Genomic DNA, 72,089 nt, shown 5'->3' on the forward strand with positions numbered 1-72,089 from the left:
TTTTTTGGCAGTGTGCTAAATTTCCAAATATTTGGAGACTTTCTAGATGTCTGGGTGTGATTGCTTTCTAATTTCATCCCCTCATCAGTAGAGAAATATGGTCTCATAAGTTTTTTTTTTTAAATTTTTTAAAATTAAATTTATTTATTTTCAGCACAACAGTATTCATTATTTTATTGATCTCTCTTGGTGACTATTTCATGTGCAGCTGAAAAAAAATGTCTATTCTGAAGTTTCATCCTTACTATAGTGGACAGATGTCAGATTGTTTGATGATGTCATTCAAAATTCCCTGATACTGGTCTTCCCTTTTTTTTGGGGGGGGGGTCTAGTTCTATCACTTACTGAGAGATGGTTATAAATCTTTACCTAAGACTGGATTTCTCTCTCTTTCTCTCAAATTCTGTCAAATTTTGCTGATGAATCATAGTCTATGTTCACAAAACACTGATCACAAACCAGTGAGGAGAATGACCCTGACCTCAGTGGGTTCAAGGAAGGATGACAAAGGACCTGCTTATGAGTCAGATTAGGGGAGTTCAAAGTGCCAGCCAATGCCAGGTGTAGTCCGATAATAGAAGGGTACAGTGGCTGAGTTAAAAGGCAGAGAGAACCCGTGCGGGGCACACCCACAGAACAGCTGGCAGATGTATCCCCAGCTGGGAACTGGACTGGTAGCAAAGCTGGAGTCTGTGGGAAGATGAAGTTCAGTGTTCTGTACCCTCCTTCCCATGGGCCCCTGAAAGTGCTGGGGCACGAGGGGCTCTGGAATGTTCCAGCTGCGGTGGAAAGCCAGACTGAGATAGAAGCCGTGTCTCTAAATTGATATTTCATCAGAAAGACCCCGAATCTCCAATCTCTAGTAGTTTGTTATGATTTTTCCCATTCATACCCAAGTTTGTATCTACAATTCTGTATAATTTTTCTGAGAAGTTAATATAAGCCCCTCCCCCACCCTCCACCATCACCCACCAGCTATGCAACCTTAGACAAGTTGTGCTCTGCCTAAGTTCTCTCCACAGTACCAGGCTGGTAATGGTATACCCACTTCCTAGGCTTTGAGCGAGACTTAATTCAATGAGTTCATATGTACAAAGCCATGGACAACAGTGCTAGGTGCACAGTAACACTGAGTCAAGTGTTTGTTAAATAAAAATAAACAAAAGAAACATGGGTTTAAGCTTCGAAGTAGTCATACTGGGGTTCTAGCTTTGGCCACTGATCCGGTGCTTGGTGTTCTCATCTGGAAAACAGGGATGTGATTTTCAAGCTCTTAAACTTCTGTGCATCTGGTAAATTTCCACAGTTTGATTCACAACCACCAACACCCCCCCCCGCCCCCCCCGCCACAGGCTACTTCTTGCAGATCTTGAGTTAGCGACTCCTCCATTGGCCCTGAGTGGAAAGTTTTGGTGCAAGTAAATACATTGCAAAATCATCACATTTTGCATTTCCAAGCAACATCTAAATTTTTTTAAAAAAAGGTATCTGTGTCTTTCTTAACACGAATTTTGGAAGGTTGGCTATATTTTCTTCTTTTTTACTATTAACTTGATTTGGAGTTAATTTTTAAAAAGCTTTGACTTGAGACCCGGGGTTACTCAGTCAGTGGGACATCTGCCTCCCAAAATAGCCCCGGGTCATGGTCTTGGGGTTGTGGGATTGAGCCCCACATCAGGCTCTCTGTTCAGCACAGAGTTTGCTTGTCCCTCTCCCCCTCCCTCTGTGTGCACTTTCTCAAATAAAAATATTTTTTTTCTAAGAGTTTATTTATTTATTTGACACACAGAGATCACAAGTAGGCAGAGAGGCAGGCAAAGAGAGAGGAGGAAGCAGGTTCCCTGCTGAGCAGAGAGCCCAATGTGGGGCTCGATCCCAGGACCCTGAGATCATGACCTGAGTGGAAGGCAGAGGCTTAACCTACTGAGCCACCGAGGCACCCCAATAAAAATATTTAAAAAATATTTGCCTTGATGGTAGATGAAATATTAATATATATCTATACATAGGTATGTTTAATATACAAATACACCAATATTTCAATTATGAGCAAGCCAAATATATACACACATGATTCTCTCTGTGTATGCACACATGTGTATATTTATGGAGTTTTGAATAACTTAGACATTTCAAAGTGTTGGGACTGGTTGGGTGTCATATTTTATTTTTCATGAGCATGCCATCCAATTTTAAAACAATTTCTAAAGCTGAGGATATTCTAGTTAATAAAGGCATTAATCCTAAGGATCACTTGTTCTGTTCCATGTTCTAGTGCCATCTTTACGGTATTCCATTTTTTGAAAATATCCCCGCAGGCCTGAGGTGCCATGTGTATGTGGAGAGATTTCAGGCAGGCAATGACGCAAGCCACTTGAATATCAAGTATGTTCTGCATCTCATGCCTGCGCACTTTGACCCTTCAAATGGCAAACGGTACTTTAATATGTCAGCCAAAGGTGACACTAAACAGACTTGAAGATTGTTTCTGTGCTGTTATAAAGGTGAAGAGCGTGAAGGATTTGGCAGGCAGGCTTTTAGGTTATTATTGATGACAAATTAGTTCAGTCACAAAATCTTTTAATAGAGCCCAAACCAAGAACACTATTTATTGAACAACAACAACGTATTTCATATGGGAAATATGTATAGTATAGAAGAACAAAATTCTTAGCTGAGTATTATAAGTGCAGCACTTAAAATGAAAGAATAGGAGTCTGTGAATTAACACACATGACTTGGATTCATGTGGCATTTACATGGGCCTCAGTGCTCTGCTCTGAAAAATCACCTCCTTTAAATAGCCTGGGTGGCTCGGTCGGTTAAGCTTCTGCCTTCAGCTCAGGTCATGATCCCAGGGTCCTGAAATCAAGTCCCACACTGGGCTCCCTGCTCACTTGGGAGCCTGCTTCTCCCTCTCCCACTGCTGATACCTCTGCTTCTGCTCGCTCTCTCTCTCTCTGACAAATAAACAAACTAACAACAACAACAACAACAACAACAAAAACTTAAAAAAACAAACAAACCAGGGTTGCGGTTTTGGGGATGATGTTTTAGTTTGCACCCTCCAGAGGACAGTTACAGGTAAAAGTCAGGAGTACTCATGGCATTGGAGGTGCAGAAATTGAGAATCCTGGGAAATGATTCAAGTCTACCCCTTACAAGCTAGCAAAGACAGCCTCAGTAACTGAAATAGCTAACACTTCACAGAGTCAACAACCTGTTTGCCCTCTTTGATTCTTGCACAATGACGCTAGGAGAGAGTCTTTCCAGTCCCATCTTACAGGTGACACACCTGAGGTTCCAGAACATACCAGTGTTGGAGCTAACACCCATGTCTAGACCTATAGACTCCAAATCTGGAGCTCTTTGCACTAAGCTGCTGTGAGGGTCCTGAGATGCTAAAAGGAGTGATTTCCACGTATGCCATATGGTTTATCTCTCATCACATCTCATCGGGGAATCCTAGACATTTGCTGCCTTTCAGAGCTTTAAGAACCCGAGTAACAAATGCGCTGCAGTTGCCAACTGATAAGTATCTTCTTGACCTCCAACACATGATGTTATAATCTTGATGTAATGAGATGCACACAGACTGCCTCCTCTATGTCAGAGAGAGAATGGAAAATGGTTATCAATAGACTTTTGACTGCTTGGACTTGTACCAGGAGCTTTCTAGTGATGTGTCTGCTGGGATGCTCAGATGAGTGAAATTCCCTAGGAATTTGCCAGCCATGATCCAAGTAGCCAATGGAGCCAACTAGAGGGGCCCATGGAGAGAAGAGTATGGCGAGACCCCCAAACAATGCCCAGGAGGAGAGAGAGTTTTCCAGAGACAGCATCCAGAGAGACTGGAAAAGTTCAGGGACATTTTGCTTCATGGAGCATTTACACCGGCCTCATGGCTCTGACCTGAAAAATCACCTCCTTATACAGAGCTGTGGTATGAGGGATGATGTATTAGTTTGCACCTGCCAGAGGAAGTTTACTGGAGAAAATATAAAGCATTTAAAGCATTAGCGTGCAAGACATCAGGCTGTGTGCATCAGTGATCTTGTTCTCTGTGCATGTGTGTTAAGGTCAGTGATTGGACATGAAGTGACACCTGTAAATAAGAACTGGACAGTCCAGTCCTATGTACACTTCTGGTGTTACAGAGCTTGCCCATTACACTACACACTAATATAGAGACTGAAGGGCTGCGGTGGAGCTAACATTTATTGAGCAGCTACTATATATAACAGGCACTTTATATACATTATCTCATTTAATCCTCATGACAACTCAGTGAGACAGTTACTTTTATAAACATTTCACAGGTAAGGGAATGGTTCAGAGAGGTTAAGAAATGTGCCAGGGGTTACACAGCCATTAAATGGCGAAGCTAGGGGTGGCTGGGTGACTAGCCATTAAGCATCCACTTTCGGCTCAGGTCGTGGTCCCAGGGTCCTGGAATTGAGCCCCATATCAGGCTCCCTTGCTCAGCGGGGAGCCTGCTTCTCCCTCTGCTTGTGCTCTCTCTCTCTCTCTGTCAAATAAATAAATAAATAAATAAACGAAATACTTCTAAACGATTAAAAAAAATAAATGGCAAGGTTATTATACCAAAAGCTGACTTAAATGAAAGCCCATGCATCCGAGCTGTCTCATTTCCTCCAGAAGATTTATAGGCTGCCTGTCTCTGAAAGGGAGGTTCCTTTCTTTGACAGGAGCTCATCCTGCATCAACAGTTTCAGAAAAAAAAAAAAAAATAGCGTTTTAGGGAAAGGCACAAGTTTGCACATGGATTTAGATACAGCTATATCTTTAAACAACATGGCTAAATGTGTAAGGTAGTGATTTCTGTACATCAGTGCAAAGTGCTTTTTAGAAAGGGCTTCTGTAGCCCTGAAAGTTTCCACAAATAGCCCTAACACAAAATAAGAAGCGACTTATTACTCCTCAGAGCAGAATGCTTTTCATGCATGCCTACTTTTAAAAGTAGCATCTTATGAGAAGAGGCACTGTTTTTAGTATAAAATATTAAAGTCAGTTCATTTTGAATTGGATTACATTTTAAGGTTTTCTGATAAAGAATCTGTGGTTTTCATACTAGGATTCTTGCTTAAAGTAGTCATCCTCAATTTTTCTCACTTTAAAAGCTTTTCATGGAAAGTGTTGATCAGGTTGTAGAAAACTGATAAGATGCCAGAGGAGAAGAGGAATCTTTGGGAAAATAAACTGGGTATATGTTATTGATTTTTTTCACTGTGAGAAAATTCTTGTTGGGGGGAAATAAAATAAAGCCCCGATTGATAATTGCATTTTTTTAACACTTTAAGTCTGGGTAGGAAATAAGAACTTTGAGGGGGGAGTACGTGAATTTTGTAGCCACACTGTAGCTTTATGAACATCAGTGTAGGCTCATCCCTGGTTTAAAAAAAAAAAAAAAAAGGTACATTTTAGTGAGGGATGTTGATCTTGAGGAAGGTTCTGTGTAGGGTTGGGGTAGATGGGAAATCACTGTATCTTCTTCTCAATTTTGTTGTAATCCTAAACCTGCTCTAAAAAACAGTTCTTAAAAAGGAGTTTGTGAAATAGGTGTTTATTATTTGCTTCCCCCCAACTGAGGGCCACTCTAGAAAGATGGGTAGTTCCTCCCTGGCTGTCCCTGAACTCATCATGACTCTTTTTAGAGCTCGGGTGAGGGTGTCTACCTTGCGCGCAGGGTGAATGACATTCTCTATTTTCAGAGACATTTACTAAATTGCCATGTGGCTGCAAGGAAAGGGACTTATTTCGTTAAACAATTTTAAAATATGAATAACCATAACCATTAAGCGATAAGAAAACCATTGCCTTTGAACTAGAAAATGAGGAAAGAGGGTTTGGTTCCAGAGTTGTTCGCACAAAGCATAGAAAAAGCAGTGACTTATGGTATATGTTCTGATCAATTCTTTTTTTTTTTTTAATAATGTGTTTTAATTTTTTTTAAAAGATTTATTTATTTATTTGACAGAGACTACAGGTATGCAGAGAGGCAGGCAGAGAGAGAGAGGAGGAAGCAGGCTCGCTGCTGAGTAGAGAGCCTGATTTGGGGCTCGATCTCAGGACCCTGAGATCATGACCTGAGCTGAAGGCAGAGGCTTTAACCCACTGAGCCACCCAGGCGCCCCTGTTCTGATCAATTCTTCTGTGTTCGCTGGAGGAAATAAAGGTTCCTTCACATTCATAGACAGAGGTCCTTACAGCAGTTAATACACATTCATTTATTCTTCCCACATTGTTATCATATGCCTATCACATGCCTCGTCAAGCACTACTCTGGGCTTTGCGAATAGAGTAGAAAACCTGATGGATGGAAACCTGCCTCCTCAGGTGAGATTTTTGCAAACAACACACAGTTAAATTTGAAAGTCAGATAAACAACAAATAGGTATGTCCCATGAGCTATTTTATGCCATATTTTATCCGGCAATGCTAATCCTAAAGGAACCCATAGGAAACACTCCGTAAAGGTCAAGAGGAAGAACATTTATGCTGCAGGAAGAGGGAGGAAGCTGTGCAAAGGTCCCATGGGGCAAGACAAGGATGAGAACTTCTTTTATGGGAAGGCAGTGTGGCTGGTGGTCAGGAACTGGGGGCGCTGGAGACAGATTGCTTAGAACTAAATTCTGTCCCCACTGCTTATTTGCCACGCCACCCCTGGGTCAAATCACACAATCTCTTTCCCACAGTTTACACATTTGAAAAATGGGAATAATAATAGTACGTGGAGGAGCCCCTGGGCAGCTTAGTTGGCTGAGTGTCTGCCTCCTGATTTCTGCTCAAGTCATGATCTCAGGGTCCTGTGAGGGCCATGATCTCAGGGTCCCATACTGGGCTCTGTTCTCAGCAGGGAATCTGCCAGAGATTGTCTCCCTCCCTCTTCCCCTACCCTGCCCCCATGCCTTCCAAAATAAACAAATAACTCTTAATAAGTAGTACCTGTATCATAGAGTCAGTGGGAAGATTAATATGGTTAATACACATAAACAGAATGTGCCATCTAAGTATTTGCTATTATTATATATATTTTTGATTGCTATAGAAAACTCACCGTGAAATGTTCCCCTTGCACATCAGGGCCATATTCAGTATAAAATGATTCATGCCTATCAGACATCTTCTTTGCTTCCAAAAGAAATCTCTGATAATATTAAGCCCATTGTTCCCTTCATAAAACAAAACATGTGGATACCTGACTGGCAGCCATGTCCAGGGTGCCAAGCTGAGTATCTGCTTTACGAGAACTATCTGAAGTTTTTCATAACTATTATTGTCAGAGCTCCTGGCTTCTCTTAGCAGTGCTAGGATGGATCATATCACTTAACGAAGGAAGCTGCTAAAGCTTCTTTCTCTGTAACTGGTCCTAATATTCTGTATTCTGTAGTCTGTAGTCCTTTCCAGTATAGAGGTATCATAATGTTTTTTAAAGTATGGTATGAAGCAACCCTTTGTTGACACACAAATAAAAATGTTACGTGAGGGGTGCCTGAGCAGCTCAGTGGGTTAAGCCTCTGCCTTCGGCTCAGGTCATGATCCCAGGGTTCTGGGATCAAGCCCCTCATTGGGCTCTCTGCTCAGTGGGGAGCCTGCTTCTCCCTCTCTCTCTGCCTGCCTCTCTGCCTACTTGTGATCTCTGCCTGTCAAAAAAATAAATAAATCCTTTAAAAAAAAAATGTTACGTGATGTGACACTTAACGCAAGGGTTTTTTTTTTGTTTGTTTGTTTTGTTTTGTTTTTCTGTATTTTTTTAGATTTTATTTATTCATTTGAGAGAGAGCAGAAGTCAGAGGGCAGGGGGAGAGGCAGAGAGACAAGCAGACTCACTACTGAGTAGAGAGCATGGCATGGGACTAGATCCAGGACCTTGGGATCGTGACAGAGCCAAAGACAGACACCCAACTGACTGAGCCACACAGGAGCTCTGGAATAGTGTCAACCCAAATGTACCAGAATCTCTTTTTTATTGTAACTCAGAACTCCCTTCTGGACTTCAGTATGGTCAAGGCCAGGCAGGCTCCATTCACTACAGTGACATGACTGCCATGCTCAGACAGCTGCGGAGGGAGGACATGGAAGCTGGAGATATCATGTCTTATGGAAGTCATGGTGGGCATTGGCTTCCACCCTTCTGTGCCAAACACACCAAGTCATAGTGCCGTCAGCATCAAGACACAGGAGGATAAGGTGATGAAGAGAGAGTATGGGCTCTGGTAGCTCAGTAGCTGGTTGGACCCATCCTCTTCTCCATTACTCCATACCTCAGTTCCCTCAATGGCAACGTGGGGATAAGTCTCTCACAGAGTTCTTGTGAAGGTCACATGAGTTCATATATGTAAAACAGCTCTTACTACTATGCCAGACACATAGTAAATCCCACATAACATATACATATACCTTGAGCACTCATTATAAACCATTATTATTTTTATTTCACTGGGGTTCCATTGACCTTGCACCCCAAAGTTCCCAGATGCTGTCCAGACACAATGGGACTTCTGCCCTGTGAGTGCACTGGGACATGCTTAGTGTCCATGGCTAAGTGATTTTTCATACATCTAAGTACTAGCGTTATTATTATAGTTGTTGTTATTATTGTTTTACATAGAAGAGCTAATGACACAGGCTAATTTTTAATCAACAAGTCTGATCTTAGTTTTCAAATATTGTAGGTCCCTTCAGAAGGGCTTTCTTTGCTCCATGCAGTTTTGGAAACTGTTTACTTGCCTATAGACTCAGGGACCCATGTTAAGGATTTGTGATTCTTTTGGTGCCAAGACTTGTGGATGAATTGAATGAGCCAACAGGGCATTATTACCCTGAGTCAAAAGCCAAGGTTAACTTCAGAATACTAGAACTGATTTTAGAGTTACAAAATTGTCTCTAAAGCCACTCTAAAAACCAATGTTAAAGACTATTTCTTTTGAGCAATGGTTATAATTTTGGAATACAGTTTCCTTGACCACTTTGAATGGAGAACAATTATTAACATCCTTGAACTCTTCATTAATATTTTTGGTACCAATAGACCAGCTGTATCCTAGCATATCGGCATACCCTGAGAACTTGCTAGAAATGAAGACTCGCAGGTCCCACTCCAGACCTGCTGCATCAGAATTTGCATTTTAACAAGATCCCCAAGTAATTTGCATATTAAGTTTTACAGTCTGTCTACATTAATGTCAGGCCACATTCAGTCCCCAATCGTTACCTGTAAAAGGTTTGAGGTCACTAAGCTCATTACAAGGTGATGTAGTTCTTAACTGCCCACACTGACTACAGTGGGATCCTTTGGCACATGTATCATTGGCCCACATAGCTGGAATTTTAACTGGCTCCTCTGGTGTTTATCTTGTAGAACTTGTAACACCAAATAGAGCTGACCACAGAGGTTACCACTTCACCACTAGGAAAAGCCACTATCGGAATGTCCTAGTTAAGGCAAATTGTTGGTATTGATAACAGCCTTTGGGGTTTGGTGATGGCTGCAGGGATCATAAATGTCCTGCTGGCTTGTGCCAAACCTCAACTAAATGAGAACATTGCTGCTTACTATTACCATGTCTGTGGGTACTTTTCAGTTTAGCTCATCACACAAAACAATTCTACCAAGAAGAGGCCTCAGCTCATCCACCCAAAACTCATTTCAGTGAAAGTATTTCTCCATGGAAGGAGGGTGGAGAATGTGTCATTGTTGGTATTAACTAATCAAGGTACAAACCATTCTTTGCTCAGTGGCACTGCCACAAAATATTTGGAGATCTGCCTCCACCCACAAACTACTTAATGGGAAAAAAGCCGTTTGCTGCCAACCCGCTGTCTGATTCTGAGTTTTTATGACTGCATTTCTCTGCATGGTAATCTGGGTCTAAATGTAGACCTTGTTCCCTCCTCTGCTGTTTTTACTCTTCCCAACCAAAACACCCATGGGGCTAGAGCCCTCAAGATCCTGAAACTGGTGTGTCTATTTTGATTGAACAGTCTGCATTGTCCCCGCTGCACTCTGTAGATGTTTCTGTTTGGTTCTTAGAAGATGTCTGCGCCCAGTCTCTGAGCACTGGAATGGCTCTTTGCCACCCTGGGAGTGAATTTTTGCCTTTCTTGCTGACATTTTAAGTAGACCACTGGGTGTGGGCTGCTATTCTATTTCCCAACTTGCTTGGTGCAATTACACTAAAATATTACAAAGCCTGTTTGTGGAAAGGGTGAGGGCTTTGGCCCCAGAGCCCAAACCTCTCCGGAGGACAGTGTGAGACAGAGCGTGAACAAAGGTGCCGGCCTCTTGGAGGGATTGTGGGAAGGTCCTTGGAGGTTTAATCAGCCCGATCAATTCCTGTCAGTGCCTGGAGAGCTCCCTGAATTTCAGGACTTGGTCTTCCTGAGGAGATCCATGCCATGTGGACAGAGTTTCCCAGAAAGAGATGGCAGGAGAGGTGGATGTTTTATTTCACTGCAATGCTTTGGCAAAATTCTCATCCATGATGGCTTTTTCTTATTTTGCTACCATGATGCTCTGTTGTGGCTGCATTTTACAGTGGCTTGTTGTTAGTATACATATGCTCCCCTCCTCACTTCCAGATCTGAGTCTATGGCTGAAAGCAGAATGTAACTGTGAGATGTCCTTGTGAACATACCTGACACAGACCGATGAGCCTCTTCTCACATCCTTCAAAGAGTACTGGCCTGGGGCCAAGGCAGAAGTGTTATATTGTTGATTAGGATAATGTGTTCTAGACACTAGTATCCATGCTAGGTGAGTCCATTCTAGAGGCATATTCTGAATGAGGAAGGGAAAATCAAAGATGCAGTGTGAAAGTCGTGACATCCACAATGATCAAAAAACACATTTCTGGAAAGAGTTGCCAAGAGCTGTATCTGTGGTCCTTTACAGTTTCCCTCCCAGGGTGCTGTCATTCCAGGATAACAACCTTGGTTGCTGTAGAAGGGAGAGAGAACTTGAGTAGCATAGTGAAATTTCACCAGAGGGAGTGAAGAGTTGTGGAGGGGGTGGAGATGACCACCATCAAAGGGAGGTCGGGGTTTCTAGGTAATTAGGAAACGACTGTAGATGTGGGTAGAGACATCAAGGGAAGAAAATGCTTTGGTTCCAAATTAAAAGGACAACTGGCTAAAAGGCAAATTCAAACTATACCAAGATACCATTTTCCAACCGTGGGAGTGATCAACATCAAAAAGTTTGACAACAAAATCCTGCTGGGGAGGCAGCGAAGGAAAGTCCCACTTTGTACGAGGCTGGAGGGAATGCAACACAACACTCACAGAGGAGCATCTGGCAATATCTAGAAAGAGGACTTGTGGATGTGCCCTTTGAAGCAGCAACACTCTATCAAGAAAGCAACTGCAAACATACTGGCAAGATGGGAGGGGCTGTTTGCACTGGACTCGTCACTAAAGCATGGTTTGTAAGCAGCAAAAGAAACAACCCAGATGCTCATCAGTGGGTTGGCTGGTTGTATACACTGTAGTGCATCTGCACAACGAGGCAGCTATACAAGGAAACTAGGAAGATAGACTACTTCTGAATATAGTATTTGGATGAGGACGAGCACAGCTAGTACTTTGTATAAGAAAGGAGGAGAAATGCCAACAGAGGTTCAAACATACTTAAATTTTTTGAAAGAACCAATAGAATAAGATAGAAAAAAGGGGCAAGGATGGACACTAGATCTTTCTGAATAGGTCTTGTTTGATAGATCTAACTTTGGAACCAAGTGAGCATTTTAGGTAACTAAATATTACACAGCACAAATAAAATGGAATTTAGGAACTTGAGGCACAGTGAAACAAGAAATTCTGATTCTATGTCAAGTGGATGAAAAAAGAAAATCACATAGGAAAGAACGGCTTCATATGACAGCACAGAAATTTGAACTGTAAATACTTTCCATGGAGGGGATACACTCTGAGGAGTGAGTATTTAAACAGTTTTTAATGGCATTGTACAGTTTTATTTTTAGTAATAATATTGGTGTTGTTAATTAAATTATATAGATATACATGTAGATATATTTTAGGATAAAGAAATAATGTTGGTTATTACCAACATTATTGTTGGTAATTACCAACATTACAAATCTGAAATCAGATTTTTCAGAATAGAGATACAAAATAAAAGCAATAAGTCAAGTAAAAATTCTCGAATTTTCATTTGAATTAAAAGTAGGATAAACCCATTATCTATTTTTCCTTCTGTTTAGAAAATATGTATTTCTTAGTCCCTTCAAACTGGAAACATCCCAGTATCTACCCACAGCTGAATGGATAAACAATGTGGTATCTCCATACATTGAAATACTGCTCTGTAACAAAAAGAATGAGCGGCCAGCCCACACAATGGCATGCGTGAATTTAAAGAACATTATATTGCGTGCAGGAAGTCAGATACAAAAGGTTACATTCCATATGACTTCATTCATAGAATGTTCTAGAAGAAGCAAAACTCCATCGCAAAATGGATCAGTGTTTGCCTGGGTTGCAGGGTGGAAGGACTGAATGCAAAGAGGCAGCAGGGAAGTTTCTGGGACTGTAGAAACGTATATTTTAGTAAGGGTGTGGGTTTCATGAGCGTATGCATCAAACTTTATATTTAAAATGTGTATAATGGATGTAAATTCTACCTTAATACATCTAATTTAAACAAAGAGAAGACAAGAAAACCTGACGGGTGGGGGGTTGGGCCAGGAGCTGTGTACAGCAATCCTGAGCTCTTGCTACATATCCGAAGGGAACTTGCCCAGTACACAAGTAGGCAAGTAAGCAGGAATGGGGCCAAGAGTAACATGCACACCCTGTCTGCCATCAAAGGTCAGGTCTGGAGAGTTCTCCAATTGCTTAAGAATGAGCAATCAGGAAAAAAGCCACACAAAGCAACAAAAGTCCCATTTAAAACACGCATAAATAAGAGAAATGGCACATCATGTTATAACACATCTCTGCAAACGGTTTCCTGCTGGAATTAAAAGATGTGAGAAAGGCATCTGCTCACTGCACAGGTGATGGGGAGACAGCACCTCCTAAAATAGGATTGGGGGGATTGGGGTGCCTTGTGGAGAGAATGTGCTTCCATGTCATTTGGCAGGATTTAGACACCTCAGACCTTGTCTGGGTAGGACTGTAAAGAGTTCGATGACGCATTAAGGAGTGTGCATTTTTATTTTGCAGGTTTTGGATTTTTTTTTTTCTTTCTTAAAGCTCAGGGGAGTAATGCAATCAGGCTGTTTTAGCTTTGTTTTAATTGATGAAGATTATCCTAGCTGTAGAGGGAAGAATGCCTTGGTTATGGGAAAGACAGAGGCAAGCAGGATTGTTGGGCATCCTCTGGATGAAAGATGATCTCATTCCAAACTGAGGCAGTGGTGGTAGGGATAGAAAAGACCAGATGGAGAGGAACCTGGGTGTCTCAGTCTAATAAACATCTGACTCTTGGTTTCAGTTCAGGTCATGCTCTCAAGGTCTTGAGATGGAATCCCTGTGTCGGGCTCTATACTCAGCATGGAATCTGCTTCAGATTCTTTCTCCCCCTCCTTCTGGCTCACTCTCCCTTTGTCTCAAATAAATAAATAAATAAAATATTTAAAAAAAAAAAAAAGACCAGATGGATTTGAAGGGAGTTCTTGATATGAACATGGAAGCAACTACTGATCAATGTGTTCATTTGTGGGGTCAGATGGAATGGAAGACAAGGGGAAGCAGGAAGCATGAGGAAGGCAACGGGTGAAGAAATGATAGGAATTAAGGTTTCTAGTGTTGGGACTCGGGGTAAATGATGACTCAATCAACAGAGACCAGAGTACAGAGGAGACACAGGCTCGAAAGGAAAATAATGGGAGCTGTTAGAGAAACCGGAGTATGATTTGCCCATGGAATATCCAGGAGTTATAACCCAGTTGTATTATATTAGGCTTTTACAAGTAATTCTGTTTAGGGAGATATTATTAGACTCGTGTAAGTCTAAGTCTTCATGATCATAAGCTATTTCAAAACAACACTTCTGCATGTGTGCCAAAAAGTTCATTTTACTTTTTGGCACTTCAAGGATCATCTTGGTGTTAACGCCGCTCCAGAAAGGGACTTAAATCTTACATTTCTTAAATCTGCAGGTTTAAGCTCTCAGATTCAGCTTCATGATTTAATTACTCCTAAAATGTATCGAATGCTTCCCATATGCAAGACACTGTGCTAAGTGCTATAAATACAGGAAAGTGTCCAAACTCTGTTTATGTGTAGAAATTAGTCAAAGGAACCCATGGAGTATCCAGCTTGAAGAGAACAATTTAAGATGCGTGTCGAGCCTCAAGGCTGGTGAGGAGTCCAGGAGCTGAGTTTATGCTTGGCATGGAATCAGAAAGTGCCAGGTGAAGGATGCCTCAGGACTAAATGTTATCTACCGCAAAGAGGATTTGGAACAGTGGGAACGACCCTGTGGTTGTGCCTGTTGAAGAGTTTACTTCCTAGACCCATAACCCTGTCTCTGCCTGTTTGCTGAATTCATTCCATTGCATTGCAAACACTTTGTGCTCCGTCTGGTGGAGACTTTGCAGCTATGGTAATGAAGTGACTATTGAGGGAGTATCATGCAGGCTTTATGATACAGGAGTCCTCTCTTAATTGGGAGGTGCTTATTTGGGAAATCTACTCCTTCAGGATGTGATCAGAGAACCGATTTAGCCCTAATGATATTTAATGGCAGTGGCTGGAATTTAATGGGGAAGATAATTTCATGTAATTGGGGGGCCTTCAGGTGAGTTAATGCTCTTGAGGGCACAGCATCTGGGGCGGTGTCTGAGTCAAATGTGTTCTTCCTGTCTGCATTTCTCCTCCTGCAGCTATGATGAACATGAGCAACCCTAGAGAGCTGTGGAGGGTTGGCTGCTGTGTTCTGATCTCCGGGTGGATCTCTTCCTAAGAGAATGGCCTAGGGCAGGTGCTATTTCCTAAGGGAGACCCCAGTCTGTTTCAGTGTCAGCCCAAGGTTTAGTGTAAATTTCTCTTTTAGTTCCTTTCCTTTTTTAAAAGCCATAAGTCAGTTTACCTGAGTCATTCTTTAAATGGACCTGGCAGAGACCCTGACACGTAGGTGGGGAATGAACCGATTGTAATTGGGGCTGCTACCTCTAGATTAGAATGCTGTTGGCCCATGGTGCTGCTCTGTAAATATGGAAACATCACAGTGACAACATGGTGTGATGAATCAAAGCTCCTTCTGGGTGCTTAAACACAACCAAACTGTCATTTCAGGATTCACTGGGGGGATCTAACTATCCCTCTGAGTCAAGTAAGCTCAGAAATCATGCCTGTTGACAGGTCGATATTTTTCATTGATGAAACACCCAAGGCTAGGCCATGAAAGCAGTGGCCAACTGGCCGGTATTAATGTCCTTTCATAGGTTAAAGACCTAGATAGGACACTGAATAATGTTAATATCCCTACAAATAATGAAAAGAATTATTACTCGTCATCAAGTGGTTTTGGAGTTTCTTACTTCATGACAACATCACACCAGAAATGAGCAAGATCAACTTGACAAATTAGGCTTTCTGGGGCACTGTGAAGGCTACAGTACGTTTTCCTGTGTTCCACACAGAAAACATGCTGTGTTTCAACTTAAATGCTTTGAATTTCCATGGGAATCATCTGGCTGTGATAAATGTGGGCACCTTTTATCTCTGAATGTCATAAGCTGAAAGTTTGTATGTCCCCTCCAAATTCATACATGGGAACCTAATCCCCAATGTGACGGTATTTGGACATGGGGCCTTTGGGGAGTGATCAGGTCTTGGGGTGGAGCTCATGAGTGGCGTTGGTACCCTTATAAAGGAGGCCCCAGAGAGACTCTTCCTTCCCAGCATGTGGGGACACAGCAAGAAGACCACCGTCTGTGAAATTCACCAGACACTGAATCTGCCAGCACCTTGATCTTGAACTTGCCAGCCCCCAGAATTGTGAGAAACAAATGTCGTTTATGTCACCGGACACATGACACTTTTGTTATAGCAGCCCGAACAGAACAAAACACTGAGGTGATGATGATGATGATGACGACGACAATGACAACGACAGTGGTGAATTATTGTATCATCTGCATGGAAGTGACAACATTTGGTTTAGCCAGGCTACCTGCCCTTAAATTTAAAGTCATTTTAGGGAGGCAAGGCAAATGCACTGGTGTCATCAGCACAGATCCTCACAGACACTGGTGACTCACAGGTGGACTTTTACCCCCAAAGAGGCATGGCTTGTGAAGTGCTGCAGAGTACCCGCACTGTCCCTCATCCCCCACCCTGTGTAGTGGGAATGGCTCAGCTATAGTGACAGCAGAGGTGCTCACATGAACCTAATCTGATGGCACCTCAGATCATGATGCTCTCTTCACATTAACAAGTTAACGATACTGTAGGTTCCCCAAGAATGGATCACAAACCAGGCATATTTTAATGGTAAGACAAGTTTCTGGAAAAGGTTTCTGAGTAAAAGTCAGTATAAATGAATAGTGTGCAAGAGAATGTTCTGGAGCCTGGAAATAGGGGAAAGGGTGAGGAAAGGCAGGGATTCAGGACTTACCTGTGGATGATACCCAATTCTAACTCAGTGATTTCTGCTCACCAGGAGCTGCACTGAGCATTTCATGCAGATTTTGTCATTTAGTTCCCACAACAACCTAATGAGATGAGAACTGATTTTACCCTCATGTTACAGATGAAGTAGTGGAGGCATAGTGATTTACTCAAGGTTATACTGTAATTAAATTATAGAATCAATAACCACTGCACTACCCTGATTCTCCAATGCGAAAATGAGGAGTGTTTGAAAAGAACTCAGGAGGAGGAGTGAAAAGACACAGCAGGGTGACCATGGGAAAGGTGACCTTTACTGAGATGACACTCATCAAGAAGAGAAGTAGAGAAACACCCACTAGAGAGAAGATGTAGGGTTGGAGACATGACATAGTAAGAATGAGATCTGCAGCGTAACAGGCAGGGACCATGCTGGAACACAGCTGGACAAAATGGAAGTGGGATAGAGAAAGGCACCCCTGGGCAGGTGCAGCATGGGTGGAGAGAAATGGCCAGGAAAGCCTTAATTCTGATGGAATGAAAGATATATGATTCTATTCAAAGTGAGGAAAGAGTGTGTGAAAATGTCCCCAGCAAAGGATTCATGTGGCAAGACTTTCTGCTCATGCAGCTCTGGGCCCCAGGGAAAATTCTGAGATGCGCCTTGACCAGGCTGGAACGTCCCAGGCCATCTCTCCTTTGGTGCTCACCTGGACAGGTGGGAGTGGAGCCACTGGATTCAGATCCTTTCTGTTGTCACCTTCTATTCCTGCTTTCAATTTTGATTCTTTTTATACTTTTTCTGTCATTTACACTTACATTTCTGTCACTTACTTACATTTCCTTCTGAATCCTGTTGACCTCATGAAAACGGAACTAAATACAATGTCATGATAAATTCTCTGTAGAGTTTTGAGTATCTAACATTTCAACTTTTAACACTTGATACATTAGATTATAAGTATTTTTTTTAAAAGATTTTATTTATTCATTTGAGAGAGAGCACTCTCCCGAGAGAGTGACTGGGGAGGGGGAGGGGAGGAGGGAGAGGGAAAGGCAGATTCCCCACTGAGCAGGGAGCCCCACATGGGTCTCAATTCTAGGAACTGGGGATCACGCCCTAAGCTGAAAGCAGACGCTTAATTGACTGAGCCACCAAGGCACCCCAGATTAGAAACATTTTTAGAAGATAATGTTAAGTGACACAAATAAAATGGTCCTTCCTTCCCAGGGACATCCAGGGGCACAGTTCAGTGGTGTCCACCAAGTTTGCTAGGTGGTGAGGTCTCCCATTGGGCTGCTGTAAACTGGAATGACCATGGATGCCTTAAGTTAAGTTATGTCTTTGACTCTAGGGTGGGATTTGAGCTTTTCCATCTCTGATGTCCAGATGAGAAAGCAGTAAATCTGACTTAGTTAAGAGAACTTGAGATTAGTTAAGCATTGAGCATTGAAGACTGAAGCATTCTGCTGGAATTAATGCCTGGATGGAAATGCAGTGGTGGCTTACAGAACAGCAGAGGGCCATGCAATCCCCATTGGCCACTAACCTTGGGAGAGCAAAAGTTTTGGTTCTCATAAATAGCACACAAATGCATGATAGCATACAGCAAAGAGGGTATAACTTGGGATCTACATCATACTCAACACACAAAAACAGATAATCTTGTCAAAAAATGGGCAGAAGACATGAACAGACACTTCTCCAAAGAAGACATACAAATGGCTAACAGGCACATGAAAAAAAAGTTCATAATCACTAGCCATCAGGGAGATTCAAGTCAAAACCACATTGAGATACCACCTTACATCAGTTACAATGGCCAAAGTCAACAAGACAGTAAGCAACATGTGTTGGAGAGGATGTGGAGAAAGAGGAACCCTCTTCCACTGCTGGTGGGAATGCAAGTTGGTGCAGCCACTTTGGAAAACAGTGTGGAGATTCCTTAAGAAATTAAAAATAGAGCTACGCTATGACCCTGCAATCACACTACTGGGCATTTACCCCAAAGATACTGATGTAGTGAAAGGAAGGGCCATCTGTACCCCAAGGTTCATAGCAAGAACCAAGACACCCTTCAATGGATGAATGGATGAAGAAGATATGATGTATTAGAAGAAGAAGAAGAAGAAGAAGAAGAAGAAGAAGAAGAAGAAGAAGAAGAAGGAGAAGAAGAAGAAGAAGAAGGAGAAGAAGAAAGAAGAAGAAGAAGAAGAAGAAGAAGAAGAAGAAGAAGAAGAAGAAGAAGAAGAAGAAGAAGATATGGTCCATATATACAGGAGTATTATACCTGCATCAGCAAGGATGACTACTCAACTTTTGTATCAACATGGATAGGACTGGAGGAGATTATGCTAAGTGAAATAAGTCAAGCAGAGAGAGTCCATTATCATATGGTTTCATTTACTTGTGGAGCATAAGGAATAACATGGAGGACATGGGGAGATGGAGAGGAGAAGGGAGTTGGGGGAAATTGGAGAGGGGAGACAAACCATGAGAGACTGTGGGCTCTGAGAAACAAACTGAGGGTTTTGGAGGGAAGAGGGGAGGGGGATTGGGGGAGCCTGGTGGTGGGTATTATGGAGGGCATGTATTGAGTGGAGCACTGAGTGTGGTGCATAAACAATGAATTATGGAACACTGAAGAGAAATAAAAAAAATTTTAAAAACAAAACAAAAAAAAGAAATATAATTGAGGCTATTTAAAAAAATAAAAATAAACCTCTGTTAGTACTATATTCAGGTAATTATCTGTAGAGGAAGGTAGTTTGATGAAGTCTTCTATAAAAGCAACAATATGCTGTGTGGATTCCTGATGTAGTCATTCTGTATATCGCCAGAGAATCTTGAGCCCTGGGACACCCACCTTTCTAGCCTCTGCTTCCAGGTAGCTCTGGGACAGTGGCTTGTTGGTGGATGCTGGATTGGTTTCGCTTGGAAAGCCCCCCAGTGTGGGTGCTCATTCATGAGCTGGCTGAGAATTGGAACTGACATGGGAGTGCTTCCGAGGTTCCCAAACTGACCTTGAGCCTGTCAACCTGCCACAGAAGGATTGGAAAGGATCTAAACTTTCAGTCTTAATCCAGAATGGTTTGGGTCTTTGGAAGATCTTGCAAACAAGAAGCAATCCCCTACTCTTAGAATTCCTATTACTGTCTCAGAAACCAACATCTCCTTGTCTATCTCAGATAGCAGGTAAAAGGAAGAGTACCCTTCAGACAACACTCCCTGGTTCCTGATATGACTATGTATTATAAGATCAACCTTAGGCAACACAAACATAAAAATGATGACATCAACTCTCGCAAGCCTTTCTTCAGCACATACACAAATCCTCTTGTCCTTTGAAAACCCTGTTTGGGTGATTAACCATGACCAAGAGATATATGAGGTACTCTGAAAGACACAAAGTGCATCTATAACCCAGCAATTCATCAATGACTGTAAGCAGCCTCATAAATAGTCTCCTCAAGTCATAGAACACTGAGGAATTTCGTCGAGGGAAATAGCAAAATTCTACATGTCCACCTGTGTTTATTGCAATGTTATAATTAGTGTAAAATTGGAAAAGACAAAAGCATTGAACAATAAGAAGATGAGGATGGTGAAATGATTCCCAGGTAAGCTCCTTGAAATGGGAGTGAAGGGGCTTGGTAAACATTCTCTCTCCAGCCCTGCCTCAGGCCTTGTACTATCTCTGTCCCAAATGGGTATGTGCTGTTTGCAAGACTATGTGTTCAAAAGTACTGAGCATCCTTATTTCAAACATGGAGGGATTATTAATTATTATGTAATTATAACCAAGTGTGATGCGTTTAGTAAGACAGGATTGACGTTCCTGTGGAACAGACCCACAGGAGGTCGAAAGGGTTTGCTGGGCAAAACTCAATTAAACGAAAAACAAAAAGAAATACAAGTGAAGAGTCAGAAGGTTTATAAATTGTCCAACCTGATCCTGAGAGCTGGTCCCTCACATCTGGTGTCAGAAATTATAGGAGAGAAGGCCTCATGGCCAGGCCACATGGGGGGGGGGGGACTCCTGGAGCCGCTGTCCCCACCCCAGAGTCCCCCAGGCCAGGAGGCCTGGCCTTGCTCTTCTGTGCCCCTTGTGGGGGGCTGGTGATGGTCAGCAGCCAGAGACGGTCCAAGAAGAGCTCAGGCCTTTGCACCGACTGACTGTCTGTTTACCCTTGTAAAAGATCTACAAACCCACACATTTGAGAATCTTGCTGTCTTCAGAGTCCTCTCTGCTGTACTTGGAATTTGCTTGACCTCAGGGAGATTCAGGGGAGAAAGCAGAATGACTCCTTGCCTGGATGGAGGGTTCTTATGCAGGAATTCTGGAGACTGTTATGACATGAGAATGCTGAGAAGAGAAAGATAAAAAAACACATCAGAAAGTAAAAAGATGGGGCGCCTGGGTGGCTCAGTGGGTTAAGCCTCTGCCTTCAGCTCAGGTCATGATTCCAGGGTCCTGGGATCGAGCCCCGCATTTGGCTCTCTGTTCAGTGGGCAGTCTGCTCCCTTCTGCCTGCCTCTCTTCTTAATTCTGATCTCTGTCTGTCAAATAAATAAAAAGTCTTAAAAAAAAAGAAAGTAAAAAGACAGGCAGATTGTGCATTCAGTGCTCATAACCATGTAAAATGTGTGCAGATTCTTAAGAATGGAAAGCGATTCTAGAGTGGTTATGTTGAGTGGTGCCCTCTTTTCCTTTCTTTTCAAATTTCAGTTTGTGAAATTACCTCATATATATTTTTTAATATCAAAGAAAAGGCAAGCTTCTCTTTCTCAATGAGCTTTTAGTCCAGGCTTATGTCTCACACTTTTTTTTTTTTTTAATTGTACCTCTGAGGAAGCTTTTTACACATTTTCGTTGAACTTTCTCAGCCCCAGTCTTAGTCCATCTGGTTGCTGTAACAAACGACCACAGAATGGGTGGTTTATAGACAGCAGACATTTATTTCTTGTAGTTCTGGCGGGAAGTCCAAGATCAAGATGCCAGCACGGCCGGTGAGGGACTTATTCCTAGTTCATAGATGGCTGTCTTCTGTTTCTGTTCTCACATGGTGGGAGGGCCAGGGAGCTCTCTGGGGTCTGTTTTATAAGGCACTAATCCCATTCATGAAGCCTCCACCCTCATGACCTCATCACCACCCAAAGTCCCCCCTCCTCATACGACCACCTTTGAGGGGCAGGATTTCAACAGATGAATTTTGGGAGGACACAAACATTCAAGACATAGCATGTCTCCATGAAATGTTAATACCACAGATAAATTGTGTATGGGTTTATGTACTATATGTATAACTGTGCTTTAGCCGTAAAAAGAAAACAATGTTCTTGCTCCCACCTCCAACCACTGAAGAACCACTTCTTGCCCTGCTAAGAGTCTGGGAAGCAGAGTCCAGATAGAGGCTGAGATGCAGGCACACCTGAGAGAGGTAAGGTGATGCCTAGAGGCTAACATCTGGGGCGGGGAAGAACAGCCACAGGAGATCACCAGAGAAGGGCAAGGAACAAACTCACTGGGTCAAGTTCAAAGTTTCAGTCTTCAGTTCAGAATTCAAATTTAGAACTCACCAAGAAGTATCAGTGACTTCGATCCACATCTTGTGCCAGAAGCAATCCCTCCACTAAAAACGAAAAGAAGTTCATTTGCCATGAAGCATTAAAGGATACTAGCAGGAGACAACCAGCTAAGGTACTGATGCATCCTCTCCCCTGCACCCTGAGCCCGTGGAAGTGATGACCAAACCCCAGGCCATGCATGTAGCCTCCATGCTTTGATATCTAACAAGGGACTCTCCTCCGACAATAATTATTGACCTTTAATGTCTTGCTGTAGTGTATCCAGACTAATTACGCTGCACATTTGTGAGCTCTTTCATCCTTTCCTTTTTAGCCAGTTTGAAAATGAGGCCCCAAGGGTGTGAGCTGATCCACAAAAGAGAAGGAACTATTAATCTTTCTGACTCTTCAAACACCTACTTCTTTTTCTAAGGAGGAGGGTTTTTGTCTTCTCCTTTCCGCCGACGTCCTCTTTTCTGCTTGAGAACGGACGAGGTGTAATGGGAGTTCTCAGCGAGATTTTGCAAGTCTTGTCTTGTGAGTGTTGACAGAATTTAACAAATTCATTACATAGAACCAACTGCTGTCAGGAGGGAAATCTAATTGGATGGCATTGGAATAGAATAGATGTGGATCTGAATAATGAAGCCACTGTTATCTACATTTTTTAAACAAGAAGAATCCTAAGATAGTTCTGTGGCATGGTTTTTGGTTTGGTTTTCCTTATACTTTCTAGTGTTATCAGAGAGTTTTAGAGAGTTTTAGAGACAGTGTCTTCCACTCCTAAACCGTTTGCCAAACATAATCTCCCTCTTGCCAATCTAATGGCACAACCTCGAATTTTACCGAGGAAGACCATGTATTGAAAACTGGAACAAAATTTTTAATGCTTTAAATAAACTGATTAAAGAATTTCCTATTCTGATTCTATTTCTGGTATCAGTTTTTCTCAAGGTTGCATTTACCTGTTTTATCCAAATTGTGGCACACAGGAAAGGAAATTAGCCATGTCCAAGCCCGTGAGGAATTTCTTTTAACAGGGAAAGAACGTGAACAAAATTCTTTCACCCTGGAGCCTGATCAGGATGAAATATGCAAGATCCTTCATAAATGGGCTTCATTTTATTATTTATGTATCTATCTATCTATCTATCTATCTATCTATTTATTTATTTATTTTGTGGGGAAGTGGGTTCCCCAAATTGAAGCCACAGTGACTTTCATGACATCATTCAAAGCACAGCTTTGGAAACTCCTCCTGTCCACTCTAGACTATATTCATTAAATCAAACAAAGAAGGCATTTTTAGGCAGGTGTTATATTACTGCTTATATTAGAGATTAAAGGTCCATAATGTGTTTTGAAGTTTGTCATTTTTTGGTTTTATATTTTCATAAATCAAGATGACAATTGGTTCCAATTATTGGTGACTGAGAGTGATATGGACGAAGATGTGTCTAAATGGGTAATTGGCATCAATTTTGGAGAAGTCTGCCAGGAAGTGAGTAGATGACATGTTAGTGACTGTTTAGTGGGAGGGCTGGCCAGGCCCTTTAGGGTAGGTAAAGACTCCCAAGACTTGTAGAGGTAGTTGTGGGAGGAAAGTATGTTCACTAAGGTGTTTGTTAGATGCTTTGAATGCATATATAATGGTGCTATTCTTTGTGAAGTCATCATCTACAGAGAAAAAAGCCCAGATAATCTTCTGGTATGATATAGTCTTTCAACAAATCATATTTAGAAGTTCATAAAAAAACCATAACCATGAAAAATATTTTGGTCCATGGCAAGAACTGAGTTGGAAGTCATCATGGTTGTCTGAAGTCTGGTAGCTTCATCATCATCAGGTCCTATCCTGGGAAGAGGCACTGATGAAGAGATCTTGTTGCTTCACATTGGATGTGACCCATGAGGTCATGCCTGTGTTTGATACTTCTAGCTGTGAAATCTTTTAATTTGGAGACCCTGCTGACTCACCTTTGGGACTTCAGAACTGGATAAGCCATGTGGCCAGTGACAGGTTGAAATCCAGTAAAAGATCTTTCTTCTGTCCTTCCAGCCTGCTGTGAACTTTGACAGTCTTGATTCTTCTATGCAGTTGTCCCTCCCACTGGTTTTTTTTTAACCTGAAAATGTCTTTGGCATTGTCTTCTGCATTTTCATTTCCGTCAATATTTAAATAAATATGCAGTGTTACTTATTTATAAAATTCCAATCAACATGAAAATCTTGTCCTCAATAGGCTACAAAATGTAAATAGTGAAACAGAACTTACTAGAAAGCAACCCTTCATGTATTTATACACCAAACAGATACTTATCAAGGACTTCATATATACCAGGTACTGTGAGTAAGCACAGATGTGACCCTGTCCTCATGGAATGTGAGAAGGGAGACAATGTGATCCAGAAGACAGACCATATGAGTCATGTAGAATTAGAAGTGGGTGCTGCCAGGGTGTGGGCCTGGTATAGCAGGGGACGTGGACTGGGTCAGGAGTTCGGGAGGTCAGGAAGGACTCCTCCAGGAAGTGATAATTAAACCAATTCTAAGGGAAAGGAAGGTTTCATAAGCTTCAGAGAACTTCCTGTGTATTGAGGTCATTGCTCTGTTTCTCCTGGGTTCTTATTTCTTTTCCCATGGTCATTCAAACATGGCAAGCAACACCCTGCAAAATCAGACTCTCAAAAGAGTTATTACCACCACACTCATGGTTTTGCAGTTTCCAAACTTCAAGCCCCAACAGGGTTTATTAAAGAGAAATAGAATGTCTCTTGAAAGTATTTGGCGGAACTCACCAAGAGGGAGTACCAAGCAGGCCCTGGGAAGCCCAGTGATTCTCATCGGTGGCTGCACGTGGAATTGCCTCAGGTCATCTAACCTGTATGAGTACCTGGGTCCCATCCTTAGGGAGGCTGACCTCATTGGTTTGGGGTATGGCCTGAGCATCAGGAGTTTTAAAAGCTCCCAGGTGATGTTCATAGGCAACCAGGACTGGGAATGACAACTCTAGCCTGTCTTCTCCCTGCTTCCCCCAGGGCTGTGCTGAAACCACTTGCTTCAGGGTGAGGTGAACCCCCAGACCCACCCGAGAACACTGTGGCACATCTCTGCACAGCTTGGTCCAGTAACATCCCTTTGGTAGCCAGAATGGCTAAGGTGGGGGGTGTTATACCACAGAACGCCACAGAACCTACCAGTCAGTTCCACTACCTGAGAACTGGTTGTTACGCAATTATGAACACCTCCTTGGCTGCCTGACTGCTCCTTACTTTAACCTGATTTGGTGTGTATTAAGGGAGAAAACGTGAACTTCATTTCTCCTTGGCAAAGGTCAAGGGGTCCATATAAAGATAACAGGTGCACTGAGCCTATGTCTCAGGAGCGCCCCATCACGGACCTATGGAAGCAAGTCACCAAGCAGGGGAACTTCACAAACTGTATTTTTAGATAGAATTAGAAATTGGGCAATTGGTTTCCCTGCCTCAGAGATCTCAAAATAGGTCTTTTGATAGGCCTCTCATTCCTTCTCTTCTCTCCTGTCTTTCTTTTAATTTTTCTGCTTTTGTCTGAAAGATGTCAAAGAGGTGAATGGAAAGTGTTTGTAGCATGTGCAGTCTGCTTTCCTGATGAAAAGGAATCATGATCTTTGGCAGGGAGGATCAAAGGACATTCAGAAGTCATACTGTCTATAATGAGTTTGTATGTGTGTTCTATACGAGCTGGGTTCTACAGAGCTCCCCCCATCCTGCCCCTCAGAGGGGAGTGCAGAGGCCCAGCAGGACAGATGGTTACAGAACAGAGTCTGTCCACTTCAGGTAGTCTCCGGGAAATCCTGAACAAACCTGGGCAAGGTGGTTGGCCCATGGTCAGATCTCAAGTTGGACAGTTATTTAGAGTAGGGAGGAGGATGCCTCCATTCGTACCTATCAGGACCAGATGGTCATTGCTAAATTTTCTATCTGACTTGTCTTGTAGCAAATATCTGTCTGAAACTCCATGCATTGAGTTGCTGTCTTGACCAATGGGCTTTAGAACTTGGAATGACATCCATGTGATAGAATATATAATAGCTTTGAAAAACAAAACAAAACAAAACAAAATGTTGGGGAGCAAGGCAAAGGAAAAATTAGCAAACCATTAAGAACAGTCATGAAGCATAGTCTTAGCTCAAAGGCCTAGAAAGGGTGACATGATCTCTATGTCCCTCCGAGGCTGTGATTAATATTGATGGATCACCATGATGTGGGCAGTGTTCATTAACGTGAAGGAGACCAAATAAGTCACACACCACGAATAGTCCATTTATGAATGATTAAACTATTTCACAGTCATCTATCACTTTAAGCTCAAATACTCAAGTGTAGTTAAAAAATCAATTCTAAGTAAGACTGAAAGGGGAGGTGGCCGGGAGACGAAAATGCTATCTCCTGCCTCTGGGGTTAGTTTCTGGGTGTTTCATGTGTGAGGCTGGTTTGGTTTTTCAGTCAAGCTGCCTGGTTTAGCTGGGATTCAAAGGCAGCTCTGCAGTAGAAACCCTGACAGCCTTTAATAAAGAGATATACAACGTCTCAGATGTATTGGAGGGAACTCTGATGCTTGTGGTTTTGTATATGGTTATGGTAAATAACTAACCCGCTGATTGTTGTGGTCTGGCCTTTGCTGGAAGCACAGGACCCCTGGAGACCCATCTAACCTACACCCCCTGCACCTAAGGGACAGCCTTGCTCTGCAGTGCAGGCCTGCAGCCCACCTCCCCGCTGAGTGGCACTTACTTTTAACCCACAGGAAAAAGTGGCTTTTTTCCCTTTGTTTGTGACATTGACAAGTCAGAGGCAGCCGAGAACTTTCTGCATGTTGGGGTTGTCATTCTGCATTTCCCCTTTCCCCATGACTGATTTTTCGAGATGCTCTCGGTAAATGAGCCCAAGTGGGAGGATGAGATGACTGCTGAGTCCTAAGCAGAGCTAGCTGCCCTCCAGGGGGAGGGCAGCCTTCACATCCTGACAGGAGGCGCTCAACCCGAACCAGAGAGCCAGAGCGGCAGGCGCCATCTCTGCCCCTGCCTCAAATTAGAGCGTGAACACAGGCTCCAGACGGCTCTCTGCTTCCCTCCTTCTCTCTCTCTTCTCTCAATCTCTCTCTCTCTCTCTTTCTTTTCTCCTCTTTTAATGGGTTAGTCTCCTATCCTCTTAATCGCTCCTCTGTGTCGAAGTGCTCAAAAGAAAGTGCCATTTTGGACATCAGCATTCACAGAGAGGGAAGTTGCAAAGCTGTAAGGAATGAACATTTTGGAGCAAATGTGAAAGCTCATGCTTTTGGTCCAGTGTTAGCATTAAAAAAAAAACGATTTGGGGGCTTGCAGCAAGCGGGGATGGGGACTCCCATGACTCCCGCCTGCCATGCCTGCCTGAAGGTTTGTGGCTCAAAAGAGAGAAAGCTGGGTTTTTCTTTCATCACACCAAACCTGTTATCAAGTGAAATGTGGAGAAGGTGCGGGGATTGTAATCTCCCCAACCTGCAGAAATGAGTAGTTGTTGAATTGTAAAAGGTAAGAGAGCTGTTTTCCTTGGAGCCCTTGGCAGCATTTGTATGATCCTTTTAAAAAAACAAAAGTAGGATGTTTTGACTTTAGGAAAGAACATTATGTCCCCAAAGTCCGCTTCCCATGAGCACCTCCCCTGTCCTCTGCGCAGTGTCCACTGAAAAAGATGCCTTTCCCATCACAGTAGGTTAGTGACACTTTCCTTGCTGAACAAATGCTGCTTTGAAGAGCCATTGTGTCACGCTGTTTTCTGCTACTAGATACCAGGTGGGAGAGGTAGGACTGGGGAAGGTTCTATAGAAACACCAGGGCTTCTCCTCCTCTAGTGCCTGTAATACTCACTAGATGCTTGTTCTTGGAGGCTTTTTGGTCTCCCATGTTTCCACACATCCCAGAGTGCTATGAGTGGGATTTTGGGTGATGATGTCACCATACCAATGCTGCTGGAAGACCTAGTTCTCTGCCACCTCTGCCCAAGAAAGGAGAAGCTGTCTCTGAAGACCACCCCCTACCTCTATTTCCTAGAATTATTTTCCCAGTTCCAGCAATGTCATTTTATTTTTAGCTTTATTTTAAAAATTCAATTAATTAGTATATAGTGTATTATTATTTTCCGAGGTTTAATTTAGTGATTCATCAGTTCTATATAACACCCAGCACTCATTACATTGTGTGCCCTCCTTAATGCCCATCACTCAGGTACCCCATTCCCCTACCTCCTTCCCCTCCAGCAACCCTCAGTTTGTTTCCTACAGTTAAGAGTCTCTTATGATTAGCAATGACATTTTAAAAGAAACTTTTAAAAAATATCCTCTGGATGTACACTATGGAGTATTATGCCTCCATCAGAAAGGATGAATACCCAACTTTTGTAGCAACATGGATGGGACTGGAAGAGATTATGCTGAGTGAAATAAGTCAAGCAGAGAGAGTCAATTATCATATGGTTTCACTTATTTGTGGAGCATAACAAATAGCATGGAGGACAAGGGGTGTTAGGAGAAGGGAGTTGGGGGAAATTGGAAAGGGAGGTGAATCATGAGAGACTATGGACTCTGAAAAACAATCTGAGGGGTTTGAAGTGGCGGGGGGGTGGGAGGTTGGGGTACCATGTGGTGGGTATTATAGAGGGCATGGATTGCATGGAGCACTGGGTGTGGTGAAAAAATAATGAATACTGTTTTTCTGAAAACAAATAAATTAATAATAAATAAATTTAAAAAATGATAAAAAAAGAAAAACATTAGGAAATATACAGTCATAAATCAATAGTCAAAATGTTAACCCTTATTAATATTTTAGTTAATCACAAAATATCTAAGATAGAGCAATGAAACAAGGACCAAATAAAGTTGGATAAGAAAACTTGAATAAACAATCTGGGGGGTTTGAAGTGGCGGGAGTGTGGGAGGTTGTGGTACCAGGTGGTGGGTATTATAGAGGGTAGGGATTGCATGGAGCACTGGGTGTGGTGAAAAAATAATGAATACTGTTTTTCTGAAAATAAATAAATTGAAGGAAAAAAAAAAGAAAACATGAAAAAAAAAATATCCTCTGGACTCACATACACACACACACACACACACACACACACACACACTCTCTCTCTCTCTCTCTCTATCTATATATAGATATATATATTTCAGGGCACACAGTTTATCGACAAGTCTAAGAGGAACAACACAGATCCCACCAAGGAGATCATGGAGAATCTTGTCTCCATTCCAGTTCCAAGCACTTAAAATTTCATTGCACCTCTCAGCTTGTCACAGATAGCTTCATTTCTTTTGCTTTCAGGACTGATGACTATTTGGTAGTTTTGGTTTGTGGCGTGGAAAGGCCCTTTGTTTGATGTTTGGTGACACCTGGACAAACCTGCTATCCCTCAGCCTCCTGACTCAGCAACCCAGGCTCTGCTCTCAAAGGTCCCATTTTCTCTATCACATCTCGTACACCCGGAGTCCTAGCCTTAGAATTCAGAATCTGTGTCTTGGGACTCTATGTCCGGGATGGGGCACATTGAGCAAATTGTACCCTTGGACATAGACTCTTTGTTCTTTACTGCCTTCTTGAAAACCTTTCCCTTGTCTGCCTTCAGCTTTTAGAACACAGGACCCTTCTCCTTAATGTAAGCATTAGTGCAATTGCCCAGAAATGAAGGTCATGTCCCTTCCTTGCACCAATATTATAGACACCCTTCTTTGGATCCAAACTTCTGGGTTTGTGATAATTTTTTCTCTTTAGACTGAAAGTCTTTGAACTGGAGATGTCCCAGTATTTCTTTCTGAAACACTACTTGTATTTGTTCACTGCCATAGCAAAGTACCACAGACTGGGGAACTCAAACAACAGAAATTAATTGTCCCACGATGTTGGAAGCTAGACATCCAAGATCAAGGTGTTATCAGGGCTGATTCCTTCTGATATGTAGTATGTATGTACGTACTCCTCCAACCCTGGTATGTAGATGGCTGCCTTCTGACTATGTCTTCACGGGGCCATCCCTCTGTGGGTGCCTGTGTCCTCATCTTTTCTTTGAACATCAGCTATACTGAATCAGAGTCCACCCTATGACCTTATTTCTCTTAACCCCATCTTCTTTAAAATCCCTATCTCCAAAAGAAGATTAAAAAAAAAAAGCTCCATCTCCAAATATAGTCATTTTCTGAGTTATTGGGAGGTCAGACTCCAACAATTGTGGGGGGACACAGTTCAAACCATAACACCACTGAAGATCAAATATCTATATTTTCATAGAAAAAGGCTTATCTTCTTCTAAGGACTGGCTCCCAATTTAGATTTTCCTTAAAGTAAGGGAAGGATTGGAAAAATATTTAAGAAGCTCTTTTTCTCTGATATTCTTTCTCTAAAAGGTACTTATGCATTGAGGAAACAATTACATTAATATCCAGGTCCTGGTTTCCTGCAATTCCCAGACCCCTTGCATGATTCTTTTGCAACCTTTCACTTTATAACAAAGAATATTGACTGTCTGAATGAAACATGTTGAACTTTAAATCTGTTAAAATTGCTACTGTGTATAGTAAGGTACTCTGCGGAGTGAGGGAGACTGACTTTGTACAAAAGAAGGAGATGAAAAATTTGGGGTAGTTCTGTGTTTTCTTTCCTTTTGAATTTAGATTTGTAGCCAGTTCATCTTCACTTCTGCTTCAGCTCTGAAACCCCCTTTCCCCAAAACGTACACATCTGTGTGGGGCATCCTTGCTTTTTATTTCATAATGACCAATTACACATTGATTATTGGTTATCTGCTTATGTAGTGTGCTCAATCTCTCAGCAATGACAGCCTCAAAGATAAGAGTTATGTCTGGAAATTTTTGACCCACCAACCCTGAGCACTTAAAATCATGTTAACAGGATGCTCAATCAATCTGCCAGTGATGATAATTCAGGTGTCATTGCTAAACCAGGATCCCCATGACTTTGATTCCCTTATCTTACAGATATATTTTTTATAGGTTAAAAAAACGGAGATTAACACAGAGATCAAAATTGACTACTCTGATTGGGCTATTCTTAACTGTTGACCCCTCTCCCTTCCAGGGAAGATGGCCTAAAGGATAACATAATCAATATGTAATGATCAATGCAATCATATGCCTGCCAACAATCACATCTAGGCACTGGCTGATTCTTTACCTGTATGGTGCTTCTGGTTTCTTGGGGGGAGAGGCTGAGGTGTTCTGGGGGTGCCCAATATTGATACAGAGACCTGGATACAAACACCTGTGAAGTTTTCTGCCACTTCTGAAGCCAGTGAATAAGCTCACTGAAGAGTTATTTCTCCTTCTATGTGACCCATACACCAGGAAAACAAATATGTGCCCTGACAAATCACAGCTTTTCAGAGGATGTGGTTGCAAATGGTAAGACAGACAATCATGTTATCAATTATACCCAGTAAGATTTAAAATCTAAAATTATTTTGGCTTGTGTTGCCACGGTCACTGGTGATATCCAGGTATATTTAAAAGACAACTAACTATATTTTACTGTGGCACACAATTAACACAAAAACAGCAGAACAATTTAACACAGCGTATTATGACCATCATCCAGAAATGGTCAGAGAGTCTTTGTGATCAGTTGGAAAACCGTGGCCACCTAGTTGTAGTATTGCTAAAACTCATATTTGAATGGAATGTGAGGAATATCTAGAAATTAAAGTGGCAATTGTACTTTCCCTAAATTTCAAAACAAACAGGCTGGGGTACAGTATCCTGGGAGTTTGGTTTGACTTGGTTCCTCTTGGGGCAAACCTTCAAGAGCTGTTTGCCTAAACAAAGTGGCAAGGCATGCAGGATAGAAGGGGCAGGCTCCTGGCAGAGACTCCCTGTTGGAAAGCCAGTATCAGTTTATAGGTTTGGGGGAGGGATTGAACGTGAATATGTACAAACAATAAGCAACCTGGAGCATCTCAGTGTACAAAAGACTCCAAGAGGAAGAAATTCACTGAACTGATTCAAAAATGCCAGGAACAGTATTTTATGTGGTCCCTCCAGTGACTAGGATGGGCACACCCCATTGGAATCCTGGTACACGCAGGAAACTGGAGCTAATACAAGACATAAAGAGACCCTATAGAAGAATGGGGCTCCTCTGGGAGGTGCCTTTGTTTGATGAGAGGGAAGGTTACTATGTACAAGTTCTTGAAGTAGCATGTAGGAACACATTGCTGTAAGCTAAATAACAAAATCTATGTTGCAAAAAAAAAAAATCTGTTATTTGCATCATTTAATCTACAGAGATATTTTACACTTGAGAAATGATTGTTTATCAGTGTGCTGGTGTGTTTTGACAAAAAGGCAAAAGTCCTAACATTTCATAATATGAAGGCATGCCCCAAAATTTGAACATTAGCTGCATATGTACTCTGTAGTGTTTTCTTTTTTTGTGTTTTTGATTTTAGCCATTCTGACAGGTGTGAGGTGATACCTCCCTGATGATGAGTGATGTTGAGCATCTTTTCATGTGTCTGTTGGCCATCTGTATGTCTTCTTTGGAGAAATGTCTGTTCATGTCTTCTGCCCATTTTTAATTGGTTTGTTTTTTGGTGTTGAGTTGTATAAGTTCTTTATATATTTTGGATACTACTCTTTTATCAGATATGTCCTTGGCAAATATCTTCTCCCATTCAGTAGGTTCTTTTAGTTTTGTCAATTGTTTTCTTCAGTGTGTAGTAGCTTTTTATTTTCAGGTAGTCCCAATAGTTTATTTTTGCTTTTGTTTCCCTTGCCTCAGGAGACATATCTAGCAAAATGTTGCTACAGCTCACGTCAGAGAAATTACTGCCTGTGTTCTCTTCTAGGATTTTTAAGGTTTCTTGTCTCACATTTGGGTCTTTAATCCATCTTGAGTTCTACAGCATTTGCTAACAGAGATACATTAAAAGTAGCCTCAAGAGTTTAAAAAAAACAAGTTTCAATAAATTTGATAGCCTATATACTTACAATGGAATATTACATGTTCAGAAAAAGATGTCATAAAAAGTTATGAAACCATATGAAAATGTTTTCAGTATAATTTACAATAGCAAGTTTAGAATGTATGTTGTATAAATCAAATTTATAAATAAATGCATTCATAGGCCAGAAGAGTGCATGCAAATACTAAGTGATTAATCAGAGATTATTTTAGTTTTCTTCAACAGATTATTCTAATTTTCTTCCTAATCCAAAGAACCATAAAAATATAAACTTAAAAAAAATAACTGAAGCAACATTTTCAAGCTGTTAAATGTCTTTCTCATTGTGGATACTATTAGTGACAAACAAATCAAATGTGGAAATTTAGTGTAGCCCACACATTCTCAATGTGACTGATAATGAGAATAGGAAAAAAAGATAGAGCCTCGTATGGCCTAGCATTTTTAGGAATATTGTTGGTAATTTGAAATATAGCTATGTTTCCCAACCACACTTAAATAGACCAAGTCATTAAAAGACCAAGTAAATTTTTTTTTTTTAATAAAATCTCCCTTGGGCCAAGTGTCCCAGTCTTAGCAAACGGTAGCATGTCAACCTCTGGTGCCCTGCAGGGTCTCCAAGGACCTGCTCAGGACAGCAAGGTGGGGCCCATCTGTGGTCTGCCGCTGACATCTCATCAACCCTCCCAGGACACACAGAAGTTTATTAAGAAGAATGTTCCATGCCCTGTTGGAAGCATCAAGTTGAAGACTCTCCCTGATAGGTATCTCTGAGCAGAATGCTGTCCTGGGGCCATGCCAGTGGCGCCTGACTGTCTCATTTCCAAGGCGGCAATTGAGTGATAATTGCAGGATCCTATTTGGAACAACACTGCAGCAGGGCCTGATAAACTTTGTAACTCTTGAGATAGAAATCTGAGAACTCTAAACAATTTATTTACAAAGAAGGACACAGATAGGCTTTAACTGCCTCATAAATCGGCTCTCCTTGACCGCAAAGACAGCAGATATGAGCTTCTTGGGGGAATCAATTAGCCCTGGACAGGGATTATTCTGTTGGATGGGTCTTCTTTGGTGGAACGGCTCTTGTAATTAACAGACTGGGCCAAGCAGTTACCAGCACTAAACTGAATAAGGAAAAGCCCTGGGGCTTCACTTTGAGGTTGGGGGTAGGAGTTCCCTGGGAATGCTCATAATGAACTAGTGAAACATGCTGCCTAGACACAATGTAAAAACAGGACCAGCATGGAATCTTTAGACCCAGAACTCTCAACCATGGCACTCTTGACCTTTGGGGCTGGATCTTCATTGTCGTGGAGACAGTCTTGCACACTGTGGGATAGTTGGCAACATCTCTGGTACCCTTTAACCCTTTACACAGCAGCAGCACCCCTCCTGCTCCCTGCTGTGACAACCCAAAATGTCTCCATTGTCAAATTGTTCCTTGGGATGGAGTCAAAACCACCCCCTCCTTTGAGAATCTTAGAATAATTTCCTGGCTTTTTCAATGTCATTTTACAGGGGTTAATTTCTTTTTTTTTCCCTTAAGTGCAGATTGATATTTGGATATCATTGCCTTCTCTCCTCTCCAGCCTTTCTGAGTGCCCCACTATACGATTACATGTTGGCTGATTCTTCCATCTTTAACCTGAAGCTTTGAAAGGAAACAGCTTTTATCTTCTCTGTTACATGGAGGGGGGTGGCGTGGGTTTGAATATCTATTGCTTTGCATGCAAATTTCCATCCTTTGATCACCTTCCCACAGCTTCGGGGAGATGCTGAGAATCCACCAGCCCTTCCAGTCTTGACCTTAGGTCTGTAAACAGACTGGAGGAAGCCTGGAAAGGTCATTTCCTTCCCCCCTGGCCAGAAGATGCAGGTTTTCATGCAAGATAATTTCAGGGTTTTCCTAGTCTTTTAGTTCAGAGGAAGTAAGAGAATGCTCCCTAATATGCTTCTGTCCAGCCTGCCCAGGGCCATAATGCAGAAATCCATATTCTTCTTCACTCATTAACCTATTTGCATATTGTTCTTCATGCTCAAATTTCTTCTTTGTCCTGAAAAAAAAATTGCAGGAAGACTTCATTTGAGCCAATTTTTCTTATTTTTTAGCCAGAGTAAAATAAAAAAGCTCAGGATTTTGGCAAATTCTACCACAGAATAAAGCAAAAGTGTTCTTTCATTTTGCACAGCAGTCATTAAAGAGAACTCAGACATTTGTTTTTCCTCCAAAAGCTCTTAATTGTCTAATGACAAAGGAGAATGTGTCTCCATCTCTGTGCTGTTATGTCTATGCTTTGTGCAAGGTCCGTCTCCAAAGCAACTTCTTATCGGACAGAGAGATGGCTTTGCGTGTTGACTGCACTCACTGTTAACACAAGCCATAAATTACATGGCTCCGTTTTTTTGTTTTTTGTTTTTTTTTTTCTCTCGTAGTCTAATCATTTCTCTGGGAAAAACAGTGTCCTGCTTGGTCTTGCCTTTCATAGAATTGTACAAACTCGTGCCAGAGTCCAGCATGTGGGGAGGACATCGGGCTTGTCTACTCACCCCAGACCAAGCGTCCTGCATCATACAATGTTGTTTTCCAGTGTCTGAGCTCTAGCAAAAATATTTCCCTACCTGTTGGAAAGTAAAAGTGTAGTTGGCAAGTCAAGGCTGTCGGGTGAAGCTGCAATCCTAGAAAATAAAACCCTGCTGAGGGGAAAAATGACAATGACAGCATTCCTTCACCTTTAGAATTATAGGGTGTAAGAGCTGGCCAGGACCTGAAAGAATCACTTATCCACCCCCTTGGTTCTTCAGATTAAGAAACTGATACTGAAAGATGAGAAGGGAGTTGTTCCACTTGAAGCAGCTGGTTAATGGCAGGGTTGGGGCAAGAACTCACCACGATGCTGACTCTTAAGCTCTTTCCATTGCAATTTACTACCTGTCCCCAGTACCGGCAAGGAGATGGCCGGAGACAGGATGCTTCTGCCTCAGGGCCTTTGCATGGCTGCTCTCTGGCTTTAGGGATCTTCCTCCAGATAGTGCCCTCTCTCTTTCATCTACTTTATTTAGATTTCTGCTCAGATGTTGTCTCTCCAGAGACCATCTTTTCTACAATAGTGGTCCTTGCCTGTCCTCTTCCTTTCTGCTTATCTTGCTTTTCATCATAGCCTTTACTGATACCTGGCATTATATTTATTTGTCCAATGGGACACCAAAAGCATCTGCCACAATTAGATCATAGATATGTGGGTCAGAAAAGAAAGGTCCTGCCACAATCCTGCCAAGCTAGAGCTCTAAAGAACTTAGAAATTGTTATTAATTATGAAAAACCAGGAATTTCACAAGTAGTCAAATAAACCCAAATAAAACAATAATATACCATGTTTTTTTATAACATGACTTAGATCAGAGTTGCCAGTAAGTTACCTATGCCAAGTTAATTTTTTACTGCTTCCAACCTTTCTTTTCTTTGTTCCTGGGACACCCCATACAACTGGTGTCTTGGAGAAAAAAGAACAATAAAACAGCTATCTATCTATCCATCTCTCTATCCATCCATCTACAGATTAGGGGTGAGGAGAGAGGGAGGAGGGAGAGAAATGAGAAGAGTTACTGTAAGGAATTGGCTCATGAGATTATGGAAGAGGCCAGTGCAGAATCTGTAAGGTGGGCCAACAGGCCGGCTGGAGGGTTAGAGAAGAGCTAAAGCTGCAATTCGAATCCACAAAGATCCTCTACTGAAGAATTCCTTCTTGGTGGGTGGAAGTCAGTCTTGTTTCCCCTTGGGGCTTTACCTAATGAGGACCACTCGCATTATAGAGAACAGTTTGCTTTACTCAGAGTCTGTCAATTTCAACATTAACCTCATCCAAAACCACCACCCTCAAAGAAATATCTAGAATAATATTTGACCAATATCTGGATACTGTAGCCCAACCAGCGACACAACATTAAGCAACACACCTGATTTTCTTCCTGTAACACCAAATGATCTCAGTCATCATCGTCGTCATCTTCTTCTTCTTTTTAAGATTTAAAAAAAAATTATTTGAGAGAGAGACAGTGAAAGAGAGCGTGAGAGGGAAGAAGTTCAGAGGGATAAGCAGACTCTCCTTGGAGATGGAAGCCTGATGGGGGACTCGATCCAGGACTCTGGGATCATGACCTGAGCCAAAGGCTGTTGCCTAACCAACTGAGCCACCGAAGTGCCCTGTCTCAGTCTTCTTAATGGAATCTTCCTCCACCAAAATTATTGAAATGGCTCATGTTGGGGACATTTACAGCAAGTAAAAATACAGGATACCAAGTTAAATTTTGATTTCAGGTAAACAATGAAGATGTTAAGCATAAGTATGCCCCAAATACTGCATGGGAAATACTTCTACTAAGTAATCATTTATTGTTGATTTTTATTTCAAATGTGGTGGATTTTCTCACCACCTTAATTGCTTTTTATTACTTTCTGAGCCATGTAATAACCACCAACAGAGCTCTGTGTCTCCATTCTTGCCCCTCATGGTCTGTTTACTCCTTAACCAGTAGAGTTGTTTTTGTAAATATAATCTCCCTTAGTCTATACCAGATGTCAGAAAAAAAAATGCATGAAAATCCACTAGACCATGCTTACTGTGCTTAACAAAATTCTTTAAAAGTGGCTAATCATAATTAACATCTAAATTCTCCACAAGTCTCTGCAACTCTGCCTCTGCCCTTGGGTCTCATGGGCACACTTTATTTCAAGCTTTCCATTTCTCAAGTTCTCAACTTGTGCTGGCCTCAGGGTGGGTGGCACACCATCTTTCTTCTGCCTAAGAAGCTCTTCCTTTGGATAAGACTGTTCCCTCTGCCAGCCTTAGCTCAGATTCTGCTATTCCAATGAGTACCGCCTTGTAGCTTCAGGACTTAGGCTTTTAATTTCTTCTTTTCCAAGGCACCTGTAGCACCAAGGTTCTCCCACTGGAGTATAAAATTCTTGAGGGTATACACTCCACCAAATTTACTCTTTTGCTTATTCCTTACCTTTGTCTCCTTATTTATTTTTTAAAAATATTTTATTTATTTATTTTCTTGAGAAAGAGAGCGAGTATGCAGGGAAGTGGGGGGAGGAGCAAAGGGAGAGGGACAGAGGAGGAGTCAAGATGGCGGAGAAGTAGCAGGCTGAGACTACTTCAGCTAGCCAGAGATCAGCTGGATAGCTTATCTAAAGATTGCAAACACCTGAAAATCCATCGGCAGATCGAAGAGAAGAAGAACAGCAATTCTGGAAACAGAAAAACAACCACTTTCTGAAAGGTAGGACCGGCGGAGAAGTGAATCCAAAGCGACGGGAAGATAGACCCCGGGGGGGAGGGGCCGGCTCCCAGCAAGCGGCGGAGCAACAGCGCACAAAATCAGGACTTTTAAAAGTCTGTTCCGCTGAGGGACATCGCTCCAGAGGATAAACCAGGGCGAAGCCCACGCGGGGTCAGCGTGGCCTCAGGTCCCGCAGGGTCACAGAAGGATCGGGGGTGTCTGAGTGTCGCAGAGCTTGCGGGTATTGGAACGGGAAAGCCGGCTACAGAGACAGAGCCGACAGTAAGCTCGCAGCTCGGGGTGACCTTGAACCGGTCGCAGGCTCCGTGAGCTCGGAGCGCGGCCGGAGGTCAGGCAGACGGGAGTAACTGGGCGCTGTTCTCTGAGGGCGCACTGAGGAGTGGGGCCCTGGGCTCTCGGCTCCTCCGGGCCGGAGACCAGGAGGCCGCCATTTGTATTCTCCGTCCTCCAGAACTCTACGGAAAGCGCTCAGGGAACAAAAGCTCCTGAAAGCAAACCCGAGCGGATTACACACCCCCGCCCCTGATAAGGGCGGTGCAATTCCGCCTGGGGCAAAGACACTTGAGAATCACTACAACAGGCCCCTCCCCCAGAAGATCAACAAGAAATCCAGCCGAGACCAAGTTCACCTACTAAGGAGTGCGGTTTCAATACCAAGGAGAGCAACAGAATTCCGGAGGAGGAGAAAGCCAAGCACGGAACTCATGGCTTTTTCCCTGTGATTTTTTTTTTTTTTTTAGTCTTGCAGTTAATTTAATTTTTTTCTTTTTCATTTTTTTTTTTTTTCGCCTTCGGGTAAATTTTCTTTTTTTAACTGTTACCTTTTTCTTTTTAAACGATATTTTACTAGTTTATCTAATATATATATTTTTTCTTTTTTATATTTTTCTTATTTGTTTTCTTTTTATAAATTCTTTTCTTTTCTTTTTTTCTTTTTTTTTCTTTCTTCCTTTTTGAACCTCTTTTTATCCCCTTTCTCCCCCCTCACGATTTTGGATCTCTTCTAATTTGGTTAAAGCATATTTTCCTGGGGTTGTTGCCACCCTTTTAGTATTTTACTTGCCCCTTCATATACTCTTATCTGGACAAAATGACAAGACGGAAAAATTCAACACAAAAAAAAGAACAAGAGGCAGTACCAAAGGCTAGGGACCTAATCAATACAGACTTCGGTAATATGTCAGATCTAGAGTTCAGAATGACAATTCTCAAGGTTCTAGCCGGGCTCGAAAAAGGCATGGAAGATATTAGAGAAACCCTCTCGAGAGATATAAAAGCCCTTTCTGGAGAAATAAAAGAACTAAAATCTAACCAAGTTGAAATCAAAAAAGCTATTAATGAGGTGCAATCAAAAATGGAGGCTCTCACTGCTAGGATAAATGAGGCAGAAGAAAGAATTAGTGATATAGAAGACCAAATGACAGAGAATAAAGAAGCTGAGCAAAAGAGGGACAAACAGCTACTGGACCACGAGGGGAGAATTCGAGAGATAAGTGACACCATAAGACGAAACAACATTAGAATAATTGGGATTCCAGAAGAAGAAGAAAGAGAGAGGGGAGCAGAAGGTATACTGGAGAGAATTATTGGGGAGAATTTCCCCAATATGGCAAAGGGAACGAGCATCAAAATTCAGGAGGTTCAGAGAACGCCCCTCAAAATCAATAAGAATAGGCCCACACCCCGTCACCTAATAGTAAAATTTACAAGTCTCAGTGACAAAGAGAAAATCCTGAAAGCAGCCCGGGAAAAGAAGTCTATAACATACAATGGTAAAAATATTAGATTGGCAGCTGACTTATCCACAGAGACCTGGCAGGCCAGAAAGAGCTGGCATGATATTTTCAGAGCACTAAACGAGAAAAACATGCAGCCCAGAATACTATATCCAGCTAGGCTATCATTGAAAATAGAAGGAGAGATTAAAAGCTTCCAGGACAAACAACAACTGAAAGAATTTGCAAACACCAAACCAGCTCTACAGGAAATCTTGAAAGGGGTCCTCTAAACAAAGAGAGATCCTACAAGTGGTAGATCAGAAAGGAACAGAGACCATATACAGTAACAGCCACCTTACAGGCAATACAATGGCCCTAAATTCATATCTCTCAATAGTTACCCTGAATGTTAATGGGCTAAATGCCCCTGTCAAAAGACACAGGGTATCAGAATGGATAAAAAAACAAAACCCATCTATATGTTGCCTCCAAGAAACTCATTTTAAGCCCGAAGACACCTCCAGATTTAAAGTGAGGGGGTGGAAAAGAATTTACCATGCTAATGGACATCAGAAGAAAGCAGGAGTGGCAATCCTTATATCAGATCAATTAGATTTTAAGCCAAAGACTATAATAAGAGATGAGGAAGGACACTATATCATACTCAAAGGGTCTGTCCAACAAGAAGATTTAACAATTTTAAATATCTATGCCCCCAACGTGGGAGCAGCCAACTATATAAACCAATTAATTACAAAATCAAAGAAACACATCAACAACAATACAATAATAGTAGGGGACTTTAACACTCCCCTCACTGAAATGGACAGGTCATCCAAGCAAAAGATCAGCAAGGAAATAAAGGCCTTAAACGACACACTGGACCAGATGGACATCACAGATATATTCAGAACATTTCATCCCAAAGCAACAGAATACACATTCTTCTCTAGTGCACATGGAACATTCTCCAGAATAGATCATATCCTCGGTCCTAAATCAGGACTCAACCGGTATCAAAAGATTGGGATCATTCCCTGCATATTTTCAGACCACAATGCTCTAAAGCTAGAACTCAACCACAAAAGGAAGTTTGAAAAGAACCAAAATACATGGAGACTAAACAGCATCCTTCTAAAGAATGAATGGGTCAACCGGGAAATTAAAGAAGAATTGAAAAAAATCATGGAAACAAATGATAATGAAAATACAACGGTTCAAAATCTGTGGGACACAACAAAGGCAGTCCTGAGAGGAAAATATATAGCGGTACAAGCCTTTCTCAAGAAACAAGAAAGGTCTCAGGTACACAACCTAACCCTACACCTAAAGGAGCTGGAGAAAGAACAAGAAAGAAACCCTAAGCCCAGCAGGAGAAGAGAAATCATAAAGATCAGAGCATAAATCAATGAAATAGAAACCAAAAAAACAAAGAGCAAATCAACGAAAGTAGGAGCTGGTTCTTTGAAAGAATTAATAAAATTGATAAACCCCTGGCACGACTTATCAAAAAGAAAAGAGAAAGGACCCAAATAAATAAAATCATGAATGAAAGAGGAGAGATCACAACTAACACCAAAGAAATACAAACTATTATAAGAACATACTATGAGCAACTCTACGGCAATAAATTTGACAATCTGGAAGAAATGGATGCATTCCTAGAAACATATAAATTACCACAACTGAACCAGGAAGATATAGAAAGCCTGAACAGACCCATAACCAGTAAGGAGATTGAAACAGTCATTAAAAATCTCCAAACAAACAAAAGCCCAGGGCCAGACGGCTTCCCGGGGGAATTCTACCAAACATTTAAAGAAGAACTAATTCCTATTCTCCTGAAACTGTTCCAAAAAATAGAAATGGAAGGAAAGCTTCCAAACTCATTTTATGAGGCCAGCATCACCTTGATCCCAAAACCAGGCAAGGATCCCACCAAAAAAGAGAGCTATAGACCAATATCCCTGATGAACACAGATGCGAAAATACTCAACAAAATACTAGCCAATAGGATTCAACAGTACATTAAAAAGATTATTCACCACGACCAAGTGGGATTTATTCCAGGGCTGCAAGGTTGGTTCAACATCCGCAAATCAGTCAATGTGATACAACACATCAATAAAAGAAAGAACAAGAACCATATGATACTCTCAATAGATGCTGAAAAAGCATTTGACAAAGTACAGCATCCCTTCCTGATCAAAACTCTTCAAAGTCTAGGGATAGAGGGCACATACCTCAATATCATCAAAGCCATCTATGAAAAACCCACCGCAAATATCATTCTCAATGGAGAAAAACTGAAAGCTTTTCCGCTAAGGTCAGGAACACGACAGGGATGTCCATTATCACCACTGCTATTCAACATAGTACTAGAGGTCCTAGCCTCAGCAATCAGACAACAAAAGGAAATTAAAGGCATCCAAATTGGCAAAGAAGAAGTCAAATTATCACTCTTTGCAGATGATATGATACTATATGTGGAAAACCCAAAAGTCTCCACTCCAAAACTGCTAGAACTTACACAGGAATTCAGTAAAGTGTCAGGATATAAAATCAATGCACAGAAATCAGTTGCATTTCTCTACACCAACAGCAAGACAGAAGAAATGGAAATTAAGGAGTCAATCCCATTTACAATTGCACCCAAAACCATAAGATACCTAGGAATAAACCTAACCAAAGAGACACAGTATCTATACTCAGAAAACTATAAAGTACTCATGAAAGAAATTGAGGAAGACACAAAGAAATGGAAAAATGTTCCATGCTCCTGGATTGGAAGAATAAATATTGTGAAAATGTCTATGCTACCTAAAGCAATCTACACATTTAATGCAATTCCTATCAAAGTACCATCCATCTTTTTCAAAGAAATGGAACAAATAATTCTAAAATTTATATGGAACCAGAAAAGACCTCGAATAGCCAAAGGGATATTGAAAAAGAAAGCCAACATTGGTGGCATCACAATTCCGGACTTCAAGTTCTATTACAAAGCTGTCATCATCAAGACAGCATGGTACTGGCACAAAAACAGACCCCTAGATCAATGGAACAGAATAGAGAGCCCAGAAATAGACCCTCAACTCTATGGTCAACTAATCTTTGACAAAGCAGGAAAGAATGTCCAATGGAAAAAAGACAGCCTCTTCAATAAATGGTGCTGGGAAAATTGGACAGCCACATGCAGAAAAATGAAATTGGACCATTTCCTTACACCACACACAAAAATAGACTCAAAATGGATGAAGGACCTCAATGTGAGAAAGGAATCCATCAAAATCCTTGAGGAGACCACAGGCAGCAAGCTCTTCGACCTCAGCCGCAGCAACATCTTCCTAGGAACAACGCCAAAGGCAAGGGAAGCAAGGGAAAAAATGAACTATTGGGATTTCATCAAGATCAAAAGCTTTTGCACAGCAAAGGAAACAGTTAACAAAATCAGAAGACAACTGACAGAATGGGAGAAGATATTTGCAAACGACATATCAGATAAAGGACTAGTGTCCAGAATCTATAAAGAACTTAGCAAACTCAACACCCAAAGAACAAATAATCCAATCAAGAAATGGGCAGAGGACATGAACAGACATTTCTGCAAAGAAGACATCCAGATGGCCAACAGACACATGAAAAAGTGCTCCATATCACTCGGCATCAGGGAAATACAAATCAAAACCACAATGCGATATCACCTCACACCAGTCAGAATGGCTAAAATCAACAAGTCAGGAAATGACAGATGCTGGCGAGGATGCGGAGAAAGGGGAACCCTCCTACACTGTTGGTGGGAATGCAAGCTGGTGCAACCTCTCTGGAAAACAGCATGGAGGTTCCTCAAAATGTTGAAAATAGAACTGCCCTATGACCCAGCAATTGCACTATTGGGTATTTACCCTAAAGATACAAATGTAGTGATCCAAAGGGGCACGTGTACTCGAATGTTTATAGCAGCAATGTCCACAATAGCCAAACTATGGAAAGAACCTAGATGTCCATCAACAGATGAATGGATCAAGAAGATGTGGTATATATACACAATGGAATACTATGCAGCCATCAAAAGAAATGAAATCTTGCCATTTGCGACAACATGGATGGAACTAGAGCGTATCATGCTTAGCGAAATAAGTCAAGCGGAGAAAGACAACTATCATATGATCTCCCTGATATGAGGAAGTGGTGATGCAACATGGGGGCTTAAGTGGGTACGAAAAGAATCAATGAAACAAGATGGGATTGGGAGGGAGACAAACCATAAGTGACTCTTAATCTCACAAAACAAACTGAGGGTTGCTGGGGGGAGGGGGTTTGGGAGAAGGGGGTGGTATTATGGACATTGGGGAGGGTATGTGCTTTGGTGAGTGCTGTGAAGTATGTAAACCTGGTGATTCACAGACCTGTACCCCTGGGGATAAAAATATATGTTTATAAAAAAAAAAATTAAAAAAAAAAAAAAGGGAGAGGGATTAGCAGGCTCTGAGCTGAGTTCAGAGCCCCATGTGAGTCTCAATCCCATGACCCTGAGATCCTCACCTGAGCTGAATTCAAGAGTCAGATGCTCAACAGCTGAGCCACCCAGACTCCCCTTGTCCCTTTAAATGTGTGGGTTGGCGCTTGGTTTTCAGCTCTATATTATTAGAAAAAACAACAACAGCAATATTATCAGGAATTAAGTGCAATAAGTACTCTGAAAAATCTGTTAGTTAACCCTTTAATTGCAAAGAACTTCTCAAAAGTGGTTTGCCAATATATTTTAAGAATCTTAAAATGTTTATTTCTTTGTCTCACTGATTTGAAATTTGAAATCTGAAAAAAAATTAGAAATATGTTCTTGGGACATAATTTATAATGTGGCCAAGGGTTTATTCATAAGGATGTCCTTTGTAGAGAAAATATATGAAGAAACCAAAAGTCTAGCAATAGGGAAATGGATAAAAATCACAGCGTACGTCTATATGATGGAACATCCAGCCTTCACAAATGACATTTTCCTTCTAGGACTGATAGCAGTGCCCTATAAATCTTTCTCCAGGCACATTCAAATATTTATTAACACATGAAAAGAAACATAAAAAAAGAATTCAACAAGGCTTGGAACCAGGACACATTGTAAGGGTGAGAGCCCCTTCCACTGTCATGGTCAACAGCTCCCGCATGGTCTCAGAACCTTCATGAGACAGAAACAGAGAAGCCTGCTCATCCTAATCAACAGCTGCTTTTGGAGATATCCTGGGCATGTATATTCCTTACAGAGATGCACTCTTCTCACCATCTCTAAATTTTAAACATTCTGAGACTACAGTTCCTGGTAACGTAACCAGGCTTGGAGCAGGTGTGGAAAGTGGTATGTGTGTGGCACCTGATGTGCTTAGCAATAGAAAGAGAATGGGACAAACACCATTTCAGAAACTGCCTATTCCAAAGCTATGGTTTTCATGTCTGGTGTTTTCAGAAAGGGAATAACAGCAAATTGAACCAAAATATTCAGGAATATCACCATTTCAGATATGTCCCTGAGTAGGTAAAGAGCACTCTCAATAAGTTATAGTCAGAAGAGACAAAGGGACTGCTGAACTCAGGTCTGTGGGGTAAGGCAAGACATCAACTCATACTTTGTGTTTAGGTCTTGGAAGAGGGGCAGGATTCAGGGTTGAGATGCTAGCAGACCTGAAATAAAATAAGTAAGATTTGCAAGAAATCTGAAAAAGGCAAAAGGTCAATTAAAACCCATGTTATAGATAGTAAAATATGGAATCAACACTATACAAACTTGAATTGATAATATAAAATTCCAGGCACGTCTTATAGACTACTGGACAGATGTAAAGAGATGAAATAATGAATCAATCTAGATGAATGGATACATAGATACAGAAGATAGATTTGTAGATATTAGAGAGACAGATATCAATGGAAGATGATGAGACATAGAAAGATCCATTGACTGGAAGACTGACAGGAAAGTTGGACATGAGTAGATATAGGAGACAGAACATATACTGTGAACATAAAAGAAAGAAGAATAGTAATAGAAAAGAGAGGGAAGCAAATGTGGAAGGGAGGAGATGGATAGATATTGAGAATAAAATTTTTCTATATTCCAAATTCCAAAGAGGAGAGGACTGGCAATTCTTTGACTGCAGGATGGTGCAGTCAGCAGAATCAGTTTTAAGCCACTGATGACACTGTATGAGCTCACCTTCTGAAGATGGCAGTTCTATGCTTCTAAATTCATTCAGCAACAGCCACAGTTTGCCAACACAGCTTCTGTAGCTAATGGTCAACTGACTTTCCAAATTTTGGTTTCTGAACTTCTGACAATTCCTGAACTCTGTATTTCTCTCAGCCTCTTATAAAACCATTTCAAAAATGGTCTAAGAAAATGGGCATGACTATCTGACCAACAGATGAGAAAAGACTTTTGTAAGCATAAACTATTTTTTTAAATTCCCTCAAAATAGACAGATAACAGTAAAAAAATCAAAAATATTTGGGTGTCACAAATACCACGAACAATATTGTTAGGCAGACAAGCTATGAACAGTATATGCATCAAATGTAGTAAACAAATCAACTTGTGGTTAACAATCAACCTATTTAAGAAACTTATACCACTCAGTCAGTAAGAAAGACATGAAAACACTGATGGCCAGAGAGGGAAAAGATATGAAGACAATTCACAGAAGAAATAAAAATAAAAAGTGAAAACAAAGTGTTTCACAGGCACTTGTAAGTCAAAATCAAGGAAATAAAAACAAATGAAAACCATGGCATTTCACACATCATGTTAGCAAAGATCAAGCAGATTAAGCCAGTTTTAGCCAGGAGTGTGATAATGTGGATGCACTCAGCCATTGACAGGGAGTTGTAAGTAGAAGGATCTTCCTGAAACTTCCATTGTGTTCATAGCAAGATCCTTCAAACAAAACTCACACCATTTCCTCAGAACTCCCCAGGAGCTTTCTCTTTGTTGGAAGTAAAGAGAATCGTTACTGAGATATTTATAATTGTGCAATATTTGGAAAGCCACCCAACAACCATGAACACAATGACGTAAATTCTGGTACAAACACATGATGGAATAATTTGTTGTCATGATAATGGAGTTTGCAAGAAAGTTTTAATCACACATGAAAATGCTTGTTATACAGTGAAATAAAAAGCAGGATATATATTTGTATAAGCTTTGTATACTAAAATGTGTGTTTATGATTCAAATTTTATGAAAATTATAGAAAAATACAATGAAAAAGGCATCCATTTTTCCCAGTAGTTATTTTTAAATAATTTGATTATAATTAATCATTTGATTATTATTTCCCAAATTCTGAGCATACTTTCCCACTCACTGTTTATAAAGTCTCTATTCAAGGACACTAACTCCTATCAAATCGTGTTCTTTACTTTGTTTGTTTGTTTCTTTCTTTCTTTTTTTTTTTTCTTAAACACCACTATACCTTTCAATAAATGGGTCACAGAACTATGTCTGTGGTGGGTACAGTAGGAACACTACATTTCAACTACCTCCGGCACTCAAGCTTCCTGGCCAGCTGCATGGTTCTTTCAGAATTACCCTTCATGTTGTAGCAGTGGCTCAGTGACTCCCGAATCCAGAATCACATACCATCCCAAGCACAGGCAGGAAATAGATTCAGATCCTGGGCTTCTAGTTGCCCTTTATGCAACCCTTATGCTTGCTGTATGGCTTCATTAAGAGAGGTTTGATTATTGTTCCCACTCTGGGGACTGGCCCTTCCCGTTGGCCATGGGCTGGTTTGGATATTATAAGTGTTCTTTTTCCTCTCATAAAGCAAGAAGGAATTAATTGGCCAGATTCAAGGCAGTGTGTATTATTTTTATAATCACATGTACACACAAACCACAAATGTCACAAATTTTTAAAAACCAGTGATGGGAAAAAATTGTCATAATAATATGCAAAAAAATTAACATGAAAGTAATAGAAATAATATGAGCCTAAATGTAAAAAAAAAAAAAAAAAAAAAAAAAGGTTAAAGAAGGCCTGAAAGAAGATTTTACCGATGTATCCTTTGGATTACAGGAAGGTAGATTTTGTTTTCTTCTTTATACGTTTCCTGTATGCTCAAGTTTCTATCATGAGGTAGAACAAGGAAGCTATTATTTGCAGAAGGTGGTTGCGGGGTAGCGGTAACAACAGCAAAGAGAATTATAAAATTGGTCTTGGGGGAAAAAAAACTCTAAATGAAGATTGGCTTATACATAACATCCTGGGGAGGCCAAGCCCACCCACCTCAGTGGGCAGCAGCTGTGTCCCTGAAGCAGACTTTATCACCCCATTTTGCACATGTGAAAAGCAAGACTTAGGTCGATGCTACAGGGTTCCTGTCGCAACACATCTGGTACACGCGACCCAGCAGAAACATTGCTCTTCTCTCACCTCCTGGGGCAGGGGAACAGACCAAACCTGGGGACCAGCATTTCTCCTACCCTGAAAAATGAGTGGAGCCTCTACCATGCACATCAAAACGTTCTCAAGGGGCTCAATTTTGTTTTTGCCACGTATGATCATAAAAGCAGTTGGGGTGTGGGTTTTCTCCTTCTCACCTTCCCTATTGTCAGACACCCTCGATCCCACCTCCCCACTCCCCCACCAACCGACTCTTCTGCTCTCCACTTGCTGGGATGCAGAGAGAGGGTCAGCATAGTCTGGGAGGGAGGAGGTCACATGGTCTGGTTGATATTTACAGCATTATGACATCACTCCCTAAAGCTGTGTTTCCTGGAAGAATGCGGAATTCGCCTGGCAGTCCCATTATGGGCAGCGTCCCAGTGCCCCTTGGGCAGGACCACTGGACACCACATTCTGCACACCCTACTAGCATCCTTTGTTCTGGAGAATGTAGCTCATTTGGTACTTAAAAGAGTATTATAAGAAATCTTGTGTCATGGAGAGTTTAGGAATGCTGCTCCATTTGACTTTTGAGTTCAGTGTTGGGTTGACAAGGAAATACTTCCTTGGGGTTATGCTTTTTTGCCTCTTTTGCATTTCTGGCTTTACTCAGATGCCATAGGATGCCACAAGCCGCTGTACACAGGCAGGGTGAAGCAAGAGTTATGCTTGATATGACTCATGCTAAAGTGTATCTTCTGCCTGGAATTATCAGATAACTGGGAACACAAGTATTTTGAGATTTCCATTCTGTTTGTGCTTGAATTATTTAGGAAATGGTTCATTTCCTAAGTTTGCATATGGAAAGTGTCTCAGATGAATCCCACAACTTGATGCTGGCAAGAAAGTACAAGTATCTTAATTATCGATAGAGCTAAGTCAATGGCTTTGTCCAAAACATGGAAAAGCCTGAACGAGGCCAATTCAAGGATAAATTCTGTCAATGTTAGCAGTCATCTGGAAATCTGTGAGTGGCCACTGGCAGGTAACAGAGCTTGTCAAAAAAGCGTATACCCCTCTTGTCAAGTACATGACATTTGTCCGTTCTTACTCTGACATCCAGGGCATGGTTTGGGCAACTGTTTTGAAACAAGCCACCTGAGTCAGTGTCTTTCCAGGGGGTCCAACGTGGAGCTTTCTTATGGGTCAACTTGGCAAGGTGGCGGACCTGGCTTTAAACTCAGGAATGATGAAGTCCAAAAATCATGATCTTTTGAAGTTGTTACACTGTCTTTTGACTCCCGTCACTGAGATAAAACATCTTTGGGTTCAGTATCTGGTGAAATAGTATTTCCGGCTCAAATTTTTCCAGTTCTTTACTTCCCTCAGAAGCGAGAGGGTAGATGGGGACCTTCACGCGACAGCTGTGGCAGATGCAACCTCCCCTTGCCTGCCTGCCCCTGCATTGCTCCTCTGGGAGGTCTGCCACATCTTCACAGACTGTAGCTCTGGACTGATATGTGTGCATATTAGGAGAACTTTTTGATTTTGTGAAAATAGACACCTTTTTGCACATCTGTGCATGCACACACACACACACACACACACACACACACACACACATCACAGGCCACTCCCTCCTCCTTTAGGTCTTGGCCAGGACCTCTCGAACTGCTCTTGGAAGGGAGGAAGTGACTTAGTCGCCGATGATTTCTGAAATAATGGCGTGAAGAGGAAGTTGGGTATGATGCAAGTACAGGGGGAAAAGGGGGGAAAATTGCATGTATGACAAGGATTTATTTTTTGTAGCAGCTGAGAGAGGAATCACCAACTTTATTCTCCCTGTATCTAAGTAAGAGCACTCTCAAAATAGCTGTTTTGATTTCCATTTTTGTACAGGGTCCCCCTCAACCCCATGCCTTGATCCCAAGTTCAGAAGCCTGAAGACTTGCGTTGGAATGATGGGCTCCTGAGTCTCGGGGTTGGGAAAGACGTTAATAGTCAGAGAGGCGTGCCGTGGAGGAGGCTGGCTTCAAACCTTCTCTGGAAGCCCATGCCAGGTGGTAGAGCAGCCTCTGCTTGAACACCCTTTGGAATGAGCCCTCAGTGCCTCCTGAGCACGAGTCCCACCTCTGATAGCTGACTCTTTCAGAAACGTTTTCCTTAGATTGCCTTGAAATCTGTCTCCCTGCTTAACTTGTAAAATGAGTCAACTGGCCTCGGGACTGACACACCCAGCTACACAGTCTATACTAGGCACAGTTTCAGGGGGTACCCTCCATCTAGACTCTCAGGGCAGGGACTGGCAGGTGTCTGGCGTGCAATGCCATGGCCTTGGTTGTCCACGATGAGCTTCACATTTCATTCCGACTCCCAACTTCCGTGTGTGCCTCATGTACTCTGCAGAGGAGACTGGTTGGCATCAAGAAGCATTCAAACTCCCTTCCTGAAGCTGGCTGCCTGTGCCGTGAGAGCCGGCCATCCCTTATTATTTACACATTGAGGAACTTACAGTCCTTTAAGCTCAAACATGCAAGTTAGGCTTTTTACCCTGCAGGCAACCCATCATCTGTTGTTTGACTAACTATTATTGAATGGGGAGGAGAAGGGAGTGTGGTTTTCTTTTTGAATTTTTTTCTTGGAGAATCCACTCTGGTTGAAAATATGACTGTGTTCTTTTAAATGTCTTTACATATTGATTTTACAGAATCATTAGTAATGAAAGACGTCATTTTATTTATTTTTAAGAACTGGGGAGGTGATGGGTTATGAAGGAGGGTGCATATTGCAATGAGCACTGGGGGTTATACACGAACAGTGAATCACAGGACACGACATCAAAAACTAATGCAGGACTGGGTGATGACTAACATAACCTAAGTAAAAAAAAAAAAAAAAAAAAAGAATTGGGGGGGTACCGAAAAAGGAAAAAAGAGAACTTAATGAGAAATGCTGTTTTCTGATCCATTTTTCACTTTGCAATAAAACTGCTGATCTTTCCTCAGCTGCTGACACACAGTTTGTATCACCTGAGCAAGGATGAAAGCTTGGAAAACAAAATCAAGCACACTTCCAGGAAATGGTCAGCTTCCTTAATCTCCCCACCTCTTAAAAGAATCTGTTGATATCATACCACTGCTGTAAGTGCCCCTCATCTTTTCTGTGGAAGGAAATTTGTTGGGGACTGAGTTGGTACACATGTGGTTAACATTTCTCCAAATAAAGAATGCACTTATGTAACAATAATAATGTGGCCTTTATGTAAAATGCTATATAATTACCTCCTAATTTAATATTGACTTTCCCCCGGGAAATCTAAATTATTGAAGATTTACCATAAGCTGAAAATTATGGATTCCCGAGGAAGGCGATTGTTGCTAGAAAGACCGTAATTTGGTCTTTTGGCGGTTGGAGTAAGCGGGACTCTCTCTGCGTGGTTGAGTTTTCGTGGAGTGGCAGGTTAAACCAAGCCGTTGGGCTCTTTGATGCTGGGTGGAGAGGCCTGGGGGACAAGATAGCTCTGGCTTTGTTCTCAAGGCTTCATATTTGCTACAAGATGCGCTCTTATTAACAAAGGGTTGTGCGCACTTCAGTTTTATTATTTAAAGTTTATAAAAGCCTTCCCCCCGCAAAAAATAATAATGAGGGCAGAATTTGTACTGGGAGGGCTTCACCATCTCATAAAACTGACACTAACCCTTTTTCCCCAACGATGCGGGGGCAGGAGTGGGGGTGTTCAAAGAGCAAGAGGAAACTCCCATTCCCCCAGCTAGATGTATCTTACTTAAAAGTAGGTTCCACTTGCCATGATTTAGGGGCTCAGAGAGCAGGCTGAATTCCTAGCCTCTGGACACAGGGGCAGTGAGCGGGCAAGTGTGTGTGCATGCGTGCATGTGTGTTTGCCTAAAATACATTGAAAACACACTTACCCTCCCTTATTTCCAAATACTGAAAAGCTTACTTTCCTATGCTGGCAAGAGAGAGAGAGAGAATGAAGGCTCAGCAGTTTTTATGAATAGCAATGCTGAAATATTAAGACAAAAGAATTCAGGTGCTTCCCCACTCTAGCCTCTCTTCCCAAGGGATTTCGTGGGTTAATAAATTAATCAAAACCAAGTGTGGACTGAAGTCGAAACCATGGATGGCCTGTATCTCCTTGGATCCAGCTGTTCATACCAACGTCAAAACAGTAAAAAGCATCCAAAAGTGATCTTGGGCTGAAATGGAACTTGGGTCCATTATTTTTAAACAAAGCTAGTGAAGGAAGTGAATTGCAACATTGGGACAGGCTAGGACAATAGTTATTAAGTCCTGATGTGGGCAAATGTTGCTTGCCACAAGAGATAATAATGAATGGGACAGTGGCTCAGATTCCTGTCTTCCAGATCCCTTCTCTCTCTGCCATTTCCATGTACCTACACGTGTTACCCTCATCCCTCCACCCCACATGTTGCTCCTCCACCCCCAGACCCAGTGACAAGCCACAGGACATCTATTAGCAGGCATTAAAATAAAAAGCATCCCTTGGAATTTCTCCTTTAGTTGGGGCCAGTCCAGCAGCCTCGGGAAGCCAGAATCTGCCAAGTTTATCTCTCTCTCCTGGAATTCAGACATTTAATCAATGACACTTGCTTTGCCAAGGTTGTAAAAATAAAACAACTCTCAAAGTGCTAAGCCTTTGTTTTGGTCTGCAAAGAAACGCAAGTGCTTTGGTTAGTGATCAAAATATAAAGAACCAGAGTCGGGTAGGTTGAAAACAATTGCATGCATGTGCTTGCGTGTGCACCAAGCATTTCCTGCTACCAAACATGAAAAATTGGTGCCACAAAAAAGACATGATATGCCCCAAAGTCCAGCTAAATTTACATTCCTGATTATTTTCAAAATCTTACCTTACTGAAAGCTTCTGGTTCCATCTTCACTTCTGGTTCCATGTTTATTTACTAAGAATAGTTGGATTTTCTACACTTCTACTAACCAAGTAATGGAGCACTTGGTTAAACTGTCAAATTATTCATTATTCATGTATATATGTATGAAAATTTCTTTACTTGGCAATTTTACGATCGTTTCCCAACATTTACACCTTAACATAAAATTCCTAGCATAGATATGCAAGCTATTCCCCCAGAAATGAAAACATATTGCAGTGTTTTATACTTAAAAGCTTTCCATTATCATGATTTACCTTTGGTGAATGGTGATGACAATTTGCCTGTATGTCATCCTCAGTGTGCCCAAGGTCTACAGGACTTTGCCTGTGAGACATGAAATCCATTTATTTTTATAGACTAGGTGGATGCTTATTATAATCTCTTATTTTGTGGGATAGGTCATGCATTTTATTAGAATATGTGTGGCATTATAAAGACAGAGAAAGGAGGCTAGAACTCTTGGGTTCATGTGCTGTGCCAGCTCCAAATTGGGTTTTGCAACCTTACTAGATGGAGGAGAGTCCACAGTGAGTTGCATCTTAGGGTCCAGAGCCTTGAGCAGGGCTGCTGAGCTGAAAGGCTCAGCCATGCAAACTGCCTGTAGGTCTCCTGGGTCCCTCAGTCCCAGGTTCCCAGCCTCCAGGGGCTGGAGGACAGCTGGTCACAGTACTGCACTTCTTTCTCCCACCAATTGAAATTAAATTAAAGCTGGAGGAGCTGATGCATTATTCATGATTTTCTTTGTAATGGAATCCAGAGTACTTCTGAAGGCTCTATACTTCAATACTTGCTGGGGGGGGGAGTGGACAGGGGCAGGGGCAGGAGGGAATGTGGATGATGTGTGTGCCTTCTGGGCTTGCTGCAAAGGTTCTGTCTGAGAGCAGGAGACAGTGGCTTGCCACCAAAGAAGCCCTGTTGTGACTTATAAAAACAAGTGGAGGGGAACTCCTTCAGGATAAAAATGGGAGAAGGACCATATTTTAACTCCAGTAGTATGAAGGATAGGCTTCCTTTGACATCTATTGACCTAAAATACAAAACTAATTTTTTAGTTTATCATAAGTTTAAGGGGAACCCAATAGAAAAATGAAGGCAGGGTGCTGGCGTTTGGTCTCAGAATTGACCTGAATTTTGCTGTGGCTGGAGCCAGCTGTCGATCCCTGGTCCAGGTCCCCAGCTTTCTGGCATAAACAGAACCTACACAGAGGTGCCACCTGCAAAGTGGTCTTTAGTGGATACCTTACCTGTGCAATGTCACCCAATCCTTTTGGGAGGACCCTTCCCAAAACACTATCGTTTTGTACCAAAGCTCCCATGAAGACATGCAATTGGCTGAATCCTCTTGCTGCAGAGGTTTTGCAATGTCCCCATGGAAGGACTTTGTGGCTTCGTGGGAGTGAAATAAAAGGAATGGAGGATGTGTGGGAACTTTGTGTTGGAAGACGCTTGTCTAGCCCGGTAGTGATTAAGAGATTATAAATTGTGTTTTGTCTGAGTGGCTCACATGGTTTTCGATGTTATTCCTGTTTAAGGTTGGCTGCCGATGGTGGAGGTGGGAGGCAATGGGAGACAGAGAAGCCAGCAAAGTTTCTAAGATTACGTGGCAAGTGGCCCCAAATCCCGGCGCAGCTCAGCCCTCTTCACTCAAGAACACATGCTCTGCATGGGGTTAGCCAGAGTCTGTGGAGGGAGGAAGTTTTCAAAAACTGCTGCTTTGGTTGGATTTCAGGGTTTTGGCATAGACAATGACGCCTGGCTCCCTGTGCTGTGATGATTATAGACGAGATGATTTCAGACTTGCCTGTTACATGTATGTCAACCGAGACATAGAGGAAGGATTCTTTTTGTCATCATTCATGTTGTGTTCAGACCGCTGCATAGTACACATACCCCTCTGACTGGCCCTGGAGGAGTCATTTTACCTAATGTCTTACTATAACTCAGAAGCCCCAGGCTCTGCTCAGGACTGCCCAGCCCTGCTGCCAGCTGTGACATGAGAGCAACACTGTGTGGTCTGTAAATCAGGGTAGAAAACAGGAAGCTCTCCCTTGAAAGTGGCTAAGCAAGAAGCTCACACTTTTATATGCACTTCTTTCTGGTTCAGGTGCTCCTCCTTTTTCCATAACCCTTTGTTTTTGTGGCTATAGTAAGACTGATGTAGGTCGGATTAACTCTAAAACATCATTGCTCTAAAAAAAAGGAGAGGTAAAATGATAATGGCAATCAGAAAAATGTATTGTTGCAGTTTGGCATTTCTTAGGAAGCTAAATATAGTTTTACCATGTGATCCAGCCGTTGGTGCTCCTCAGCATTTACCAAATGAGCTGGAAAACTATGTCCACAGAAAAACCTGCACACAAGAATTTAAGGAAGCTTTATGCTTAGTTACTAAAACTGGAAAACATGTCTTTCAATAGGTGAATAGATAAACCAGTTTTGTTATATCCATACAATAGAATAGTATTCAACAATTAAAAAAATAAACTCCTGAGCTATAAAAAGACAGGGTAGGACCTTGATTGGATATTGCCCCAGAAATACGGAAGACAATCTAAAAGGCTAAATATATAGTATGTTTCCAAATCTATGAAATCCTGAAAAAGGCAAAACTATGGGGATAGCAAAAAGAGCAGTTATTGAGAAGGACTGGTTGTTGGGGAAAGGAGTAACAGGATATTGTCATGTTGGGACTGTAATTTCATGCATTTGTCAAAGCTATAAGAATGTACAACACAAGTGGTCAACCCTAATATAAACTATGGACTATGGTTAATAAAACTGTATCAATATTGTTTAATTGCAACAAATGTAACTCAAGAATCCAAGATGCTATAGGGAAAATTTGAAGTGGGGAAGTGAGTCTATTGGAATTATATGTATATTATGTTCATTTTTTCCATAAACCTAAAACTGCTTTAGAAAATAAAGTTCACTGTGCTGTGAAGTCTGTAAACCTGGCAATTCACAGACCTGTACCCCTGGGGATAAAAATATATGTTTATAAAAAAAAAATTAAAAAAAAATAAAGTTCACTAATTTAAAAAATAAAAAACAAAAACAACTGGTAAGAGGGAGATCATCAGTATGCTGGTCTTTTGGTGAGTGTGCAGGGACAAAGTATTCTGGGGCTTCAGAATGTGAGTAGAAGGCATTGCATAAACCTCACATAATATCTGCAGTTACCTTCGATAGGTTTTGATTTTGTTTAAAGTGTCTCTTGAATGTATTGAAGAAATTCAAATCAAGAATCAAGTGGTCACCATTTCACTTGTGAGTCCTAGCACTTCCCTCCCGTTTCTTTTTCACTTATATCTAGTTGTGGTATCAAAATGGCAGAGGATCCTAGGTGGCTTAGTTGGGTAAGCATCAGATTCTTGATTTCCATTCAGGTCACACTCTTGGGATCTTGGGATCAAGCTTTGCATGGGGTTCCATGCTGGGCATGGAGCCTGCTTAATATCCGTCCCCCATCTGCACCACCCCTCCTCTTTCTCTCTCTCTCAAAAATAAAGAAAAGATGGGTGAGAAAATAGAAAAATCACCAAAATCAACACCTTGATAATTTTTGCTTATTTATAGTCCATTGAGTATTGTGGGAGAGGAAGAAAGCCTTTTTTTTTCCCCTCTACCCATTTTAGGCTCATTGGCTGTGGCCCTGTATATTACACTAACAAAAGACAGACCACCAGGAGAAAAAGAAACAGAAGTTTATTAGCATGTGCTGTGCAACACACACGCACAGGAGTACCTAGTGAGGAGTAACTCAAAGGGGTGGTTAAAACTCAGGCTTATAAAGCTTCTTAAACAAAAGAATATTAAATCTTCAGAGGTAACAGGACAAATGAAAAAGATTTTGAGTTTTTAGGGGTGACAAATTGTGGGGAGGTAAATATTTGGGGACAGTAATGGCAGATGAGGGCTAGTTTTACAAGGTTTGTTGTGTAGATTCCTCTGCTGATATCTCTGAGCTTATATGGGTCCAAAGTTATCTCCAGTGATTAATTTCTGTTTTTTTCTGGTGGACAGTGAAGACATCTTTATAAATATAAATTTAACTAATTTGCTTTTAAGCATTTAGGGGGAGGGCAGAGAACTTTTCTTGTAACTGCTTTTTCTCAATTGCCTTCAGCTCAAAATAATTCTTATGTCAAAGTGTCTGTTTTGGGTGGCATTCTGCTACTCTTCAGCATCTGCTAATGAATATTGAATTCTTTTAGGTGCTGGGGGAAAAAAAAGAAGTTTAACCTGATACCTTCTCTCCTGGATTTTTAAACTCTAGTGGAGAGATGAGAAACTGAAACACGAAGAGAACTACCACATGATTAGCAATCCCACTTCTGGGTATCTATCAGAAGGAAATAAAGTCACTATTTCAGGGAAATATCTGCATTCTCGTGGTCATTGCAGGGTTACTCACAATAACTGAAATAGGGAAACAACCTAAGTGTCTGCTAATAAATGAGTGGACAAAGAAAATATGGAGTAAAATATATATTCAGAATATTATTTGGCCTTAAAAAGATGGAATTCCTGCCATTTGCAAAAATATGGATAGACCTGGAGAACACTATGCTGAGTAAAATAAGACAGAAAGAAAAACACTGCGTGATCTCACCTATATGTGGAATCTAAAAAAGTTGAACTCATAGAAACAGAGGGTAGAAGGGTAGTTGTCAGGTACTGACGAGTGGAAGAAATAGATTTTGGTCGAAGGGTACAAACTTTCAGCTGTAAGATGAAAAAAATCTGGTCACTTAATGTACAACATGGTGACTACAGTTAATAAAACTATTGTGTATACTTCAGTTTTCTAAAACAATAGATCTTACACCAAGAAATATGTATCAGGGCAGCCTTTGGTGAAATCATCCCACTTGGTCCTTGCCCTTAAAGATCTTAAACTTTCTAGAAAAGATAAGTATTAAATTATAGGTAATGACACACAAGTGCTTGATCACTATCTCCATTCCATTCCCAGCTTGTGCTTTTACTGGGCTGCCTGGTATGATGCAGAACTGGAAGAAACAGAGATGCCAGGCCGAGTGTGTTTGGAGGGGAAGTGCAGGGTTGAGCAAGGAAGGGAGGAGAAGTTCCCAAAGACTGACATGACTGAGTTTGGCAGCAGAGTTCTTTAGAGAATTCTGGCAGAGAGTTATGAGTCAGTTTCCCCACCTTGGAGTGAAAGAGGACTTCAATAACCTCCATTTGGACCTCAAACTTTCTAATTGATTAAGGTCTGCTTTCCAGGTTTTCTCTTAATTCAGGCAAAAAACCCTGTGGGCAAAGCATCCTCTCATGAGAACCAAGACCAGCCCACCACTCCAGGCAGTGAGGACTGCCTTGAGCCAGCAAGACTCCACCCATGACAGTGATTTTGACAATGATCACCTTGACCTTCACTGACCACCTGCACATACTCACCAAGATTTGTCCCACATTTTCCTTTTGTAAACTTGTAAGTATTTTTGCCACTTTGGCAACAGTCTTTGAGACATTAGTCTTCTCTCTTCCTGGTGTTGGCCTAACTGAAATAAATTCCTTTCTTCTTTCACTACTACTCATCTCTCTGCTTTTAGGATTTTGCCAGCAGTGAGTGGCTGAACCTGGTCTGTTTGGGAACCCCAAATCCAAGTGCTGTTGTACTTTTGTGCCCCAGCTACAGGAGGAAACACTGGGAATGAACAGTGGAGAAATAAAATGTAAAGTAGTCTTATTTTATACCCTTTCTTGCAACTTCCTTTTTCAAGCCTATTTGGGGGATGGGTTTATTTTTTTTTTCAGATGTGACCTCATCCTGGGAGGGCTATGGAAAGGGAAAAGAAGGCTCAGTTTGGTCCTGTTGACATAAGAAGTAGATTGAGAAGTTCAAAGGGGAAAGGGAAGCAAATGTGGGGAGGCCTAGTGGGAGAAACTAGTCCAGTGTGGAGGGGACCAAGAAGGCTTCCTGGAGGAAGCACCATTTAAGCTGAGACTCAGAGTTCTGGGAGTGGCTTGGGTGAGATAGAAGCAGGATGTCATGAGAATGAAAGATTTTCTTTCTTTCTTTCTTTCTTTCTTTCTTTCTTTCTTTCTTTCTTTCTTTCGAGAGGAAAGACTCTTGACTCTAGAACAACAGGCCAAATCCTGAAGGGCATAGGAGGGTCTTCAGCTGAGAGTTGAGCAGGGCAGTGACACACCAGAATGTATGCTCTGAGGGGCAGGTTGGGGGTGATGGGCATGACGGAGGACAGAGGACACTGGATCTGAGCTGGGAGTGGATGGATTAAATAGCAAAGAGAAGAAATCATTATTCCAGTTTGGGAAGAACAGCAGGAATCCGGGGCATGGGACAGTATGGATTCTTGAGGTATTCATTTCAGGAAGTTTTGACAGAACAACTTTTGTTAGTCTTGTTAGTCTTGTAGTCTTTTGTTAGTCAAGAAGTTGAACACATTCGTTAAGATGCAAAATTTGGTGGATCATTTGTTTTCCCAGCTTTCCTAATTTCCTTCCAACTTCCATATTTGTATAGAAGTTCTCTTCAGTAACTGTTCCTGCCCTCAACTGGCTGAAGTCTAGAAAAACAAAAACAAAGAAACAAAACAAAATCAAAACAAAACTCTAAATCATGGTGTCTACTTAAAGGCAAAAATTATTTTTAAAATTTATTGCCAAAAATAGGTGCAAAGGGGGCAATTAGTGGTGGATCATTTTGCGGTTTCTGTCTGTGCTAGTTGTGTGGACACAGCAACTATGGGACACTTGAGATGGGACAAGTCCAAATTGGTATATGCTGTAAGGATTTCAATGACTTTGTGCCCCTCAAAAAAGAATGTAAAATATCTTATTGATAACTTTTATATTGATGACATGTTAAAATGGTACTAATTTTGGATAGAGGGGATCAAGAATATATTGTTAAAATTAATTTCAACTATTTCTTTTTCCTTTTTTTATTGAGGTGTATTCATTTTGCTAGGACTGCCCTAACAAAAAACTACAAATGAACAAAATACATTTATTTTCTCAAACTTCTGGAGGCTGAATGCCTGGGATTAAAAAGTATGGGATTAAGGTGTTTGCAGTCCCACCCATAAGGTCCCTGCCATCCCTGGTGGCAGAGCGGCAGGGTGGCTCTCTGAACCTGAGAACAGACTCATTTCTGGGGTCCTGGAACATTGGGGTCTGTGATGAGAGAAACAACCTGCCAATCTCTGTCTGGACCACCTTCAGTATCATTCCCCCCTTTTCTTGAAGGATAACATGTGTTCGCAGCTGAATAGCTCTATTTTTCCATACCTAGAACCACAGAAGTCTACCTAACTTCCTTTGTTTTGTCCCATATCCATCCCTTTTTGGCCAAGTGGGCAATGTTTCTTCAGTATAATCCCATCCCTGATCCCACTTCTGCTGAGATGGCTGATTGCATGCATGAGTCATACCTGTAACCTCTTTATCAAATGCTTGACTGGCCACATCCTCCATGTTCTCTCAAGAACACACAACTCATGTTTTTTTGCGATATGGATGGGTTGAGAATTTTCCAGTCCTTAGAGTCCTGGTTCTTTTTTGCTTAATAATTCCTTCTTCGGTATATCCCTCTCTTGTATTTTACTATATACAGTGAAAAGAAATCAGGATACACCTTCAACATTGTGCTTAGAAATCTCAGCTAAATATCTAAGTTCCTCATTTACAAAATCTACCTTCCACAAAACACTAGAACACAATCCAGCCAAGTTCTTTGCCACTTTTTAGCAAAAATGATCTTTCCTCCAGCATTTAATAACATCTTCCACAGTTACATCCAAGTCTCACCAGTAGCACTTTAACAACTGTATTTCTACAAATAGTTTCTTCTAGGCAACCTAAACTTTTCCTGGCTTCACTTCAAAACACTTGCAACTTCTACCCATTAATCAGGTCCAAAGCCACCTGCTACTGTTCATTGTTTGTAACAGAAGGATCTCCCTACCTGCTACCAAAATCTATATTAACATGCCAGGGGCCACCATAACTAAATGCCACACACTGCACAGCATACATAACAGAGATTTATTTTCTCTCAATATCAAGGTGTCAGAATGTCTGGCTTCTTCTGAGGCCTCTCTCCTGGGTTTGTAGATGGTTGCCTTCTCCCTGTACATGGCTTTTCCTCTGTACTCAAACATCCCTGTGTCTCAGTGCACCCAGACTCTCTCTTTTTATAAGAACACCAGTCAGATTGGATGAAAGCTCAACCTCACAGCCTCAGTTTTACATAATTACCTCTTCAAAGGCCCTATCTCCAAATACAGACATATTGTGAGGTAGGGTAATTAGGACTTATGAATTTTAGGAAGATGAAATTCATCCCATGTCTATGAAAATATTTAAAATTGCAAATATGGCTTGCATTCACAGTTTGCATTTTGTTTCTTTTTTTTCTTTCAAAGATTTTTTTAAAATAATTTTTTATTTTTTATAAACATATAATGTATTTTTATCCCCAGGGGTACAGGTCTGTGAATCACCAGGTTTACACACCTCACAGCACTTACCATAGCACATACCCTCCCCAATGTCAATAACCCCACCCCCCTTCTCCCAACAACTCCCCCAGCAACCCTCAGTTTGTTTTGTGAGATTAAGAGTCACTTATGGTTTGTCTGCCTCCCAATCCCATCTTGTTTCATTTATTCTTCTCCTATCCCCTTAACCTCCCATATTGCATCTCTACTTCCTCATATCAGGGAGATCATATGACAGTTGTCTTTCTCTGATTGACTTATTTCGCTAAGCATGATACCCTCTAGTTCCATCCACATCATCACAAATGGCAAGATTTCATTTCTTTTGGTGGCTGCATAGTATTCCATTGTGTATATATACCACATCTGCTTTATCCATTCACCTGTTGATGGACATATAGGTTCTTTCCATAGTATGGCTATTGTAGACATTGTTGCTATAAACATTCGGATACACGTGCCCCTTCGGATCACTATGTTTGAATCTTTAGGGTAAATACCCAGTAGTGCAATTGCTGGGTCATACGGTAGTTCTATTTTCAACATTTTGAGGAACCTTCATGCTGTTTTCCAGAGTGGCTGCACCAGGTTGCATTCCCACCAACAGTGTAGGAGGGTTCCTCTTTCTCCACATCCTCGCCAGCATTTGTCATTTCCTGACTTGTTAATTTTAGCCATTCTGACTGGTGTGAGGTGATATTTCATTGTGGTTTTTATTTGTATTTCCCTGATGCCGAGTGATGTGGAGCACTTTTTCATGTGTCTGTTGGCCATCTGGATGTCTTCTTTGCAGAAATGTTGGTTCATGTCTTCTGCCCATTTCTTGATTGTATTATTTGTTCTTTGGGTGTTGAGTTTGCTAAGTTCTTTATAGATTTTGGACACTAGTCCTTTATCTGATATGTCGTTTGCAAATATCTTCTCCCATTCTGTCAGTTGTCTTTTGGTTTTGTTAACTGTTTCCTTTGCTGTGCAAAAGATTTTGATCTTGATAAAATCCCAATAGTTCATTTTTGCCCTTGCTTCCCTTGCCTTTGGCGATGTTCCTAGAAAGATGTTGCTGTGGCTGAGGTCAAAGAGGTTGTTGCCTGTGTTCTCCTCAAAGATTTTGATGGATTCCTTTCTCACATTGAGGTCCGTCATCCATTTTGAGTCTATTTTCATGTGTGGTGTAAGGAAATGGTCCAATTTCATTTTTCTGCATGTGGGCTGTCCAATTTTCCCAACACCATTTATTGAAGAGGCTGTCTATTAGAGAAACCCTCTTGGGAGATATAAAAGCCCTTTCTGGAGAAATAAAAAAACTAAAATCTAACCAAGTTGAAATAAAAAAAGCTATTAATGAGGTGCAATAAAAAATGGAGGCTCTCACTGCTAGGATAAATGAGGAAGAAGAAAGAATTAGTGATATAGAAGAACAAATGACAGAGAATAAAGTAGCTGAGCAAAAGAGGGACAAACAGCTACCGGACCACGAGGGGAGAATTTGAGAGATAAGTGACAGCATAAGATGAAACAACATTAGAATAATTGGGATTCCCGAAGAAGAAGAATGAGAGAGGGGAGCAGAAGGTATATTGGAGAGAATTGTTGGAGAGAATTTCCCTAATATGGCAAAGGGAACAGGCATCAAAATCCAGGAGGTGCAGAGAACCCCCCTCAAAATCAACAAGAATAGGTCCACACCCCGTCACCTAATAGTAAAATTTACATGTCTTAGTGACAAAGAGAAAATCCTGAAAGCAGCCCGGGAAAAGAAGTCTGTAACATACAATGGTAAAAATATTAGATTGGCAGCAGACTTATCCACAGAGACCTGGCAGGCCACAAAGAGCTGGCATGATATATTCAGAGCACTAAACGAGAAAAACATGCAGCCCAGAATACTATATCCAGCTAGGCTATCATTGAAAATAGAAGGAGAGATTAAAAGCTTCCAGGACAAACAAAAACTGGAAGAATTTTCAAACACCAAACCAGAGATACAGGAAATATTTAATGGGGTCCTCTAAGCAAAGAGAGAGCCTAAAAGTAGTAGAGCAGAAAGGAACAGAGACAATATACAGTAACAGTCACCTTACAGGAAATACAATGTCACTAACTTCATCTCTCTCAATAGTTACCCTGAATGTTAATGGGCTAAATGCCCCAATCAAAAGACACAGGGTATCAGAATGGATAAAAAAACAAAACCCATCTATATGTTGCCTCCAAGAAACTCATTTTAAGCCCGAAGACACCTCCATATTTAAAGTGAGGGGGTGGAAAAGAATTTACCATGCTAGTGGACATCAGAAGAAAGTAGGAGTGGCAATCCTTATATCAGATCAATTAGATTTTTAAGCCAAAGACTATAATAAGAGATGAGGAAGGACACTATATCATACTCAAAGGGTCTGTCCAAGAAGATCTAACAATTTTAAATATCTATGTCCCCAACGTGGGAGCAGCCAACTATATAAACCAATTAATAACAAAATCAAAGAAACATATCAACAATAATACAATAATAGAAGGGAACTTTAACACTCCCCTCAGTGAAATGGACAGATCATCTAAGCAAAAGATCAACAAGGAAATAAAGGCCTTAAATGCCACACTGGACCACATGGGCATCACAGATATATTCAGAACATTTCATCCCAATGCATTCTGTTTCTACTGGATGGCACTGTATTAGGAGTTACCTGCAAGGGAAGGGCTGTCCCAGTAAACTCCCTCTTCAGCCAGAGTTCAACAACCTAGTTTCCTGTTGGTGCCAGTACAAATGCATTGCCAACTAGTGCCTAGTAGTGGGTGGGTTTTGGATATTTGAGTGCCTCTCTCTCTCTCTCTCTCTCTTTTTTTTTGTTATCTTTTTCACATATGACCACAGTTTGTTACTGAACAGGATGAGGACTTGCAGATGCTTGGCCACAGGGAGACTGAGATATTTTATTGGCTGAGCAGCAATACCTTAGTCTGAGGTAACCATTCTTCTCTCCCTAGAGACCGTGTCTTTGTTGATCACTCAGATCAGTCATCACCTTGCTTGCACTGTGCCCTGTGATCCCAGCTCACACTTGCTAGGTCTCAGTTTTATTCTCTGGGAAAGGGGCCTCTTCTCACACATGCCTATTCTCACTTCAAAATACAGAGGAGGCCACATGAAACAAGGCTGGTCACATGCTTGTGACAAGTGCAGCTTAAGGAAATCAGTGTAGTAGAAACCCATGGTTACACAGACAACCTGACCAAAGCCAAACCATTCCCTCAGAATGGTAGATGCTCAAGGAGTCTGCCATTCCATGCTTTGGTCTTGTCTTCAAGTAGCAGTAATTCTGGGCCTTCTACTCTCACCATTCAAAATCTCCTCCAGAGACAGGGAAGAGCTGAGAGGTCTAGGATTAGTTTCAATAACAGCACCATGTAGGAAAGTTCAATTTCTTGTAGGTCACAGGAGAAGAGGCTAGGAACTCATGGGCAGCCCATGAGTTGTGGGGCACCTTGCTAGGAATTTCTCTGCAAGGCTTCAAAGACACAGGCAGAGGTTGGGAGTGGACATGTGTTTAGAGAATGTGCCTAGAGAGCATAGTGTGTGCATGTGTATAGTTCTCTAGGGGTACCCTAACAAATTCCTATAAACTGAGTGGCTCAGAACAACAGAAATTCTCTCAAAGTTCTGGAGGTTAGACATCTGTATACAAGGTGCTTGCAGAGACCTGCTCCCTCTGAAGGCTCTAGGATAGGGGCCTTCCTTGCCTCTTCTTTTGCTTGTAGATACATCACTTCAATCTCTGCCTCCATCAGCACATGACATTCTTCCTGGGTGTCCTCTGTTTCTCTATATCCAAATCTTGTCTTTCTCTTCAGAAGACAGAGTCATTGGATTTAAGTCCAGTCTTATCAAATATAACTTCAAATTAACTTGATTATAGATGCAAAGACCTCATTTCCAAATAAGGTCACATTTATAAGTCCTGAAGGTAGGACTTAAACATATCTTTTTAGGGATCACAACTCAAACCACTATGGTATATAAGGCAAGTATGGAAGATTAGGTAAGAAAATAAAGGGGAGATTCTAATGTAAGACAAATGATCTCGGCCATTACTTGGTATGAGGGCAAGGGAGCCAAGGAAAAGCTTGAGATGACACCCTTGTAGGATCCTACTCCTGGCAGCAGAATGTAGGTTGGGGGAATTGAGAAAGGTGACAGTCTGGTTAGTGTTGGGAGGTTACTGCATGAGTCTGGCAGATACAGCAAGGCCTGCCAATGGGAATGAAAATGGTAAAGCCAGAGGGGAGATTTTATGTAAATGGAATCAACAACTTGGCCATTGATAGAATACTGGATGGAAGATGGAGATGAAGAAAAAGGGAAGAGATAGAGAGAGGGAAAGAGAGAGAAAAGGGAGAGAGAGAGAAAAAGAGAGAGAGAGAGAGAGAGAGAGAATCTGGTGTTTGCCATCCAAATAACAGAAATAGGAAAAGAAAAAAAAAGTCGGTTTTCAAAATTTGCACTCTCAGGTACAAGAAGCTATTCCAAAAAGACAGATTCAACAAAGAGTTGGGGATGTGCATATAGAACTTAAGTAGGACACATTGATTGTAAGACAGTTTGTAATAAAAGTAACATCATAGCTTATTATTACTGTTTCCTGGTTTTCATTTTGGAGGGAGAAGTGAAGGGTAGGTTGTAGGGTTAAGCACATAATGTCACCTGAAACAAATCTAGGAGATAGAAACTGATGGGAGAAATTGGGGTCCGAAAACCTCAGCAGCTTAATAAGATGATTGAAATATTTCCTTAAGAATCACTGCAGTCACAAAAAATGGAGGGTCCAGTTCCATCTTGAATTTATTCACTACTGCTTTCATTTGAGGTTAAGGAGAATTAGCAATCATGGTGAGACTCAGTTTCCAGTTTAGCTCAATGTGAGGAAATAAAATAGTGTGCATAAGAGAGAGAAAGACAGAAAGGCAGAGAGAGAGAGAGAGAGATGGAGTGACAGAGACAGAGAGAAAAAGGGGGAGATAAAGAGAGAGACAGAGACAGAGAATTTTCCCTCATATGTTTTTTAAAATAGGAAGTTTCAGTGGAGTGCAATTCATTGGTATTGACCAACATTTGAGACTGATGGATTCCACATATTTTGGGGGTAGCTGTGTAATAGTGTAGGAACCATTTCTGGAAATGTTGGAAGCCTAAGAGTAAAAATGTGAGGGACACAGATCAAGAAAATGGTCTGACTTGAAAACACAGGTATAAATGATTCTTCCCTCCATTTTCCTCCTGGTTGTCCAACTCAATGACATGTGGAGATCAGTTATACTTAAATTTATTGTGAAATTAATTCTAAAGGAGAACATTCTGGATTTTCTACAGTAAGTGCAATAGAAGTAGGAAGTAGTGATGGTGAACTTTGAGGAAAAAATACATTTGAGCTTAAAAAAGTGACTAAAATTATATTTGAATTCAAAAAAATATTTGAACTAAAATAATCAATTTTGCTTTTAGTTCTATCTGTATTCATGATTAAGCCCATTATTTATTCTTCATTATTCCAAAGGTTGACCTCTGTTCTGAATTTCTTAGCTTTTATAAAAATATTAATGGAGGCTTCATGTTCATCTCTCAAACATTTTTGCATTCATGTGGAAGGTGACTTTTCTCTTTAGTTATTTGTTCTAAATATTTAAACAAATTTTGTTCCTTTCAGTGCATTGCTTTTGGGCCATAAACAGTGCTCAGCTTACTAAATAATTGAAATTAATGATTACAAATGAACATTTATAAACGTAAATGAGGCAGTTTCTATTTTCAGGAGCTTAAAATGTAAAATAAATAAATAAATAGCCTTATGTCTTCATAAATAATTATAATTAAGATTGGTATCTAGGTCCATTCAGGTGGGTGTAACAAAATATCATAGATCAACTAGCTTATAAACAAATGAAATTTATTTCTCACAGTCAAATGACTGGAAGTCCAAGATCAAGTGTCAGCATGGTCCAGTAAGCATACCCTTTGTGCTGAAAACGTCCTGTATCCTCATATGGTGGAAGCAGCTAGGGAGCTCTTCAGGGTCTCTTTTATAATATTTCTAGTTCTTCAGGAGGTCTCCACCCTCCTGACCTAAGTACCTCCCAAAGCACCACCTCTTACTACCATCACATTGGGCATTAACATTTCAACAAATGAAATTTGGGGAGACACAAACATTTAAACCATATCAACTGGGTACATAATTTGGCTCCAGGCTCCAGGACAAACTAAAAATGCAGGGCTCCTTGATCAGAAATTAAGTATTTCAAGATGGTGACCAGATAGCATTCATCTAAGTGGGGACTATTCTGAATACAGGGCCCTATGCATAGGCTGTACATCCATGAAGCTGGCCTTAATCATAATATGAGCCAGATATTGATATAGAAGATGTCACTGCAGGGGAGGGATGCCTGGGTGGTTCAGTCAGGTAAACATTTGCCTTCTGTTTAGGGTCATTATCTCAGGAACCTGGGATGGAGCCCCAAGTCATGCTCCCCACTGAGCAGGAGTCTTGCTTCTCTCTCTCCTTCTGCTCCCCCCATGCTCTCTCTTTCCCTAAAATCTTAAAAATAAATAAATAAATAGATACATAAGTTCCAGGAATGATCCATTTCTTCTAAATAACTTATTTGCATATAGCTGTTAATAATAATTTTTGATGATTATTTCTATTTCCTCAGTGTTAGTCATGATCTTACCCCTTTTATTCAAAATGTTATTAATTTGCATCCTTTCTCTTTTCTTTTGGATTAGTTTGGCCAGTTGTTTATTGATCTTATTAATTATTTCAAAGAATCAGATTCTAGTTTTGTTGATGTGTTCTACTGTATCTCTAGTTTCTAACTCATTAATCTCTGGTTTAATCTTAATTATTTCCCTTCCTGTATAGGGGGCTGGCTTAATTCGTTGCTGATTCTCCAGTTCTTTGAGGTGTAAAGAGAGTTTGTGTATTTGGGATTTTTTAGTTGTTTGATTGTTTGTTTGTTTGTTGTTGTTGTTGTTTTTAAGTGAGGCTTGGATGGATATGTATTTTCCTTTTAGGACTCCCTTTGCCATATCTCATAGGTTTTGGACCGGTGTGTCTTCATTCTCATTGGTTTCCATGAATTGTTTAAGTTCTTTGATTTTCTGGTTGATCCAAACATTCTTGAGCAGGATAGTTTTTAGCTTCCAAGTGTTTGAATTCCACTTTCAAAGTAGTGTGTTATGAGAATATGCAGGGAATAATCTCATCTTTTGGTATTGGTTGAAATGTCATCTGTGACCTAGTATGTGGTCTATTCTGGAGAAAGTTCCATATGCGCTTGAGAAGAAGGAGTTTTCTGTTGTTTCAACCTTTCATATTTCTGGGCTTTCCTCCTTTAGAGCATCCTCTAAAGCCAGGAGTGCCATGATGCTTCACAGAATTGCCCAGAAATGCAGGGAAGATATATGTTCTGGGCTCATTTCAACTGCTGGGGATTGGGAATCAGGTGAAAAATGCCTCGGTCTCCTGTCCTTTAGAAGGACAAGTCATGAACATTCTGGGATGTCTTCAGAAGGTCTCCGACAGAATTGAGTCTTATATCTACATATGTAGCTACAAAATCACTCAACTATTGCTTCCTAAGTTCCAAATAGTCTTTCCATCTCCATCCAGTGCTCCTTTCCTCCCAGGTTACAGATGGGACAACAACGACAATGGCTCTATCTGTTGGGCCTCCGTGATTTTATAGGCACAGTTTTAAGCACTTTACATGAATCAGTTCATTTCTTCTTCACATCAATCCTGGAAAATAGGTATAATGATTAATTCCATTTTGAAGACAAAGAGCATCAAAGTAAAGGGAGATGGATTGTCTAGACTAGAGTCACAGTTTTCCAGTGGTGGCGTCTGGATCTGAACTCAGTCCAGTCTGACTCACCACAGAAGCCACATTCTTCTCTAGGTGATCCCATTTCCATGGAGCCTAAAGTTGGAATTAATTCTTCCATGGAGGAGTTCATGAGAGAAAAATAGGCTCATGTACATGGAGGTGCATATTCCAGCTCAGCATTTAACTCCAAATATGAGAAGAACAGAGGAAGAAAGTTGACCCCCCACTCAGGCAAAGATGTTCCCCATGAAAACTGATGCTGACCTCTATTTTGAGGCCCAGGGCAGGCTGACTGGGATGCACAGGCTGCGGTGCAGCCTGCCATGCTCAGATGGAGTGGCGGTGGGGTAGTCTCGTTAGCTTGACAGCTCCTTGGGCGAGAGTTCTTGGGCTCCGAGGAGCGAAGGGTGCTTCGCCTCCCCCTGAGAGCCTGCAGGGCTCTGGAGCCAGCCTACTCACAGACACGTGAGACTTCCCTCTGGCACGTGTTCTGGTGCCCAGCACTAGTGGAAGGTGTGCGAGGATCTAAAAGCACTCTGGTGATTTTTTGGAACCCCTGGAATGGAAGGTTTGCTTGGTTAAAATCCCGATAAAAGATAAAGACATTTGTGTGGCTCCCAGGCCAGTGCCAATACTTGGACTTGCCGGTGGCGGATTACTTCAAGTAGTGGGTTAATCTGAAAAAGGCTTACAGCTTTGCCATGGGCTGTTGGCCCAAGAATGGACATCTGGATATGAACAAGGGCCTCAGCCTTCAACACATAGGCCGGCCCCACAGCGGCATTGATGACTGCAAGAACATTGCCAACATCATGAAAACACTTGGGTATCAAGGCTTCATCTTCAAGCAGACATCAAAGCCATTCTGATTGGTCAAGGATGGGTTGGGGCAGGACAGGGTAGCTGCTTGGCTCAGCCCAGAACCTTCCTTTCCCTCACCAGAGGGGAAAAGGGAGAGTGGCACAGCTCTACATCCAGAGTGTCCCCCAGCCTGCGCCCTGCCAGGGGCCCAAGCAGGTCATTCCAGAGAGAGATAGGGGTGTTTACAATCCACTGTGATAAAACCTACAGTCACTTTCAGAAGCTCTTGCAGCAGAGGGGATACACTGACATCTTCCATCTCTTACTGCTGCTGGGTTCTAACTCCAGCCTCTGCCTGATCCTCCTTCCTCCTCGCACCTGGGTCTCCTAGAGAGTAAATGAAGTGAAATGACCTATAATGTACTCACCCAGGGCTCTTATTTGGAGTGAGCATGTGTATTTCAAGGCCATAGGGATCCCTTCTCCCGGGCTTCTCCACTTGCTAAGTAACTCACAGAGCAGTACATCCATGGGCTTCTAATGCACTGTATGACGCATATCCCTGGCAACATGTTTGTGGGATGTGGGGCATGGGATGTGGTAGTGGCTCAACTGGAAGTGTGTTGGGAGAATAATCCATTAAAGAGGGGGAAAAATCAATATCACAATTAGGGACCATTTCATCCTATAATGACGCCAGCTGCTAAGGAGGGCCACTGCTACCAGGTGCTGCCTTTAATGGCGTGTGCTGTCTGCTGCTCTCATCAGCCCCTCTGCCTTCCCAGGATGTGATGTCCTCCTCGGACACCAAGGATGTTGAAAATAAGCAGATGCAAGGCCTAAATATCCTGTATTCATCAACAGTACAAGAGAACAATTTATTATGAGGCTAAAAACATCCTTCCCCAATCAGCTAAACTTCATGGACAATGCAGTTTCACTTCCTGGAATATTTTCTCTTTGGTTTTCTTCTTTTCCTCTTCTCCTTTCCCATGGAAAGCATTTAAAGCACCAGGACAGCTGATTTTACCATGTCAAAGAAACACAACATTCCCTGGGAAATTGTGCGTGAGGAATGACTTACATGTAGAAGCCAACCTTTTCGTGTCTGCAGAAGAGTTCAAATTATTACCTTGGTCCTTGATAATCATCGTCTTTCATGATCATTCATTGATTCATTCTAGAAACATGCATTCAGTTCCTATGTATGTTAGTTACATTGTGTTGGGTCACTGAAAAGTTCATTCAAAACATAGATAATTGGCATTTCCCCAAGTAAAAGGCCAACCTCAAGATCAATCATGAGCACATCTTTTTAAAGTCACTTAAAACTGAAGTTATTTTAGTTGTATTTGGAACTAAAAGCAATTAAAACAAAAAAAAAAATTTAAGCTTTCAGCAATAGAAATGT

The 72,089-nt window shown here is 41.4% G+C and overlaps 1 long non-coding RNA gene across 1 annotated transcript; it reads left to right on the forward strand.

Moving 5' to 3' along the window:
- The first annotated feature begins 12,954 nt into the window (after positions 1-12,954).
- Positions 12,955-59,219, forward strand: LOC309862581. The gene is made up of 3 exons (XR_014310592.1): positions 12,955-13,037; positions 58,749-58,956; positions 59,078-59,219. It is a non-coding gene; the product is annotated as an uncharacterized lncRNA (long non-coding RNA).
- The last annotated feature ends 12,870 nt before the right edge of the window (positions 59,220-72,089 follow it).

The sequence above is a fragment of the Mustela nivalis genome (genome assembly GCF_964662115.1).
Source record: "Mustela nivalis genome assembly, chromosome: 1".
In the NCBI taxonomy this organism is placed as follows: domain Eukaryota; kingdom Metazoa; phylum Chordata; class Mammalia; order Carnivora; family Mustelidae; genus Mustela; species Mustela nivalis.